A 53,244-nucleotide genomic window follows, 5' to 3' on the forward strand; every position below is an offset into this window, starting at 1 on the left:
ATCAATTAATAGAGCACTCTGGCGGGCCAAAACTGTCAAATACCGGATCGTACTGGCGTTTATTACGGAACAGCCGCATCGCCATTTATGAAGCTTAACATGCTTAGCTCAAGCTGTTTTGCAGGCGTTACTACATGTAGGATATACTTCATGGTAAGAACTTCTGATGATGCCAAGTAAGTAAGAAAATTTCTTTTTCAATTCAAGGTCCTGACTATGGCTTCCCTAAACTAAGACAATCATCGAGTTCCATATTCCACTTCGTTTGGTAATTTCTTATTGCGTTATAAGGCACCACCTGGCCGAACGCAGACACGCAGTGTGCGGATATTTGTTGATGGACATGCCACTGTAAATAATAAATTCAAAACATTGCGTTAAATACTCATCATGTCCTTCATAAAACATGAACAATTTATCGGCTAGGTAGAATAAAAAATCAAAACTTAATTGGACTTCCGTCAATTTCCTTGAGTTCTTCAGCTTTCGTCGACTAAGCCGTTCAAAAATAGACGTTATACCAATATTGAAATCCCGTATTGAAATCAAACATTCAGTCAGCTTATACCAGCATCTTTCTAGTTGATCCTAAAACTAGTGCCAAGGGTTAAACCGTTTACTCCGTCTTTGTTTAGTTTATTCAGCATTCATTCAAATAATTTTTGTTCGCAGTGCCTAACAATATAAAGAAAGGAAGAAAAATATTCAAGATGATGGTGAGCAGAGGCAACTTGCCTATATCATACGATAACAGAGAAAACGAAAATTTAGCCTGTATACAATGCAAAAAGAGCATGTAACTTGGGACAGGCGGGGGTCTGGAACCATGACTCCATTGTTCAGAAAATTTAAGTGTGCTTCCTGTATTTTCCCTTTTCAGTATTTTATTGAAAGACTTCCAACCCTCCTTCCGTAGTTTACATAATAAGCTAACACTTGTTACATAGTTGGCGCAAACTATGTGTTTGTTCCGTGAACAAATAACCATTACTGAGGGAAAAGCTCAAAAAGAGAAAAAAAGACAGCTATATTTCCCAAAACAGCATCACATCACCAGATGTCGTTGAGTAACTTGATGTTTTTTTTTCTATTTTATTTAGTCTGCTTTTATTTATATTTTTTTTTATGGCGATGAAAAGGAATTGCTTTGATAACAATCACTCGTTATTGAAACGAATGATCACAAGCGCTATGGGAGTTAGCTTACGGAAATTGAAGTCACCGGAACTGGACGTAATGACAAGAGTCATGAAACGGAAGTTCAGTTCACAAAAAAGGGACCTAGACGAATAACATTAGATGAGATTTCTCTCAACTGCAGACGTCAACAAATGAAATGCAAGAGTCAAGTTTCAGAAGAAAATCTTCAGAGTTTTCACGAACAATTCTCGTATTGTTCGCATGAATGTATAACAAATTAACAGCAATCACACACAGCAGCGACAAAATACTTAATTTTTTATACAAAAAAAAGCCCCCCCAAAAAATTTTTTTTTTTTTTTTTTTTTATAAAAAAAAATTTTTTTATAAAAAAAAAAAAAAAAAAAAAAAATTTTATTTTTTTTAAAAAAAAAAAAAATTATTAAAATTAAAAAAAAAAAATTTTTATTTTTTTTTTTTTTTTTTTTTATCCAAAAAAAAAAAATTTTTAACTAAGTAACTAATTTAGCTAAAAATCGTCATAAGATAGAAAAAGTGATTGAAAATTTTCGATTGAAAATTTTTTTTTTAATACATTTACAAACATGTGATTTTGCAGCTAACCAGCTAAAGTTTTAATACATTGAAAAGTAATGATCGTAAAAAATGTATTTCATAAAATTTAAGTGGCATATATTTCAGAAATTAAAGAAAATTAACATAAAAAAATTTTAAGCGTGGTTCAAAACCCAGAAATCCCTTAGATTAAATAACTGATTTGTAGTTATAACTAGTAGGGAACCTGTCATGGTGGGCTTTTTTTGCCAAAAAATATTAGCCTTATTGCTAAATTTAAGTTTAGTTCCTTAAGGGCATTAACACATGGTTTTGAGAACGAAGAAGTTTTAGTCAGCCGATACTTGTGAAAAGGGGAAAAAACAAAATTTAGGGTTTTTTAAAAATTTTTTAAATAAAAAAAAAAAAAAACAAAAAAAAAAAAAAAAAAAATTAAAAAAAAAAAAAAAATTTTGTATGATTATTGAAATGACTGATTGTATATGTTGACTTGAAATCAAAACCTGACCGATTGGGCACTTTCAAAGTTTGCCAGTTGTTAAACCAAAGTGACATCAGTTTGCCAAATTATTGTAATAATACGTATTAATAGCCAAAGTCCTAATATTATTGTATAATATATTTTAAAATATTAATTAATCCTAATTTAAAGATTGTTAGTTAATCCTATATAAGCATATATACATCAGTAATTCAGTATGCAGGATACTTTAATATTATAGATATTAAAAATTTTAAAAAAATTTAAAAAAAAAAAGAAAGAAAAAAGAGGAAAAAATAAGTATCTTACTAAATCAGGAATCTTTTAAGGATACTTAATTTTTTCAGTAGCTTTTTCGTTTGTTCAAGAATTCATGCGGGTGGATAGCTATATCTTTCTATGCTTATTAGTACTAGACCTATATATAGACACTATAGAATAACGCAAAGCTTTCGTTTGTTCAAGAATCATGGGGTGGAAGTATCCCTTTCCGCTTATTAACCATGTCATAATTTGAATTCCAGACCAGCATCAAGACACGAAAGGGAAAATGCATTCCTGATCATTTTGGTATACGTAAAAAGTGGTGAGAATCACATTTTTTGAAAAACAAACTTAGATTGGACTATTATCTCAAAATACCACTCAAGAATTTTTATGGAAAAAGATCAAATATTTAACCAAAGTCAATGGATAAACTGAATGTAAAAGGGAGTGGGATAGAACTAACGCTGGGAGCAAAGCCAAAGACCCAAACGGACTTCAAACGTGCTTCTTCGACTTTCTGTATGCTCCAGACTGGTATCCAGAAGGAATTAAAAAGCGAGAAAAACTTTGAAAAACACGTTTGATCCAAGAGCCCTTGATGTGGAACATCGCGCCCACTGTATCCAATATAAAATTACACACATGCGCGTTGCGGGAGAAGGGATTCAACCACCATTTGCCAATAAATGAAAAAGAGCTGTAGTATAGTCTAGCTTACACAAGAAGACATTCTGTTGCATATATGGGAAAGTTTTGCTATTGTATAAACTATACCGGGGGCCTAGAAAATATTGATCGGTTTTCTATCTTAGAAGATGACGGAATTCTCTCCGACAGAGGCATAGTAATGCAAATATTTACACAGGGATCGAATGATAAGGTTCGACCTCTATACACACACACTTATACACATTGTGGATTTTATACACATAGCTGAACGGAGAAAATGTTTTCCGTCATGCATCCATTACAAAATCGTTGTCCATCCATCGCAAAATTTCCCTCCAGCCGTTCATCGATTAAACTGAGATGGAATTGATCGGGGTTTTCAAGGGTCAAACATGGTCACAAAATACAAAAAAAAAACGACTAGACATCTGCAACTGTTCCGGGAATTTTTTATTCATTTCAAGACAAAATATAAAGATCGGTTTTGGGTCAGTTTTGAATTATGGTTGGCAGTTATAGCAGGATAAAAATGCCATTTTCCAGAATGCTTTCTAAGCCTTTTCCACCTTTTCAGTTGTATTCCATATTACTGATTACAAGACCACCCTATATATCAATCTTCCATTATTCTCTTTCCCTTTTTTGTTGTCTTGTGGGGCAGGAGAATCTTAAACATTTGTCTCTCTTACTTCTTCTCTTCCGCAATCAGCATAACAACACCATCTGTATACTGCTTCGGCAAAAACGGGATGTCGGAAACGTTTTCTACTTTAAAAGCCTCACTGTATAGTAAGTACCAAATGAAGGATTATAAAGTATGACCGAGTCGGAAGGGAAAATGGTATCAGACTGTTTATTGATAAGCAAAAATTTATTTAGATCCATATTAGGATGTTGTTGAAAAGCTGCTCTTGTGCCATTTCCACAACGAGGAGCCTCGTTCGATAATTGACTTTGCAGCTTGGAGTCGGAAGGAACTAAGCATTTGGCAAATCTTTTTTTTATCAGACTTTTCGGGATTCTAATCCCAATTATGTCTAGGACATACGCAATTATAAAGAGATATTAATTATAGGATTTTAATGCACTAGGGAAACTCTTTCTTTCTATCAGATAATTTTTTTACCCACATTTTTGCGTTTTAAAGAGCGGATAGCGAATAAATAAGGACAAAAAGGGAAACTATTTTAATGAGTCGTTAGAGTGCAGATAGAAAACTAAAGTGAAAACTTTGTTGGCTATGAGTTCTGAAGTCGACATGATTGCACAGGTTCGAATTCCTTCGTTTTTCTTTCATGTAGTAGGATCTCTTTCCGTTTGGCATCTCCTGTATATTATGTAGCCTAGGCCTACTCTGACTTCTATTCAAGAGTTTTCTTTTAGCTCTGGTCGTTACAAAACCGCGGTAGACTATTTCGTGCACAGCCGCTCCCTTCGTCTTTTTTATTCCTCTAACTTATTCTTGGTCTTTATAGTTTCACCGATTAACGGCCGTTGCCTGTCCAATGCAGGCATTCGTTGTCTCCTCCCGAAAAGTCAACAGCAAAAAAGCGATTAAAAATACATGAAAAGGCTTTTAGGTAGTGGAGAATGTATATAATATCCTCTCAGCGTACGTCTCGGAACATTATAGGATCTACTCATATTCCTTTTTATTGTGTTGGTCATACGTGACAGTTTGATGTATGTTTAAGTAAACGAATAAGAAGATTGTGCCTATAGGAGACAGAACAGATGTTGGGAAAGCAAGATCGTAAAGTTGGATACAATGCTAACAATACGAATGATGTATCACAATATTAAATAATTTTTTTCTGTGGTTGTGTTCACTCTTCTGTCTTTTTCGTCTGATGCTGTATCAACCCTAAACACAATTGGATTCTTTCTGAGTATAAGTTTCCAGTGAGGAACGCGCTTAGGATCAAAATGGAAAGAGAATCGAGTTTCGCTATGTGCCATGCTAGCCTACTTTATATTGAACTGCTCACTATTCTGTCAACATAAGGCCCAAAGGAAACTCTAGCCGATAGACCACGGTAAACAGCAAGGATTGCGGTTCCCATTCTTCATTTCTTTTCACGATACAAAAATTTTGTTAAAACACAATATTTTTTAGACTAGCTACATTCACTTCTGAGCCGTCGTGTATTATTAGAATTTTTCTCGTGAAAATCACGCAATTCTTTTGCGTAGGCTAAGCATTAGCCTAGGTCGTCTGGCTCAGTTGGTATGTAATAACTGACAAAGAAATATCCTCGCATTCTTTTATTAAGATGAATTTGTTTTCCATGGCATGACACTGCATCCCTTTCCTATGTATTTATGCTGGAAGATGGGTGCCTTTCAGGAAGAAAAAAACAAACAAATGAAAACTAAGAAAAAGGGAAAAAAAGGGATCGGTAACGGGCCAATAAAATATATTTGACTGCATTTCAGACGCCGCCGACTCCGCTAGTCATATTCGTATAGAGCTTTGCATATAATGAAATTTCTTGAATACATATCGGGTATTAGGATAGATGCAGAAACAGGGTGCGGTTCATACAGTGCAAGCTGCACATTGGCTGCGTTATAGAGACTAACATCCAAATGATAAAATGGCGATAAAAGATACGCGAAACGAGAGAACAGCCTTCACATCGGCAGTTCTATATAAGCCTGTACTCTATTCTTCAGAATAGAAGAAAGCCGATCTCGGGAGTCATCTTGCACGATCGCGTGATGGACCCGCTTCTCCTGTTGGCCCAGTATATGAAAATTTTGTAACAGCACAGACAGGTCTATTGTATATATTTATGTTGCAAATTACACAAAGCTGCACCAACGTCAAAAAGATACGCCAGATGGAGGGGCGAGAAAGGGAAAAAAAGAAGAGTAATAAATCGATGCATTTCATTATTTAGCTCTCAAAGTTGAGGAGCTTATCGATGGCAAGCCGACCGCTTCTCTCAGGTCTAGCGCGTCTAGCCGTCAAATATTCATTTTGTGAATGAGAATGCGAATCTATCTTATAAAAATGAAAATAAGAATGCCCATCTGAGTTATTATTTGTTTTGTTTTTTTAACTTATTCCTGGGATGAAGCAAAAATAAAAATAAAATGGAAAGAGGAAAAAATGCGAAAACATTAGCGGACATTAAGCTTATGATTCCGTTCATTTTGTGGCTCCACCCTTGCCTACATTCGAGAAATTAGATAATGATGATAATGTGTACTTTAGCTTGCGAGCTGCCGCGTATACCTCCTACATTAAACACGGTTCCGCACGGTTCCCTTTGTCCTTTTCTCTTTTACCTCTCAATCCTTGGCAAATATTAGATTATCACCGTGGACACATCTGCAGAGCATTCGATTATTCCTTCGCTATGGAAAAGAGGCAGTGGCCTACTGCTACTATCGACAAAGTGTGTCGGCAGAGGGTTAAAAAAAAAGAAAGAAATAAGACGAAGTAGTCGAGGTCATCAATGTCACAATATTTGAAGTGGCGTTCCATTCTTTGCGATTCTTTGTAGCAGCTGCTGGTTTTGTCACGCCATCATCATCTTCGCTCATCTGTCATTTTTTTGTTTTGTATTCCTTCTATAAAGAGACGTAGTGAGAATATCTGCGTGCAAGTGACACAGCACGATTGAGATACAACTGACCAAATCTTTGGTCACGATACACGCCTTCTGTCACTCCCCCTGTCCATGCATCACGCTCGCCGCCGAGGCACTTGAAAGTTTTACGTCTAGCATGTACTAACTGTTATAAACCTGGACAAAGACATGACGGTTAATTCGTTCGGCTGGCACTGTACTTTTCCCTTTAAAAAATCATTATTCTATCGCTTTGTCAACCCTCTCGGTAGCGTGGTTCGGCAACGGTCGTATCAGTGGGTCAAAAACCTGCTGTGCTCACATTTAATTTCCACGGAAAACATTAACGACTTCCAAATGCTTCCCGAAAAATGCCCGTCCGTTAGCGGAGGAAAGTCACGTTCATTTGCAAAGGGTATTTCATGTGGTGCGTCGTATATGGAATGTTATTAGAAGAAGCTCGAGCCTTATACCCCTTACAGGGTTACTGGGAACGATCAAGAAAATGAGCCCGCGAGAGTAGTATCGTAGCCGCCATTCTTCCGTCTCTCAAATAAAATAAAATGCAAGGTTTCTGGAAAGACAGCCACCCAGTCTTGGTGAAATAACGTTTTCTGCGTCACTGGTTAATCTCCTGTTGCACGAGGAAAACAAAGCTGCCTTGCGTTACAGGCTGCGAAGATAAGAGAAGGAACGAGAGGAAAAAAGAAAGACGTGCGACTCAGACGAACCTGCCGACGTTAATGCGCCGCTAACAAAAGGGAAGAAAATCGCTTCACGCCATGCACGCTGCATATCAGACGGTCGGAAAAATGGTCTTGCTTCACTCTCTGAACGTATATAATTCTCGGCTAGTATGTAGTGAAAAGCCGGTTGGCCGAGCATACATTCAACCAAAAGTGAGTCGATTAGACAGTGTCATTCAGTGCGCCAGGCGTTACCATTAACTCTCTCAAGGTCTGCAACTGTCCGTGGATAAGGGAAAATGAAAATCGTTCTCCCTGTCACCCCATTCCAACTTATTGCTTTCGTTTCAATTTTGCTACTGGCCCTTACTGCAAAAGCCCCCTGAGGATGCTGACCAAAATCAATAGGAACGCCAAAGACAAAAGAGAAAGAGATCTGCAGTTCAAAACGGAGGATATGTCGTATATTATGTAGTCCCGCAACAAATCACGAAGTTAAAGTGAAAAGCGACGAGGATGTCGTGCACGAACTGAGGTCATCGAGTCACTCAGATCAAAACAGAAATGCCCTCGTGTTGGTTATGGATTTAAATGGAATGAAGAGCGACAATTTCATTTGCAGCGCAAGAGATTCTTGTCGTATAACCGGGTACTTGGTTGATTTTCGGGGTCGAAGACCAGATAGTTGTACTTTTGACGTCAAGCTAAACTCACGAGAACATTTTGGGCCCCATCTGTTTTACTATGTTTTGTTGTGTCATCTTCGCTTTTTTTACCCATTCTTTTTGTAGTCGCCTAGTCCCCGGAGGATACTGTTGCTCCATTCCGCTTCAACCAACAAAAAAGCAGGACACTGCACTCTACTGTGATATATATATCTACCATAGCATGTACAGCATTGCATATCAGGATCTCTGTCGTCATATACAACAATTTACTTCATGGCCGGATCGATGGTAGTTAATGAAGTCACGTTATCTTATATACACTGTGTGTTCCGGAGACTGTCGGTCGCCGGCGTCCGGCCAAAAAAGCTGAGCAAAGTCGAGGGGCATTTTTGCAAAAGAGTAAAAGTCACTGGATGTAAAGAAAGAGGTCAAGGGACATCATCCTTTATACATCATATCGTCTGTCTTGGCCATGCGATGCCATTCGATATTTCTATAAGCTTTTACTTGTTACCAAGCAATCGTGTCTCACAGGACATGTTAGTGAGCCCACCATGGACGTTGTATTTACGCTTCTATGGTCAAACTGAGAAAGATGGCGAAAGCCAAGAACTATATTAGGGTATTCGGGTAAAATGTCGTCGATAAGGGACTAAAGAGATTTACTCCATTAATTAATATCCCTTCCCATTCGAGATTATGCATTGAAATATCCGGAACAATGCCTAGACGCATCGGAGCAATACAAGCAGTGGATCGTTGTTATCTGTCGAATGACATTGGGTTTCTTTATTTCCAGCAGCCTATCTGTATGATGAACGGTTACGGCAGTTACGGCTATGAATGAAAACGATAAGAAACACAGAGAAAGAGGCAGCAAACGGAGGATATAAAATGCTTTCTTCCCTAGTCACTTTCAATTTCTTTTCGCAATTCCTCGTATTCAATAAAGCGATCGTAGAACCAATAACGCGGAACGGTGTAGCCCGCTCTGTCTGGCTTGACAAAGAGTGTACGAATTTTTGCGCAATTGAGTCAATTTCGATTCGTACACGCAAATAGAACACAGCTGATAGTGGACGGCCGATGTCCTTCACGTAACAAGATGTTACCCGGTGGTCAGTTGACAAAGTATTAGACCGACTGTCGTAGCAAACAGGATACAAAGAGAGAGCTATATACCATCAAACGCAAAATGAGTTTACTGCGTAATGCCAAAGTCTAAGCATCTACGGTACAGTTAGTGTTGGCTGAACGCACAAAAAGAAAAATTGGGTGTCCACTATAGCCCCAGGTTGTACTGAACTTGTCCGTCTGGACCAACTAGTGCCACTCAAGAGGGAGCTTGAGTTCTCGTTTCTGGAGTCGTCGTTAGACTTGCTATCTAACACTGAACTTTAAACTTCTAGGCGAAATAAAACGAAAAGTGTTGGAAGAGAAGACCGACTTAGAAAGAAAAAGGGGAAAGCGTCGTCGTCAACTTGATAGATGTTATTGATTTTTTTAGCTTGCTAGTAGTAGATCACATTTGTCCTTGATGGTAGACAAGAAACAGGCACGTGTGAATGACGCGCTTCTCCGCTGTGACGTTTCGTCATTTTCCGACTTCTTTTACGACAATTCGTTCGTTGATGACTTGCACGGCCCTCTATTCCTGTGGTATTTCAATTAAGCTAGAATTGAGTAGAGGGACCGGATGTGGCAATAAATAAATAAATAAATAAATAGATATCTCTTTTACGCTTTCTCCCCATATAGATCTGTATGTTCATTTAGGGCGCGCATTCTATACATAAGTATGTATTCAATCAGCGGGTTATTGTGTTAGCCAATTCTATTCTCTTTGCTACCAAAATGAAAGCCTACGAGTGGACAGAATGTTCCATCAGACAAAATGAAAAAGACCAAGTGGGAGCGAAGAAGAACCAATCAAGGAAATTAAGAGGAACAGGAGGACGAAAAATTATTGAGTAAAAGGCGTCCCTGTTTTTTAGCTATTTAGCTTACATTGCGATCGGCGTCGAGTCGAGTTGTGGCATCTTCAGTCCATTAGTCTCTGCTTCTACGAACACGTTCTCTACAGGGCGCTGAGACTTTAAAATTACAGGTGGAGTTTCGATTTTCAATTCGTCACGTAATTCTGCGATATCTTGTTCCCAACGTCGTTCGTAGTACACGTTCATTAGAAAGGTGCTGTTCGAACCCACTCGTATGGCCCACGGTAAGTACTCGTTCAGATAAGTCGACCGGTTCCTTGTACGGGCACAATAATTGACAAAGAGGAAAAGAAGCTCATTAGTCTAGGGAAAAGAAGACAAAAGAGGCTCAGCGTAGTACTCGACTAAAGGGAGAACAAGAGACAACAACCACGTACACACAGAGGCGAGGTGGGGAGGCAAGGCAGAAGCTCTTATGACATCAATTCATTCAACCTCAAATTTATAAGGCCTCCATCATTGTCACAGCGAGATTCAATTAACAGCCTGGAAACGATATATTCACTTGTCCTTTCTTTGTCTTGCTGTTAGTATTGTTTTTCTTGGTGTTTTTTCGAGACAAAAGGAAGAGGCAATGAATTATTCCTCTGATCTACTTACTTCGGTTTCAAGCGGACGGGACCGAACACGGCCCCTCCAATGCACATAGGCAATCCCGTTTGCAACGCTTCAACCCACTTGACTGCAACTTCCCCTAAAAGCGCAAATATGTTTTTTACATTTCCGGATATAATTGTGGAAGAATACAGACGTGAAAGTACCTAACATGTTAGTCGGACAACCAAGGATGGTGTGGACAAGATCGTGTGTTTCTCGGTAGCGCTGCATCACGTAAGCCAAGTCAGCGTCGTCAACAAAGCGGACAGGCAATCTTGTATCAGGGCTGACGTTCTGTTGAATCATACCCATTTATCTGATAAGATTTATGTTCATAAAGATGTGACAGTCAGGAGAGTTGACTTACATTAACTTCAAGAAATTTTGTATATTCTCTTCCTAAAGTTCCATCTGGGTAACACTTAAGCTTCTCAAGGTCTATTGAGCTTGAGTTTATTCTTGGCCTATCTCTAAACGCAAAAAAAAAAAATTAGTTTCATTGTCTTAGAAAACAAGTAACAAAAACCAATTACTTGAGGATTTCTTGACCTTCTTCATTTTCTAGCATTTTCTTATGCATTCCCATTAGAGCAAAATGGCCAGAACTTTCCCCATTAACAGCGATCATGTCTGTTTTTATGAAATAAAAACCTTGTTCAATGTGGAGAAAAAAAAGATTTAGTGAAGCTTTTGAGTTCAGCTCACCTCCTCTTGCTGGGTCTGTTAGTGCCATAATGCTGGATCCTACGGAAAGAATAGCTCTTTGCAATATGTTAATGGGAATGTGCCCATCATACAACGGTTCATCTTTTGTTTTTATATGGTCACCCTGCCTAATCCAGTTCACTAAGTGTGTTTAATGTATAAGAAAATGAGGTCACATCAAGATACACAAAAGGGTAAAAGAATTCGATAATTCGGAACTTACAAATGTTGGGAAGTTGAGAAGTCGTTGTGTAGTGTCGCTGAAGCACGGTAAGAATAGCTCGGTTGTGACAGGTGATCAAGCTTGGCGTTAGCATATTGTTATTGTGCGGTAGGTTGTACAAACTTCACTTGCTAGTCACAGAAATGACGTTCTCACGTGATCGTCCCATAAATTGCCACACTCACAAAACACAAGATATTATAAACAAGTAAAACAAGTTTAAAGAACAATTCGAATTCATTACTTCGTCTGTCACATTCCGCGCAATGTTGTTGTATCCAACGGTCATTTGTATAAGGTGCGTGGAAAGAAGCCAGGGCGGCAGTTGTTGTCTACGATTGTCTTATGTCTTCTTATATCAGAGAACGTATTGTCTTCATTTGAAAAGTTTAGCTTAACCGTGTTTCGTATTCTAATGTAATAACATAGGGATTTGAATTGTATGCCACTGTCATACACGGCTGGTTCATATTTTTGGTTTTTAAGTCGTGGAAAAAGAGCAAGCAAAGCAACCAGTCGCTGTAAATCGGGCGACTGCTTTAGTCGCGCGCAACTCGACAATCAATACTCTGTCGGGAGTATCTTGAATTTGAACTAGACGTCTTGGGTCTTCAGTCTCTCTAGTGGTCTCTTGAAGTCGAGGCTTTCCTAGACGCTCGTCTTCTTTAGGTTAAGTTTGCTGATCCAAACATAGTGGAGGGAATTGGAGGCAAATTTCTCTCAGTCAGTTCAGTCTCGCCAAGTCCATACACATCTCAGCAACATGACAGACATGGATAACAGCACTTGCCTTGAATTGGCTTTAGAAGGAGAACGCCTTTGCAAAGGTGGTGATTGCAGGTAAAAATGATCAACCATGTGTTAAATTTGAATGCTTGAAGCAAATTTATTCACTTGTCGGTTTGAAAACTAAAAACTGAGCCTAAATACCATATCAAATTTTAAGTTTTTTAGAATTTTAATCCCTTTGTTGAATATGGCATGATTTTTCGCAGAGCTGGTGTTGCCTTTTTTGAAGCTGCAATCCAAGCTGGAACAGATGACTTGAGAACCCTGAGTGCTATCTATTCCCAACTTGGAAATGCATATTTTTACTTGGGTGAATACACAAAAGCCATGCAATATCATAAACATGATCTCACCCTAGCCAGGTAACTTTTTCACTTGCACCATTGTCTTTTAATGATGTGAAACAAAATTTTTGTCTGCTATGCTACTGTTTTTGTTTTGCCAATTTTCTCTATAGAACTATGGGTGACAGGCTGGGTGAAGCCAAAGCCAGTGGAAACCTTGGAAATACATTAAAAGTAATGGGAAGATTTGATGAAGCCGTTCTCTGTTGCAAAAGACACCTCGATATTTCCAGAGAGCTTTCCGATAAAGTAATGCATTTCCTTTATAGCACCTTAATTCATCTCCTCCTATGCAAACACGGCCGGTTTGGATTTCCAGGTTGGCGAAGGCAGGGCGCTGTACAACTTGGGAAACGTTTTCCATGCGAAAGGTAAACATCTTGGGCGGCTGGGTCAACAAGATCCGGGCGAGTTTCCAGAAGACGTGAGAAATTGCCTGTTAACTGCTGTAAACTATTATGAGTAAGTTTGTTTCCTCTCCGGTCGTCGCGGTGTTTTCACTAACCGATCGTTATTTACATTTTTTTTTTTTTCATCTTCAGAGAAAATCTTGAGCTCATGAGAGAAATAACCGATCGGGCTGCCCAAGGTCGTGCATGCGGGAACCTAGGCAATACCCATTATCTATTGGGCAGCTTTACCCAAGCCATAAAATATCATCAAGAGGTGAGTCGTTTATGGTTGCAAGGACAGCTTATTTCTGGGACATGTTCTCTTGAAGCGGAAGCTCTGTAGGATATAGGTAGCTTGGCAAAATTAAAATCGATGAGTGACAAATTGCGTGTGGTATATGCACAAAAAATAAGGGAGAAACTTTCTTTGACACTCTTTTTTCTCCCTCTTGACTGTGGTTCCAGCGATTGAATATTGCTCGGGAGTTTGGGGACAAAGCGGCTGAAAGAAGAGCACACAGTAACCTCGGAAATGCGCACATCTTCCTTGGAGAGTTCGAGACGGCAGCCGAACATTACAAGTAAGTATGGTGACTTCCTTTTGCTGATTGAAAGTTCGCTTAATTTGCGTATCAAAGAGAGCATTATGGAATATCGAAACTTAAAAGAAATCCCTTGGAAATCCAATTTAACCCGCCCGCCCACTGTTCCCTTTTCTCCCGCAGGAAAACTCTCTTACTTGCACAAGATCTTGGAGATCGGGCCGTGGAAGCGCAGGCTTGTTACAGTCTGGGAAACACATATACTCTGCTTCGGGATTATCCCACAGCCATTGATTACCATCTACGGCATCTCCGTATAGCTGAAGAACTGATGGATAAAGTTGGAGAAGGTTGGTTTTGCATACTTTCCTCTTTTTTTTTTTTTTTTTATCGCGTGGCCTTATTTCCTTAGTTTAAATATTTCACTCTTTGTAATCGCCATTAACATTGTACATTTCTTCCGCGTGACCGCCATCAACAGGACGTGCCTGCTGGAGCTTGGGGAACGCACATGCTGCCATGGGAAATCACGAAAAGGCTCTGCACTACGCACAACGGCACCTTGAAATATCCCGCGAGGTGAGCGAGCATGAAGCAATCAAGCGAACTCCTAATTGAGTAATAGCATAAAATGACCATTCCCGTTTTCCTTTAAGATTGGCGATCCGACCGGCGAAGCGACTGCACAGATGAACTTGGCCGATTTGAGGCGAACACTTGGTGTCGACAGCGACGGTGGTTGCGGTGGCATGGGAAATTCGACGAAAGGTCACACATCCGAGGCCGACGACGACGGACTCTACGGAGCAGATAGCAAGGCAAGGCGCAGGTTAAGCATGGAACGTATGGATTTGCTCAAGGTTTGTTTGTTTTGCTTGCTGTCGCTGTTCTTTCTTTTCGCCTCTATTCTTCGCATCGCTCCACATCAGGTGGTCTCTTTTTTTTATTATTATTACGAATCGGGGCAGGTGGGAAGTTTCACTTCATGGCAGTCCAAAACTTAAGCTTATTGTTTTCTTCCCTCTCGCGAGTTTGCGGCATGGCAATTTGTTGTTATCGTCATTGTTGTTCATTGTTTTCCTGCATCCATTTCATTATGGTTGCTTGCATTGTGCCTAATCCAGCTGACGCCGGATGTGAAACTACTTCATAGCAAGGGACGCCGTCAACTGCATGAAATGGATGCTGTGTGGCCTAGACCGCCCACTAGCCAACCAATGGTTAGACGTGATATGCTGCATCAGTTTGTAAGTGAATAATCCTCTTTGATCCCTCTATTGGGAGCCTCTCATCTGCCTGCTTCGCTCGCTACTGTTCACGTCTTGCATGTAGTTGTTTCTTCAATATCTCCACCCGGCCATCCTGTTGCTAACGCGACACATTTTTGTGTGTGTGTTTTATTTTATTTTATGGCAGGCTAATGGCGATGATGCCATGGATGAGGAGGAGTCTTTTTTTAATTTGGTCACTCAGTTTCAATCGAAACGCATGGATGATCAGCGCTGCTCGCTAGCCATCATCGACAACAAGGAAAACCAACATGCAAGTACGCTACCGTCAAATATTCACGGTGAGTAAATCTAGCCTGGTAACAGCAAATGTAAGTTTCGAGCTGCCGACAAACATTTGGACTCTCTGTTGTATCTGTATTTCGACTTTTTCTTTTACGATTTCCTTTTGTTGTTTTTTGTTTTGTTTTGATTGTTTTTGCAGAGAGTCCTTCGAGATTGAAAGAAGATCTAATGGACCTGATCGCCGGCATGCAGAGTCGTCGCATGGATGAACAGAGAGCTTCACTGCCACGACTGCCAGGCTTGAACAACGCAAATCCTGATATTCTACGTCGGCTGTCTGTAGAGCCAGCTGGCGAAGACGCGGCTGCGTTGCCCGACGAGAACTTCTTTGAAATGTTGATGCGGTGTCAGGTAAGATTAATTCCGCTTTTTGATCGGCTTTTAAGTTTTTTTTTTTTTTTTTTAACTAAAACCTACGACTTGATATGTTTCTTATTTTTTTTTTAATTTGTTTGGTCTTTTCCCTGTTATAGGGCACACGATTGGAAGATCAACGCAGCGCCTTGCCGGACACATCGCCTAGGAGACACAGAGGACCCACTATGCCCGACGAGGATTTTTTTTCGCTAATAATGCGATTACAATCGGGTCGACTTGAAGATCAGAGAGCAGAAGATCCCTCACCTCCCCTCGCAGCCAATGGAGCGGCTGCCACTTCATCATAGAGGAAACAGTATCCCAATTTCCTCCAGAATATTCCTCCCCGCCAACAGCTCTCATCGATGATGGAAACGTGTGTCGACATTCTCTCTCTCTCTCTCACGCGCCCTTAAGTTTATCGTTTCACATACCCATTTTTCATTTTCTTTATTATTGACTTGAGTTTTAAACTCTTCCAACCTCACATCCATTACGTTCGATTTATGCTTGCAGTAGATGCCTGGAAAAGAAACAATCTGATGGTTTCTCATTTTCGAAAGAAAAAGCGAGCAAACAAAAACAAGATAAATCTGAACACGGGGTTGGCTTCTTGATTGTCCGTATTTGCATGATGGCACACGAGTTCAAAGGCGTCCGCTTTAAAGCGTCGCATTTCTTGTCTTCCTCCTTTTCTTTCTATTACGTTGGAAGTTGGAAGAGAGTTGTCCCTTCCTCAACGTGAAAGGCAGTTCGAAGACAATAAATAGGCCATTTCCCGTCGTATTGATTTATTTTTTTTATTTTTTATTTTTTATTTTTTTGCAATGGGAAATCATCGCTTTTTTGTAGCGAAAAAAATCGTTTGCCGTAGAAGTTTAGTCACGATATTTACTTGGCGACGGGTGACAGGAGGAAGAAAGAAAAAGAAAAAATTCGATTTCCCGTTTATCTTTTTTACTTGGTGCTGTTGGGCTCTTTCGTTGGGAAATGTTTCTTTTCGTAAAGCGAAGTGAAAACATTTCCTCCCCCGACGTGAAAGACATGTAAATGTCGACGCCAAAAGGGTAAACCAGTTTTTAAAAAGCACTATGAAAAGGGAGTTAGTGTTGGAAAAGAGATCGCTTTGTTCTATTTTTGACACAAGTAAACTGAATCCTATTTGATATTCAACATCTTCCATGAGCAAATTTCATCCTTTTTCCTGGACTTTCTCGTAGCGATGGAATTTGATCCCATCTTCCAAGACCCCTTTCCTGTGACATGTTCAACAGGATTTTTTGTTTGTTTGTTTGTATGTTGGTACAACATTTAGAAGGCGTGCAATGTAATCCAGTCCAGCTGCGCTCTTCCCAGACGCACTGCGTCTACTCCCCTGCCGAGTTGTGTCTATTCCAGCTGTTTACACGGGATTTGAGATTCCAATCTTAAGAGGAGAGGCAGAAGTATGTAGAACAGGTAAAACAAAAAAGAAGCGAAATTTTCCAAACGAACACGTATGCGTTTCGGTGTGTATTGGCCGATATGTTTATGCCATCCTTTGTCTTTCCTACTCCCGGCCTCATTCAATATTGCTTTTCCTACACTCGTTTTCTCATTTCCCTGAACGAAAGATTCCAGCGTTTTGATGCAACGTCTTGCGCGCGAAACAGTTTGTGTTTTGATGATGAAATCGTATCATAACAATTGCACCAATCTCCCAATACTCTTTCCTTCTTGATTCCTTCTTGATCTGGTCATCAACTTCTACAGCGTTCGACTCCTTGACCATCTCCCATCAAAATGTTGCGCCACTTCTAAAACATATACATGTTCCCCGTTTTTTTTGTTTCATTTGTTTGTTTGTTTTTTTAGTTTTTTTCATGCTGTCAATGATGTTGTACAAATTTACGATGGAGCTCAAAATTGAATTTACTTTCATTTTACTTGGATAACAAATAGTAGATATAAGCAGCTTATGATCAACGTTGAAAGATGGTGACATTCTTAGTGGTTCGACCATATTGTGTGGCGTGTTGCGTCATCCAGCTACATGCCTAAAAATAGTATAACAATTCCTGCGATTTGCTGGGTTGTTTGTTTCCTAACGATCCAAGACGCGATGAATTGGTATCAGGGCGTTGGTCAAACGAGTCCCGTGTGTGTTCACGTCATACAAAGGCTTGGCCTTGTACCCTATTACTTTCGCTCATCCTTGATTTGATCGAGCAAATCGCTTATACGCCCTTTAATAAATGTCAAAATCTCGATATTCCTAATGTGGATTCCAGGGAATTCATTTATTTTTAGAATTTCTGAAATTCCTGAATTCCTTTTTCACGGACTTTTGATTCCCTTTGTTGATGACGTCCAGTGCTATACATAAGCCTCTTGCAGCGTTAGTTGATTGATCCGGGAGTAAACAACAAAATAAACAGACTGGATAGCTCTCCTTTCGCCCTGCTTTTTCATGGTTTCAATCGGCATGACTCGATGGCAAAATCATGTCCGGCGCTCCAGTTCGTCGGACTTCAGACTATACTTGCTTTTGCTCTCTCCGTTTCATCCGTTTTCCTTTCAAATACTGCACCGAGTGCCGTAATAGTCACGGTCTGGTTCTCCAGTTTCTTTCCACTTTTCTGTTGTGTTTCGTTCGACATCTCGCCCTTCGGACAGTACATAGACCCCAGCAGCGTCCAACTCCGCCTTATTTGCTACGTCTTTAGGCGATTGCCATCGATCTCCGATCTTCACGGACCCCTCCCTTCTAGACTTTTTATTTTATTTTATTTATTTATTTTTGGCTTTCTTTTGCTTTTTTATTTATTTATTTTTTTGTTGGCACTCTTTACTTTTACTTGAAATCGTGAAACTCGATAGTCATATTATTGTTTCGCTACAGCTCTTCTGATTTACTCCAACAGTCGTCATCCATTCTTTTTCCAACTTCAAGAGCCGAGCGAAGCGGATATTGTCACATCGTTTGTATTTGGTTTACTGTTTAGTATTCTTCCGTTTTCCTGCGAATCCGTACCCTGTTTTCTGTTTGCTTTTTTTGAGCCGTAAGACTTATTGGACAGAAAGATGGATTTCATAATGTTTTCATTGTGACGCACACAGTCACGATCGGCTGGCAACGTACGGAAGATGAACTGCCCACAGACGTTCATTCTTCATTGATCCTTCCTTTCATCTTTTGGGTATTGTTATTATTACTACTCTCATTTTTATGTTGCCTCTCAGGTATATTGTCAGTCTTCCTTTTCATTTTTCATGTTTTTATTTGAACACATTTATCTTGTGTCGTATTTACAACGTTTTCTGCGTCTCTCTATCTCGTTTCTACTTCTTCTTTGGATTTTTGTTGCACTTTTGTTGGTGCACTTTAATGATTTTGAAGATTACTTTTCCACCGTTGACTTTTGGCCGCCGTGAGCCTCTTTGTGAGGCAGTGCCATTGTCGGCCGTCTACTATTCGTGAGAGCACTTTGTTTCTCTTTTGTTCTCAGTAATCATGTGACGTAATCAAAGCTTGAATTCAAGGAGCAAGAGAGCCATGATAAATGAATCCGGGCTTTTCAGTTTTGGTAAGGATTCGTAGTTTCCTCATTATAGCATGGAAAAGCAGGGTCGGGTAATCCTTTCGTCCTACGCGTCCGGTAATATCAGCTGCTGGCTGCCTTGCCCTTTAAAGCTGGATTAATGAGAGACAACTCAGTCAACGACCGTAGCAAATTCAAACGATCCAACCGTAATGGAATCTCTTGTAGTCCCCATCTTTCCACAGCGATTTGATAAATAAGTCGATCCAATATTCTAATTGATATTGTTAACGGCAAGATTAGTGGCAAATGGAAAAGTGGAGAGAAACTACTTGGCCATGACAAGAGGGAGACTATGTTGAAAGCAATAATCAATAATAAATCAGCGATATCAGCGCAGTTTCTTTTAAAAATGCAACCTCATCGAATGGAAACCTAGCCGACCGTATAAGAACTAGACTTTCCTATAGACGCTCGATACACGAGACTAGCTCTTTGACACAGGGTCACTTCTTTTCCAATAACTGCCATCCGTCTAGTATTTATCACTGCAATAACCATAAGTTCTTTTTTTTATGTTCTCCAAGTGTAGCTGGTTTTCTTTTGTATTTTTTTTGTTGTTGAAAATTATTGCTATTTGAATTCCATACGACCAAATACGATGGAAAAAAAGGGGCAGGAAATCATCGGCTGGGTACCATAACTTTGTCGCTGAAATGGTCGACAAAGATTTGTTCTTCTATTACCTTTAGAAGATTTTGGATTTGACAATCCATTTTCCTTCATTTTAATAGATTAGCAAGATACAAGAATTTGTCAATTAAATTTCATTGGAAGTTAGAGTTAAAAAGTTCATGCTCGTCTGAATTGCGGATGAACGTCACCGTGTAGCTCTTGTTCTTTATTATTCATCGTTTCCACATTAATTTTAATTAAAGGATCTGATGTTACGAATGCAACGCACGTCACCGTCTATCGCACGAACAACGCAGAATTCGTAGACAGGAGTTACTAATCACGATTCAGATGCTTCAACCTAAAAAAGAGAGACATGGTCACGAGTTCCGCGAGCAAAAGGAACGCTGAAACTTACCAAGCGACTTCTAGCGGTCGCCGGGAAAACTCGTTGCATGTTGAACTTCGTGAATCGACCGCACCCTTCTATTTCCCATACCCAACTTAATAACAACAGCAAGATAAAAAAAAATAAAATTGCATCATAGAAAATAGACAGATACCGGTAGGAATAACGTAGCTGAATTAGAGGCAAGCTGAGTACACAACGACGCTCGTCATAAAGGGCGACGTCATTGCTAGGCGGTGTATTACGTGACCGTTCGTAAACTAATCGCAATTGAGGCGAACCCTACCTCAATGTTTGTCGAAGAAAAAGGAAAAATATGAATTAGCCATGAGCGGAGGATACGCCACACCCAATTCAGTTAGGAACCCTCGCAAATGCAATAGTTATTCCATCACATGGGGCCATTTTCAATATGAAAATATGTTTTTCTTTCTGTTTTTCTTTTTCAGGATTAAACCCGCCCTTCCGGCATCCGTCGTCGTTATGGCTCAAAACGGAGAAGAAAAACAAACAAAAGGGACAAACGCGATAGTGCATTATATCCATTCAATTAAGTGTATCCATATCTGTATAAAACGATGTAAAAACAGTGACAAAATATCGGTAAACATGAAGGTTGTACAAAGAGGAAAAAAAAAGGGGGGAAAGAGAAAACAAGACGAGATACATGAGCAGGAGAGAAAGTATATGGGAAACGGAAACAAACTTGTTAAGTGATATCCAACAGTGTGAAGTGTTGAAAAAGATAATATTGACGCAATAGCCTAATTAGGAATCAAGAAAGGGACGAACGGTTCGTGTTTCTTTTAAAACAAAAAATCGATTTGTTCGGATTGTTTTGTCGTTTGGCAGTGGAGTCCTCTTTTGCTGTCAAGCAAAGTTTTCAGTACCATCAACAATTGTTAGTGGCTCAGTTTGGCAACGAGTTACTTTTGTTTCTCTTATTTGTCAAATGCTTCTTTTTTTTTCTTAGAGAGCAGTTCGCTCGTTGAAGACGATCACAGCTTCGTTGTGACTAACTAGTGATACACGTCCCGACAACGTATCACTATTGCCTGGAACATTCGATGCCTTCGTCTTTTTCAGCGCCATCGCGGCGGCAGCGTCGTGACGAAGACCCCGGTGAGAACGTTTCACGCCAATAATAGGCACGACGCTACGGCCCGTCTCATTTTTCTGATTTATAAAAGCAAACTGAGTTCCAACCTTCCATTTTCATGATAAGTAGTGCCAAAATTACCTGAGTGGGAATGACAGGACGACTGCTTGGCTGGGCAGGCCGAATAGGGGGCTTATTACGTGCCCAGGATGGTAGTGAACGTGTCTTGAGCTCGTTGAGGGATCCCTCGCAATTGGACCAGGAGCCATCCAAAACAGCTGTAGTTTGTCGGGTTCAATAAGTTATTGGAAGACATGTTATTCAATCAATTAAAATGACAGTTTGGATTTTGCGTTTTACCGTTGCTCGATGTACTCAAGGAAGACGAATTAAATGATTCCTCGTAGAAGCTGGGAATGTCAAATGCGATATAATTGCCACAGCCAACCAATGACATGTCTTCGCAACTGTGACGTTCCATTGTTGTCTGATGCTGCAAGTCTTCGTCGACAGTCAGGGCCGTCGTTGACGTACTCTACAAAGCATTCCAAAGCGTCATAATTTAATGATTAAATAGTCTTTTAATGAAATCCAATCGCAAATACCACGTTACTAGGAGTCTCCGTCGTCAATCGGACCAACTCGCAGGAATTCGATGCCAACTGATTACGTGCCGTCAGAGACGGACTAGCTGGCTTCGAAGGCGAAATTGACATTGCTAGCATTGACGGATAGCTGCACAACAAAACAATTTTCGATTAAAATAGAAAACCAATTGCAACGACAACGAGAAATCGCACCTGCTAGTTGAAGGAGAATGGAAAACGGGTGTTCGTCCTTCATCGTTGATTGCTTTGTTACAACAAAAAAATGCAATCAAGAAAAGGTTACGTAATCAATAGCGATAGAAACGAGCTTTGATTTTATTACCAAAAGCTTTCTCACGAAGACGATGGATGTGGCAACAGCGCCAGACAATGAGAACGGCAATAAAGAGCAAAAGAACTAGCACGCCGGTTGAAATGCCAATAACGATCGGTATCTGGTAGACATCAACGGGCCACACGCCAATCATCCAAGTCCTGTCGAGTGGGTGGAACCATGCCGTCGTGATCCTGGGCACACACAAAAAACAATATGTTCAACAATGACACATCATTTCTCATCATCTTGTCTTAACGATCGCATTCACGTGCAGTCTTATCGATCGCATTCTCCAAACATATACGTGTAGAAACATCGTTCGTCCCTTACGTCGTTCATGTTTGTCACGTACCATTGGTCCACGGTGTGCAGTTGAGTACAAGTTATTAAAGCAGACGTACCTCTGGATGTAATTGAGCAATGAAAGTCACCGATTCTTCGAACAACTTGACTCGATGGCCGTCGCTGCGGTTTGAACCGACAGGACCGATCGGCTCGCCCGTGTAATGGACCCACGTTGAGCTGGGATCTAGAAAGGAAATAAAACGGGAGGCACAACGACGCAAAATAAACACATTTAAAATCCACAGTATACCAAACGCTATTGCAACGTGAACCACTGATGAAAGACTCTGATTAACTCACATGCAAAACCCCAAATTCATGCTTAAGAAAGACACAACGATCAGGACTTAAGAAGAAAAGTCTACCTGTTCCACGTGACATGTTGAAGTTTATTAGAAGGTGAGTCGAAAGAAACGCCCCCCCACAGTCGAACCGCTTTAAGTAAATGAGCAAATCCGAAAAAAAAAGGTTACCAATTCCCCCCTTTTCTTCTCTTTGACTCGAACTTGGGAAGGGTACGAAACCGAAAGACTGGGTCTCTCAAGACAATTGAAATCGTACCTATTCTCTTTTATCACGTTCTATCAACTAGACTAGACAGTATCCTTTGGGTTTTGAGCAAATGCGTCTAAACAGAATTGCGTAATTTGGAAAAAGGAAAACTATTCTGGCAGACAGTCAAATCGAGACGGTATCTCTTTTCGAACATCAACACCTGTCTCTTGAGTGGCAAGGACGACCCGACTTGTGACTCGTCTGCCAACCAACTGAACTCGTCTTTCACCGCGGTCTTCCGTCTCTCTTCCTCCCCTGTCTCCCTGCTAACTGTAACTCGTGCCTGAATTGTTGTTGTCGCTGTCGTCTTCCTTCCTCCGGGTCCTCCCCCTCACATACAACACCCTCCTTTTCTCGGCTGGTCTCTCTCTCTCTCTCTTAAACCCCCCCTCTGTCGTACGCGGGTCAATATTATATATGTATAGTTATATGCATGTATTATATAGTAAATCTCTAGCTATAGCCGACACACACAAAAAAAGCTATAGGCGGGAGAGTCGGATGTAAGCGAGGGGTGGCAAAGGAGGGGAGAATAAAAATCAGGGCATGTTATATGGACACATAGGGAAAAGCGAGAGCCCCATCATGCATGAGATTGCATTATTGCGTGCGTAGAAAGCTTCTAACCTTTCAATAGATTCGGCGTTAACTATGGAAAAAAAACGAGAGATTAATGGCCTGTCGATCGATATGACATTACTGTACAATTCAATCATAACCAGATTGAGCTGTTGTGTCGCACATGTATCAAAAAGCGTCGTAGTGAAATGGCAGTCAACATTTTTGATGTTTTTTTTTTCTTCTTCTTTGGATGGCTTTGTAATACATTATGTAGTGGGAGGTTTCTTTCCCCCTCTCTCTCACTAACCGAATATACTACGTTTGTTTTTTTTAAGTTATAACATAGAAATCTAGCAAACAAAACTAGACGATATGAATAAATAACAAAAGAGGAGCCATCAAAGCTTATGGACTTACGTTTTAGTTTCTTTCTTTTTTGTTGAAAACACAACACGGCGGTTTGTTTTTTTTTCGGGCACGCGTTACAAAACAGATGCAGTGGTGACTGGCAAACTTAGGGGATTTCTCGTGCGCTAGGGCAACGGTCGGGAACTTTTATAGATGAAGGATTCTGGATCGTTGCAACGGCCGGTCGGTGCAGGGGGTGGCTACTGTAAAGGAGCAAAGAGGGTGGTGATGGTTGCTAGAGTGACGGGCGTAATGGAAAGCCATAATAATACGCAAGTAGACGAGAACGAAAGAAAATGAAGAACATCGTGAAAAAACGTGGAGGAATGAAAAGGAAGAAGAAGAAAAAATAAAATAAAAGACCTATAAGAAGAGAGATCAATAAAAAGCGATGCTGACCATTCGGCCAATATTAGATGATACCAAAACGGAGAAATGAAAGGTTCTATAAATGTATATGGAAGGAAATACACTGCTGTCATTGTGTATAGTGCGATGTATACGATGATGTACACAGATGAGCCCTGCTGTTTTGCCCGAGGTTCTCCATTGAGGTGGCCATCCGCCTTATCATGAAGACTAGCCGTTATTGACAGCCGCCGTTCTATATCCGTTTGTTTCCTTCCGCTTTCATGTAGAATATACAGATCACAACCCATCTACTACTTCACTGGCTCCCGAGGCTTTTCGTAACTTCTCCGATTGAATGGTCCGCTTCCTCCGATCCGTAGGGTACGAAGAAAACTGCGCCAGATTCTCTTATCACCACTACACGTACAATACCTACAGCTTTTGTGATTTTGTTTTATCATCTAATTTTTTTTTCTTGTGATGTTACACAGTAAAGCGCGTTCTATCTGCCGGACATTTCCGCTGCGTATCGGGTACAATACCTATACAACTGAATGGAGTGCCCTATGTGCAGCAGATATGCAGGAGCCTATACCCCAGGGCGTGGCGGACAGTCTTGTATAGCTAGCTTTGAAATAGAGGGGAAGTAACTGATATTACCTTCCGGACTGCAATGCGCTGAATCTTTTGGCTGGTTAATGATCATTTTTAACTTTTTTGATTCCGTTTTCAGATTCTTTTCTTTTTCTTTTTTTTTCTGCTTCCTTTAATTTGAACTCTAACTCGCAACTTTATTTTGATTTCAATCTACTACTTTCTATAGGAGGAAAAAAAAAACGAATTATAAGCTTGAAGCTACAGGCTCAATCAGATTATCAAAGTTTTGCCGTTTCTCTCTTTCTTTTGTGAATGGATAAAAAGAAGGAGAAACTTTTGTGATTTTCTGTTTTCGTTTTATCCTTGAATAACCGGGCAAGATGCATACGGAGCTAAAATAGCCCTTGCATATGCAAATCCCATGAATCTCCATCTAATACTAAATACAAAGATTTCCTTCAAGCTATGAATATAAACACACGACTGGCCCGTAGATGGTCTGCGCCCGTACAAGGATTTACTGTGATAGAATACGGCAAAAACAAATGCGGATTTTTGGCAAAAAAAAAAATAAAATAAATGGCGGAATACATTACCAAAAACAAAATCCGGGACGTGTTCAGCCATGTTGTCAAATAAATCTCGCTCGTTTGGTCGTTTTTCTCTCCTGTTTCTGTAATGCTTCTGGGTCGCCTCTATGCGACCCGTTTAAACGCGGTATCATACGATTGAGGGGGAGGAGAAGTGTTATATATATGCGCGTGCGGATATTTGAAAAACGAGCCAGCACTATAGCAACATCAGCTTGTTTCATTACACAAATAAATCGTTTTATTTTTTGCTTTCTTTCTGCCCCTGTCTATAGCCTGTGTGTATTGTATACGTAATGCTGCGATTTCCTTTGATGCTTTTCGTCAAAAGCCGATTACAGTGTGTACACGTGCCCGTCGGCAAAGTGAAAGTGTGTACTACAGTTGCATGCAACTATTGACGTCAAAGTGAGAGAGGGGACGAGACAAACAGCAATTCTATATAGATGATGGTGATTCAATTGCGGTCCTCCCCGTTTGCATTATTCAAAGGCCCTCCGCTCTTTTGATGTTTTATAGGCTGCTAGTGTATAGCTGCAAAACCACCGTCCAGGCGCATTTTTTTTTTTTTTTCAAATGTATTCACTCGATTTTGTCGCTGTCTTGCGTATCGGCCGCCCCTATGCTGATTCCAGCATCTCGTTTTGTATCTATTGTCCTTTTCAAAGATGGAAGAGTTTTTGTTTAAAAACCAACGGCGCAGCAGTTCGAACATGGTATTCTGCCGATCTTTGAAACCCAAACAGTCAGAAATCTTTGAATTATATAACAACATTCAAAAGCTAAAAAATAATCCGCCGATTAAAAATGAACAGTAATGTACTATACGCATACTTTATAAAGAAGAACTTGGATTCCCGGATTTACATGATTGAGAGAATTCCGGATTCTTGTTGAGATGAAATTTGGCTTTGCTTTGATTGCACGTTTGTTCTTCTTTTGGTTTTACATATTTTCTACGCAAGTCGGGTCAATACTGCGTTATACCTCAGCCGTGTTTCCGTGCAGTATAATGATTTGGTTGAAAAATCTTTCATTTCGCTTTACACTTAACAGGATGAGAAATTTCTGTTTAATTTCTGTAGCCCTGCAATGTTATTTGCTCATCTAACTAGAAATGTAGAAACTATAGACCAGGCTAACATTAATGAGACTATATAAAAATAGATTCAAACGGCGACACTGGCAGGCTTACCAACCAAAGAAAGCAAAGTGGATGGATTGAATGTCGGCTTGCACGGCCTTTGTAACGGTTGTAATTGTTTGCTCATTCACTTTACTTAATTGGATTGGAAAACCGACTTGTGTGTTTGCGTTTACGGTGTGTGTGGCTGCGTTTAGATCCATGGGGTTTAGCCCTTTAGGACGACCTAACGACGAAGTGGAAAGCAATAAATATAAAGACGATCACGAGGCAAAGCTTCGATGGGCAAAGAAAAAAAAAAGAGGAGGCTTAACGGCGACCAACAGTCAGAAAAAAATTGGTTTGTGCATCTATGGTTTCTCGGCGCCACTATGGAGAGACCCCAAAACCAATCAAACGAACGAAATCAGTACGGTATGTACAGACGGCTATACGTATACCTATTCAATCTACCAAGTTTCGTTGCTCATCATCAAAGATTTACAATAGCTGATATCATTAGTGGCGGGGTATGTACACACGGTATAAACAAAACTATAGATCAATAGTCTAGCAGCAAACTTTGTTGGCATTTCTACACCAAACATTTCACTGTGTGCTGTTTTTGTGGTTTGCCTTTCAATCTCTCACAATCTCACGCTGCGCTATTCTCCGTTGTTAGGCATGATTGACTTTAGCCCTCAGAGTCGGCAAGAAGCTTGTATACAGAAGACAGGAAAAGAGAGGAGGGTTAGTTCAATGATGCCAACGTCTTCATGTCTGTGTGTGTGCGCGTTAGTGGAGTCTATACATGCCTATACTATACGACTGTATACCATCTCGACTTCTATATGCTGCTGGAATGTTCATCATTTCCATAAATCCTGACAGGAATGTCGGCAAACTTCACGTTGAAGAGAAAAATACTTGGAAGCAAACACTGGATTCCTGTCTCTCGGCTAGGTAATCTTGTTCTTTCATCACACGAGTGAGATGCCTGGCGCTCATCAACTTCATCAGGACAGGCCTGGAATCGTAGGGATGTGAAAAGGAAAATAGACACAACATCTAAAAATCCTATATACTAGTATATATAACACGAAAATGGTTAACGATGCAGAATCAACATCTTTCGAGTCTTGGCACTTGACAATCTCTGAGAGTCAATCGTCTTCCGGATTCTTCTTTGCCTTCCATCCATCTGACAACCACTTCATTATGGCTTTCAGTTATTTGATTCTTAACATTTGTTCTGTGTATCGCTCCGTTTAAATGCCAGCCACGTTCTTCAACATAAACTGACACGTGAAATACTGATTATTTCTTACTTCGAAATCAATATCACGCAGAAGAGATTTTGGTTAATCTAATTCTGCTCAAGAAAAATGCCCGTTCTTTATACGTCGAGGCTCCATCCATATAGGATTAAATGGATTTTCGGTGACTTGACAAGAACTTGGTTTTGTAAGAAACTTTTTATCAGAACAAATGGGCTGTGTAACTAGGAAGAAAGAAAACAACCTAACCATAAATTGACGTGTAACATGGTGTCATAAAATCTGTAAAAGAACCAAATCATTTCTGATTTTTGAGGCCACGATTTTTGCACTTCTCATGTCACTGTTCATTTTTAATTATTTATTTTTCTACTGTTGTACTTCACAAACGACGTTTGCCATATCAATGTATGAATTTTTTTATATTTTCCGTGATAATGTTGATTTGATAATGTATTGATTTGATTGTACATATGAATGGTATAGCCGAAACTCGGCCTGAATAAAACGAATATGGGTAGGAGGTCACCTTATATAATCAATGGTCTAAATTGTGCATTTGCAATAACGTTTTACATATCCGCCAGCCAAGAGAAGTTCTAAATCCCTCTTTTCAGGCAACCGCACGGATTGTATTGATTTTTTCAGTTAGTTTTCATTTTTAAAAATCATTTCTCATATCAAAAGATCACCAGGCCAGCAACAGGGAAAGTAGCAGACCAACCGATAACAGGAAATGGAGCGATATTCCAAGAGATCCAATAGCCGTCCGGGCGCCAATGTTGATGGCCGGCTGGAAAAAAGAGCTCGGGTAGTCCTGATTCAATCATAGCCCCGATCCACGCACGGAGATGGATGGAAGTTGAAGTTGAAAGAAGTCGAGAATAGTCAGCAGAGGTATTCAAAGTTCCAGCAACGAGCCACAGATAGAGGCAAAAAAAAATCATCCGTTGTGTGAGCGGAGTGCAGAAGAATATGTGGCCGTTATAACGAAAGAAGAAAAGAGAAGCCAAGAACGGAAAAAAAAGAGAGGAAAGAAAAGATTGGAAAATGTATGAGAAAAGCAGTATTGGCAAGAAATTAAATAAAGATTAGTTCAGCAACAGTTTTGATAAAATAAACGTGCAGGCTAATGTCGATATAAGCCTTAAGCGCATAGCATCTTTGCCACCCAAAGCCGTCGCAACGAAGGAGGAAGCCGTGCTTTTAACCGCGTCCATTCTAGGCTCGCGGGACATGTTGTACAATGACGGCATATTATCTTCATCTCCATCGTCTTCGTCGTCATCTTCGTCGTCGTCGTTAGCGCCGTTTGCAGCGGTAATGGGGTTAGTTGGTAAATCGTTCGTTATCGTTTCGTTCGACGTGGCGGAAATTGTCGGTGTTGAGGTGCTGGTTTTATTTGGATCGACGCCGTTGGGATGCTGAGTGTTATGATTACCGTCACCGGATGATTCGTCAAAGCTTGATTCTGTCGTGTTCGTGCTGCCCATGTTAATTACCTCCTCCACCGTGCCCGTCACCGACGTCAGCGGGGGGAGTGTAGGAGAGGAGGTCGTGCTTGAAAGACTTACCGCTAGGCGCCGTAGCGTGACGTTGAGCACCGTCGCTTCGTCCCCCATCACCTCGAACGACTCCTCGTGCGGCTGATAACCTTCGGCTGAAACCTTTTGCGCGAACGTCAAATAAAATTAGCCCCCGAGATAGAATTTAAGCTAATGGTTTTGATCAGATATTCAAATTTCTAGTTCTCGCTTTTGGGATATTTGTAAGCGTCAAAGAGTTCCGGCCAACGTGTTTCTCCAACGAGTAAAAGGGATCTGAATTTCATTGCGTCATCGATCTAAAAATAAAATCGACAGCTGGGTTATACCTGGAGAATATAGGAGCCATTGAGAAGTATCCGCCAGTATTCGCCGTCTGCTGTAGTGTTGAACCCGTGATGTCGGCCTCTGACGTACAATTGGGCGCCACTAACCGGACGCCCGGATTCCTCGTCCGTCACGAAACCCTTAACTCCACGAAGCGCTTCATACATGTAAAGAATTAGAGCCTAGAAATGGGAACAAAAAAAAAGGCAGACCTTGAAATTTAAGAACTTGTTACACAAACAAATCACGTACTGCTCACGCTGATTGCGTGTAGTTTCCCATTTTTCCCTCTTGACTTTGAACAAAATTTTTTTTCTATTTATGGTTGATGACTCCGCATTCTTTTACCTTTCTGTTATCCAGCCAATGCTGCCGGAGCGTGGAGGCCATAGGGTGTTTGCAGCACGAGACCTCTAGCGTGATCTCCATCGTCCCGCGAACAATGTAATTATAATCTTGCATTCCTCCTATCCCGATTACGGGCGTTCAAGAATAGACATCATAAAAATTATTCCAGCCGTTATGAAACGCGGCATTTTTTGAGCTCGAGCGTCAAAAAGATGAGGAATGCGGAAACTGACCTACGAACGTGTACCATTTGGCACCGTTAACGATGCCACCCACGAAGCTCTCCGATTTAGGTTTGCACGGCTTGCCCATCCACATGGTAGCGTGATTCTTGGCGTAAACGGTAGCTAAGTGGCGGAAAACATCGTCGTCGGGAGTGGGATTTTCCTCGCGTTCGTGGATGTGCAAAGCTGTCCGTCAGAGTTAGCCAACGCGGATACAAAAAAAAGAGGAAATGAATTAACAAAGAATTACAGAACGAATGAAATAGATGTTCGTTATTAGAATCAACTACATCCGCTGGATGCAATCGGCTGCTTAAATTGTTTTCGGCTGAGAAAAAGAAGATGACGTTATTACCTCGATTGACGTGATTCTCAAATGGATAAGAAGCGACCAAAGCTCCACCGTGCAGGCCAGCCGACAGAACAAACGGCACGTTCGACATCCATTGCATTACGGCTTTGGTTTCTGGCTGCAAGGGGAAATGATTGTGCTGGAAATGATCAGGAAAGTTGCGATTCAAATCGAAGTCTTTTTGGTTCTTCCTGATCGGATCAAATTTTTAGAATTATTAGATTACCAGTTGACTGATGTGAATGGCGATAAAGATATATCGAATTAAGTAAGAAATAAAAGAAATCGGAATTCAACTTGCCTGCCTTTATCGTTGGAACATGTACCTTCGGCGGATTTTTCAAAACCGTCCGGGTTCATAGAGACAAGAAAATGGATCCGAGAGTAATCTAGCAGCAACGTGATCACCGGATCGTGACCGTATCCCGACACCAAGTGCTAATCAAATACAAGAGGAAACAAGACAAAGCTCGTCAGTAAAAAGAGACGGATGAACCATACGAAGTGGGGGAAACTATCCAAACCAACAACACGCAATCCGCTCACAGTCTATGACAAAGATCAAACAGAGCCTATAGCAATACAAACAATGGGATATCGTGCAACGTACCTTTTGTTACGCAACGCGATGGTGTACTTTTGATTGCTCTTTTTATTCCTCGCATAGCGCAAAACATACAAAGTTTTTACAATCGAATTGTCAACATTAACTCGTCTCCTTGAACATACATGAAACACCATAGATCCGATTTCTTAAATCAATTTCAATTAAACATACGAGAAAAAAATAAACTACTGGGAACGTACGCATCGCGTCTAACCTTCGCTTCGTTGATTCCGCTGAATGCCGAGCCCATTTCTATGCAAATAGTTTTTGATTGCGTCATGGTAGCTTTTAGAAAAATTATTCATCCTTGCCAAACAGACGATTTACAACAATCGTTCATTGCTTTTTGAGCTGAGTGCTGGAATGGCTACAGAATAAAGGCGCAGTTTTCCCCAAAAATTTGCTATTGACTTTCCCTTTTTTTTTTAAATAGAAATATACGGTCGACTTATTATTCAATTCTAAAACTTGACTGCAGTATGTCGTACAAGAACGAGACGGAGAGAATGTCTTTCTCTTATTTTTAAATATTCTCCCTGGGACCGGTTAAAGAGTGATGAATGATCATCGACGGACTGGTGCATTGCGTAGCATTAGAAGAGTATTTCATTCTCATCGCATTCGGCCGAGTAGAAGTTATGGAAGAAGGAGAGAAAACATTAATAGAAGAACACAATAACTTACCAGTATGAGATGCAAAAGGATCTCTTTGCTAACGGGTTCGTTGCCATGAATGTTGCCGACGTATTTCATCTCGGGTTTGCCCGCAACGTGTCGGTCTGGCGTTGACGACACGGCCAACACCCATAATTCTCGTTCTATTAGGTGTGCGACAAAAGAGATCACATTACACATCTGCAGTCGAACTAATTAAATTTACTATTTAAAAAAAAAAAAATGTGTACTTAGAACTGATTGGCCGATGGAATAGAGATGCGTTAGCCCGGGATAATGAAAAGAAACATTGCGCAAAAAATCAGTCAGAGCCACGTAGTTGTGGTAAACAAAGTCCAGCCGGACGGCAGGCGGCGGCGGAGTTATATTCATCTCCGTTTCCACGCTGCTATAATATTCAGAACTAGTGAAGGCCTCTTCGTCCGTCAATATTGGTGAGCCCGAAGCAGCATCACATCCGGCCGCTAATAACGAAAACACAAGAAAAAACGCCAAAATAGTTCCGGAGACGACACTCGGTGCGGAAACTTTACGCAAATCTTTCGAAAACATGTTCATTTGGTATCCTCTTCTCTTCTTGCCTTTTCAAAACATGTTCCACTAAATTTAATTCGTAACGTGGGCTGCCGACCCGACGAATGATCAGCTACTGCGCGTGGATCGTCCTGTCCTCTTCTGTTTGTTATACTTGAATCTCAGCAGGAACCCTAGCGACTTTCCCTTTTTGGCCTTTGCAATTCGAATCCCTTTTTTGAAAAAACGTATATATTCTTTTTTTTTTACCGCTCACGGCACGCTATGTATAGGCAACGCAAAAGCACACACTAACCGTGGACGCGTATGCGGGACGAGAACAGCCAGCGGGGCTGTTGAACGGCGTGCGTGAAGAAAGAACACGCGGGAGGGATTTAGAGGTGGTGAGCAAGGCGGGAAGCGTTGGCGACCGCAGAGAGGAAACTGAGGCACCCACAGGATCCGTTCGACATCCAAAGTGTTGGCCCTAGTCCCAGGACGCGAGAATTATTTTGATAGAATAAAAAAAGGGAGGCTAAATGGGGAAAAAGAAGGAGAAAAAAGAATGGGCGGAGCTCATCTGGCTTGTCGCTTCTGCTGTATGCGTCGCGTTTCTCTTATCACCAACTCCACCCCCCCTCCCTCCATCGCATCTTGTTTTCTTCGTCCTTTGGCTCTATATTTTAGGTCTGGTAATGATGTCACCTAGTTGGCGATACTACGAATATTTTAAAATCGTCAAAAGGTTTCAATTTTGGCTGACATGTCGTAAAGAGAATTTGTCATTCGTTTACCGGGCCACGACAAATTGTATTGATAGGAAATTAGATTTGCCGGCCTAGATTTTCTTGTAAAAATCCGAATGAAGTAAAATACAATGTTGGAGTTCGATTTTGCCCCGATTTTTCCTACTTTCTTTTGTACCGGCATTGCTGTTTTTCAACGATTTGGTCGTTTCAGACAAACGGTTAAAAAGATCTATCGCACTTGACACGCGAGCTTAAAATATATAATCCTCCCGTCGTCGGCAAAACGGTTGTTTGTTGATATTTGTACAAGCGACTTACATCAACGGGCCACTTCAGGAACCCCGTCCGTGCGTCCCAACTTGCCCTAGAAAGTATTTGTTAGCCCGTATCATCTATGTTACACGATTGTGCTGTCTGCCTTCTGCGTTACGCACATAATACGAGGTAAAGGCAGACTTGATGAAAGACGACAAGCTGTTATTGCGTTATTTCTAATCATATCTACCCTTTTTTTTTTTTTTTATTACTTCCATATGTATCATCTTGCTGCTCCAATATTGAACGAGCGTTGAAGAAGTGCCGAACGGGAACTGCTGGGCAACGCCTTATACTTTTGGATGATATTACACTTTCAAGACACGTTCCTACAACATGTTTACGACCACGCTTAAAGCCAAAAGAGAGTTTAACTCACGTTTCCCTTCTCAATTTTTTTCTGTCTATTTCTTGCCTTCTTGATTTGTATAATTTTCCTATTTCTAGCTGGATGTTTGGCTCTGTTCTACTGGCCAGAAAAGCGTGTAAACATATATCCATTATAGATGCTAACGTTTGAAGAGAAACATAAAATGTAAAAAGAAAGTAAAGAAAAAAGAAAATTGCTTTGTAAACTAAGCTTCAACAAATTATCTCGAGTGAGCCTTCTGTTTCTACGCTACACTATCCACGCAGCGCGTTGATAACGCAGACGTAAAACTTAAAGAGAAAACCAATTTTAAAAGATCATTGCTGTCAGGTCTTTTCCAGCCTTCTCAGTTGTGATTAGAAAAAAATCGAACGCTAGATTGAACGTGCTAGAGCTATTACTCTTTCAATCTATCGCCCACGCTTTAATGGTTGTGCAGTCTCCCAACAACGAGGTACCGCGTGAATGTCTCGAGAATAGATGACTCCAAGGACGAGATAGGCCGACAAGACCCGGAGCAGCGGCATGTGTCGGCAAAGGGCGGCTTGGGGAGTCAAAGAAAGTCTCGAACGATAAAGAACGAATGCCATTAACGTGGCATCTTACTGTTTCACCTAGATTTTTCAAACATAATGTTGCTGGCTCCTGCCATACGGGCGGCCCTAATATCGCCTTACTAACCTACTCTTTCAACAATCATAATAAAGCAACATAATGCGTTTGTCCTAGACATAGTTCGAAGCTCTTTTATCTTTATTCACAGTCGAAAGAACAACGGAGGGGAGGTCCAATTATATTATTATGTGGACCCGTATACATGTAAAAATAAAACAAAAAAAAAACTTGCGAATCATTTCTGTGCTGGTTTCGCTGATTGAATCTCTATTCGCCAGCGACGTCTTGTGCGTTCCAGACATTTCCTTTTGTGAGAGACGACAAAGGAAAAGGACGACGACAGCATATCAAAGACGTATATAATTAATAGACGGGACAAATGGATTCCGAACGGGACGGAGAAAGAGGCTAAACTATCGCGTATAGCCATTTCGTCTCTCATTCTTTGCGTACGATGTGGTCGTTGTCGTCTTCGCCTTTTTAGCTTGAACGTATGGAAGCGAAAATGGATGTGACGGGTGCAAGAAGGGATGTACAGCTTTTTGTAAATAGAAAAAATCCGTGGGACAAATGAACGCGACTACGAGACGCAAAATTGGGAGCGTCAAACATCCATTTTACGTGATATTTTTCCCGTAGGGGTAGGATCGAAAGAGCAAGGACAATCAAAAAGACCAAACTATTGTTTTCCCCAACTTGTCTCAAGATCCAAGATATAAAATGCAATGCGGTGCAAACGAACTGTGATGCTGCGTGATGGGTCACGTCGACAACAACAACCACGAATTTCGTTTCCAATCTTCCCGGCACTCAACCGCCACACACAAATATGCTTTTTGCGTTCTTCCTGATCCCACCAAAACAACAACGGATGCAGCTATCTTTCTCCTGGCTGATACTGAGTGTACAAAAGAAAATGACGACCAAAATAAGAAAAGGCAACCTAAAAAAAAAGGAATGTTATGGAAGAAATGCGGGAGTAGCAGTGCAGGGATAAGAGATCCGACTGTTGCTGTGTTGGCATCTTGACGGTTCAGGAGTTTAGAGAATGAGGAAACGTGTGTATATATATACTGTATATATATTGGTTTATTCGGTGAAAGAAAATGCGTGCGGAATGCGGCTGCCGAGTGTTCTTTTGCTGCCCCAGAGGAGAAAACAATAAAATATCGACTGTGAACTCGTTGCAGACGTATACATAGAAACAGAAGGGAAGAATAAATATGTTTGGGAGTTGATTTTAACTTGGACTCGTATTAGAGTTGATTGGACTTGGGACATTGGGATTTTCTTTAGAACAGCTGATAAAAAAAGGTTGAGAGGAAAAGAGGCGCAGACCTCAATAGCTGCCCACAGTGCCCAGCAACCATTAAACGCATTGTTGTTGTGGGCGATAGTTACTAAAGGAAATGCAAGGACACTACGACATTCTTTTACGCTCCCACTTTGCCGTTGTCAACTACACATTTTTTTGGCATTAGCACGCGATAGGTGGAATGCCATTCGCATTCTTGGTTAATCGCTGATTTCGCTGCTGATAAATTCGACTTCGCACATGGATCTCACAGTCCTGATTATCTATCCATTCTTGAAAATTTCTGAAAAAACATGAAAGGTTACGACCTTGTAAAAAATAATCACGTCGTTATCAGTTTTTTTTTTTTTAGATCCAGTGGACATGGAAGGATTGGAAATCTGGGAACCCTCAGCCATCCGGAGCTGATTGGAAAATCTTTTGGCGAATAAAATGGGCGTGAAACTAAGGACAATCCTTTTATCAAAAGGAAGCAGTTGTTTTCTCTCATCAGGGGATTAGTCATATTTGACGCATGGAATTTCTCGTTTCGTGGGAGGAGATTGTTGGTTTTCTCCCAATCGTTTGTTTCGCCATAGGAAAGTTTGTCGCTCGAAGAGCCGTCATAGGCTGAAACCAATGGTTTAAACAGGGCCATTTGAACACTCGCCTATGTCCAACCAAACGCACTGGAATAATGTCATGAAATTCGTTGCAATTGATGATTTATTTACACTCGACGGATGGTTGCGGGCAAATATACCAGTTATGGACAAATATACGGATGGGATATTCAAAGTCCTTTATTAACATGCATCGACCGAAGGCAAAGCAGAGCGTTCCGCTCTTGATTTTGCATTGCGGATTTCGAGCAAAATTTTTCTTTAGTTAGAATGCTCGTAACGCTATGTGCAGTGTCTATGCTGGCCTTACTTCCGACGTGTTAGTTTTCCTGGACTATTTCAGCTTCACTTGAACTAACTCTTGAATCTGGCCAGCTGTGGCCAGCGAGGTGAACAGGCAGTCCTGGGAAGAGAGCCACTTGGTGGAGGATGTTCTGTCGGCTCATGTCTTTTCTCACAACACGTTTAAGCAGCCGTGGGAAGGCTCTACATTCCATGTTGTCAACTCCGTTCAAACTTGAACATGTGATTAGAAGCGATAATAGTAGATCTGCGTGAAGAGCAAAAGAGAAGGAATCCTTTAGGACTAAAATTATAGGCCAGCTGACTAAACACGAAAAATTATGTGCCGTTCATTACATCAGAAAGATCGAATCTGCTAACTTGGTACCAAATTAACCACTCGTAGGTTGTTAAGTTAAACTTCCGCTTAACCAAGAAAGCAAGAGTGAGTATGGAATTTTCATTAGTAACAGATTTTACAAATTTAAGCTTCATCTGACGTCAAATTGAAAGGGCTAACGTTGTGAGTCAGGACAGTCTATATGACATGCCGACACAGATATCAAGAACGACGTGGATATCAAGGTGATGCATCAAGGCTTTCTGCTGATGCTCTTCACTTGACTTTGCAGGTTAGGTTACATTACATGAGTAATAGGAATACGTAGGAATTCTCAATTTTCTGAAGCTCCACTTAGTATTCTCACGACTGAAACATTTTATTGTCATCTCTTAATGAAAAAAATACGTGTTCAGTTATTGCAAGTCTTCTACAAACGTTAACAGGAAAGAATTATTACGCCCGCGTTATGGATACAAAGTAGACTATTACTATCCGTCTTTCAAAAATGGCAATAAAAGGCGTTACAACTAGTAAAAAGAGTAGCGCGACGAGGTCAGTACCCAAAATATGACAAGATGGAACGTTGAGTTGTAGCTTCTTCCCTCTTAATCACTTTGACTGAAGGTTCCATGAAAGAAAAACGATATTTCCATGATTTTTTCGACGGCAGAGGCTTGCCCTCGACCTGGTTCGATTGGCTGGCGTTGGCAGTAATATCGTCACGTCCGTTTTCATGGGCTGGCTCAGTCTTCTTGACGGCGGGAATCGATGTTTTAGTTGTCTCATACGGTTTAGACGTAGTGGTGGCAATCATTCTCGGATGGATGGCCGGGTTGTCGAGAACATCCGCGTTCGATATAGGAGTTTTTATGGTGGTCATTGGAGATGTTAGCTCCTTCTGGATCTTGGGAACCATGCACATAATAAAGTAAGGATGAACAGGAATCGGTTCGTATGGGTTTCGAACCAGAACAATTTGATAGGAAGACTTCCCGTTGTCTTCGTCGTTGATGTTGACAAAGACTGGCAACTTTACTCCGTTTTCCGACAGGTCACTTTGAATAGTTTTAACTAAGATAAAAGGCTGGAAGAAAGGAGGAAGCGACGAGCTCATGTCCATTGCAACTACCACCTGAAATTCAGTCCAGATGTTCGTCATATCGTCGTGATTTGGAGGACCCATCAGAGGTAAAAGATTGGATTGAAGCGGCACAGATTTTGGAACTATGCCGATTGGACGGTTTCTTTCACGTGAATCGACGAAAATTTCAGGCCGAACAGCTGAAAGTTCAAAATTGTCTGGCAGTTGGAACAGTGGCGTCTTCCGGATGTCTTTTAATGAACTGTTCCAGCGAGCGAAGTAGAATGTTTTCGGCAGTGCGAGTAAGAGGCAGCGGCGACGACGGAGTTACAAAGTCAACAGCTGCGGGTCGTAGGAATTTCAGTGGAGGGATTGACAACATAGGCATCTGCTGTTGAACAACTGTGCTTTGAAATGACGGCTGATTTGTCTTGGAAGGAATGGCAGGCGGAACGAGCGGCTGCACTTGTTGCGTAGCGAGAGTGTAAGATAACGGATGCGAATTATGAAGGAGGCCCAAGCACACGTACGAAGCAGCAGAAAATTCAGATTTCCGATTGTACGGAACTGCTATAAGATGGGAATTGGTTGGGTTGAAGAAACCCCCTGGATAGCGTAACCGTGGAAAATTGTAGCCCACAATCCGAGCGTTGTAGGGTAGAGGTTCGGTTTTAAACCTGATAACGATAAGCTCAAATTTTTCTGGCAAAACTTGGCCCTTTGGCAAGGCTAGGACTAATTGGGAAGCTTCAGGTACTTTGACGTCGTCTACCCAGAGCAAATTCGCCGTGAGTGGTTCGTTTTTCGGTAACAGGCCCAAAATTTGATGTCCTGGTGTGTTGAACGGAGCAGCTACGACACTGTAGTTCGGGATATACGGAAGAGGCAGGTCTTCTTGGACTGTTGGAGATAACCCCTTGCTGCACGGAGTGGCTGTTGGAAAAGAAATGTCCTCCTTCAAAACATCGAAATCGTCAAGCTCCTGGAATTTCTGCAAAACGAAACATAATTTTATTTGATGCGCTCCACAGAGAATGAAAAATTTATTAAGTCTTTTTATTTACGGGGTGATTTTTAGTCAAGCCAGTGCCCAGTGGTGACCAAAATATTTTCATTGGTGCTTGGAACGGTTCGGCAGGATTGAGAATGTCGAGAATCGAATCTTCATCGTGTGTTAAAACATCATCGAGGCTTCTCACAAAGATATCGTTAAAATCATCACCAAACCGATTGAACCAAAATGGAAATGCTGTGGTTTTGATTACCAAAAAGGCAATAACTAATACAGTTCCGATTTTCTACATTGCAAAACGAACAAATTATATGAAACCATAGTGTCACAATAAAGTATTTGAACATGAATCTTTCGCTTACCTTCATCTTCGGCTGTTGACGTGTATACTGTGAAAACAGTGGGATGGATAACTCTCTATATACCTGTAACGCCTTCTAAGAATTAAGCCCACCTTTGAAGAATTGCAAGCACTTCCAAGAACTAGTACTTCGTGCCCTTTTTTGCTCGATTTATTCAAACGAGCAATTAATAGTCTGATTCTTCAAAACAATAATTTAGAAACGCAGTCCGAAGTTGTAATGCTAAAGCTCGTAGGGACAATGGTGCAAAATGAACTTATTCTGGGAAACCGTTGGCATTGCTAAATAAGAGGGGTTGGTATCATGCACTTTATTGACCTTTCCGTATTCCACAGGTAACAATAACGGCTGGTATAAGGGTGTGTGCAACCTCAGACAGTTCATGCTTTCCAAAAGAATGAAGGGTGCTTTGCTTAGTTTACCAGAACAATCCCAAGGAGTTCATTGACACCCAGCATCTTGTGTTGCAGCTGATGTTCAAACCTTGAGCATCCAAAATGAAAAATGATTCCGACTGTTGTTTTACAAAAAGGCTAGGACGGAATATTAAAATAATGATGAAAAGTACCATAAATCAAATATGACAAATCTGGCCTTTAAACTAATTAAAGGTCACAAATTCTGATGTTAAAAGTAATTTTAACTGAACGCTCAGGTTACCAAAAGTAACACAACACGCAAATGAAACTTCGAAAGAAAAAGTCAAAGAAATGGCGACCCATATTTCCTGAAATTTTCTCATAGCCGTATCCGTATAGAAATTTTCTCATAGCCGTATGCGTATAGAAAATTTTAGGAAATATGGGCTGTATATAAAATCTAATAACTTTAAAACTAACTCCCCCTCCCAAAAAATCTTTTACTGGGTTTGTAGAAGAGAATTAGTTCTTTAATATAAGACAAAACGGAAGAGGAGTGGATTATAGATAACTAACGGCGCATTTTCGCTAAAGCCGTTTCCCGTAGCTCTGTGTTAAACACGGAGCGGTTTTGGGTAGTAAAAGGTAGACGGAACTCATTTTCGTGTGTTTTTCATATTTTAAGTTAGGGAAATAAAATTTGGCATGCATGTAGACCATTAGTATCAAAAAGTTCATTTTTAAAATTTATATTTTTTGTATTTAATTAGACTAAATTACAATACAAAATACACATATTTTATAATTGAAATTAATCATACTAAATATTAAAATTTCGAGGGAGGGTTTTAGGAGAACATGGCCAAGATTAATATTTATAAAGATCATGTAGAAAACAAAACTTTGCAATTTGTTTTGGGTTAAAATGCTATTAAAACCAGCCTAGTACTCCCCCTCGGCGGTGGGAATGTAACTTGTCCGAAAAAGCAGGCAAATATCCTGATGTCAATCCGTTTTCTTACCATTAAATGGTGTGCGTTATTAGATATTAAGTTTGATTTAAATGAACATACACCACGACTAAACGTCACGTTGAAATTCTTGTCTCTTTTTTTAAACAGAGGAACTCATGTTGGGGTGATGACTTCTCGGAGTCTCTTTTCTTCACCAACTATGTTGACGAAATTGTTTGTTTTATATTCTGGACAAATTTCCAGTTTGGTATAGATGAGTCCTTTTGTTGGCTTCAACCAACAAAATTCACTTTATTATCCAATTTGACAACCAATGATGCTTCAAATGAAAATTATCTTGAGGTTAGTCGGATAAAAGTGAAACTCGTCTAAAATCTGCATGAATGTAATTTATTATAAAAGAATTTTATTCTGAATGGCTGTTGATAAATGTTCCATTAGATTTACAACCAGATAATTCAAGGAACGATACATGGTATGGAAATCTAATCGCGTCTGAAAGTGACCTACCATAATCAACAATGTTCTTTTTTAAAAACAGAATAAACGATAACGATAACGTCTCCGGCTCTTTTCAGTGTTTCTTTCGATGACGAAGTGAGAAACTCGGATGAAGTCGTCCACCGCCATCAAATATCATTTTTGTAGCTTTCCTATATAGTCCAGTCGGAATAGCCTAAAATGCCTATCTAACCTAAAACAAATTGCAAAGTTTTGTTTTCTACATGAGCTTTATTAATATTAATCTTGGCAATGTTCTCCTAAAACCCTCCCTCGAAATTTTAATATTTAGTATGATTAATTTCAATTATAAAATATGTGTATTTTTGTATTGTAATTTAGTCTAATGAAATACAAAAAAATAGAAATTTTAAAAAATGAACTTTGTTTGATAGTAATTGGTCTACATGCATGCCAAATTTTATTTCCTAACTTGTAAAATGATGAAACACAACACGAAAAATGAGTTCCGTCTCCTTTTTACTACCCAAAACCGCTTCCGTGTTTAACACAGAGCTTACGGGAAACGGCTTTAGCGAAAATCGCTGCCGTTAGTTATCTATAATCCCCTCCTTTTCGTTTTTGTCTTATATTAAAGGTATTTCTTCTACAAACCCAGTAAAGGGTTTTTGGGAGGGAATTAGTTTTAAAGTTATTAGATTTTATATACAGCCCATATTTCCTGAAATTTTCTATACGGATACGGCTATGAGACCCCCCCCGGCACCCATCGTAGCCCCTCTATGATGCAAGTCGTAAGAAGAATAAATAATAACCAAAGTAAAATCGCACTCACATTTTTGAAATGATTAATTTTTTGATAAATGAACTATATATTGTAAAAAATTTAAGTAAAAGTACTGAAAAAAATTTTTTTATCATAACGAGTTCTTAAGCTGCAAGTGAATTAAGCGCTGAAATTTTGTCAACGGTAATTTTCAAGGACTGAAGCATATAAGCCAACCCGTTGAACTTAAGGACAAAATGTTTCCAAGATACGCCCATGCATTGTAGGGCTATTAGGTCTTGGACCAGTATTGGTTTCATACGATGCACTATTCGGCAGTTCTTCGACAGCCGGCCTGACTTTCGCCGTTTCTTCGCTCTAGCATCTCTGCCTCGCGTCTTCTACGCTCCATTTCGGCCTGAAGGCATCTGATGCGTAGGCGATGTCTTGTAGGAACATTGTTGGCTCTTTTCCAAATAGAAATAGGACTGAAAATATCCAGTCCTATTTCTCCATACCTATATCATTTCGGTCCTATTTCACCGCCAATCGAAAAGAAAACTAAAGTAGAGCGATCTACGAATTACTGTACATACAAATTCCAGCATTGTGTTATGATTTGTTTTTATCAGCACGTTCACTGATAATTAAAAAGCACGTATTCTACAAACGAAAAAAAACGGCAAGTTTCAAATTTGAGTGGGAATCCGTAAACCGTAACCGTATGTCCGTAATCGTAACTTCGTAAGTTCGTAATCGTAATTCGAGCCGCCACGTTTATTTTGGTATACGTTGCAACGTCGATATAATTTTATTAAACCGACGATTCGTGGTTGTGCATCAAGCTTTTGTGAGGTTTCTTTTCGTCTTTATTAACAAGTTTGATCATTTTTTAAGTATATGGTAAGACGATATTTTCTCATATTGGTTGTCATTATTGTTGCTTCACTAGAGGATGTTCCGTTGTTCAAATTTATGGTTGTCCTAGTATTTATGAGAAATTCTCACTAATGTTATTGTATCTTTAAAGTAGACATGGATCGCCACAGGGGATCTGCCTATCGGAATCTCTCGTCATCAAATTACTCATCATCTGGTTATGCTCCAAGAAATTTCGATAGCAACTACAATCGCAGAGGCCAAAGCAATGAAATCCCTCATCTTGGTTGGTCAAGCGAAAGAGGTACCCATCCTGCATCTAAGGAATATGAAAGATATTCATCATCTGAGAGAGGTATTTTTTTTGCTAACAAACTGTGTCGTGTAAATTGTTTAACATTTTTCTTCAATAAAGGTACTAAAAGAAGATATGAACATTCAGGAGAACATAAAAAATCGTACAGCCATGTAAGTGTCGGGCTTCAATTGAAACTATTTTATTTAGTCATGTTATTATTTAAATTTAACTAAAATGGCAAATTTTTTCCCCTACAGCATGGTCATGACCAAGAACCTCAGCGAAAGTATCAACGTTCTAATGGGAGCAACAGTTTTGATGTAAGTATTTACTATTTGCATACCATTTCTGTATAACTGATTGCTTGAGGTGCTGGGACTGGATGTTAAATTTGTGCAACAGGCATAATTCTAGGGAAATATTAAAAACCCACAATGTGGGAGAATTTCTTGATAGTAAGACATTGAATCAACCAAACCAAGGAAGAAGATTTACATGAAAGATGTCTTAAATGACGTGTTAAAACAAACAAATCTTGCTCCCTAACCCGTAGGGTCGGAGTAATCATCTTCACCATCGCTCGCAATATGAACAAAGCTCGTCGAGTAATCGTGGCCGTAACTACACCTACGAAAACAGCCGCCCTAGCAGCCATGATCATGATTCAAATCAATCTCAACGACGAGCTAATGAAAATCGCCGGTATCAGCAGCGTGGTGCTGGATCTAGCAGTGGCCATCGAGGAAGTGGAGGTTATATTTCATCACGAGGAAGAGGGCGTGGACGGGGAGCTAATAGAAATCACAATGCTGGTTCGCATTCCAAAAACAAAGACTATCAAAGAGAAAAAAATGAAGATTCCCCATCCCCAAATCGGCTGTCTATAACAGAAGAAGCTACATGCGCTAGCGACGTTCCCTCGGTTTCGCCTAGTCGTCAACCACCAGAAAACAATCTTGATGCAACATCTGACAAAGTCGCCGCGGCTCACCCGGAGAGCGACAAATCAACGAGGTAAATCAAATGCAAAAATGATATAAGGACAAAAAGCGGAACATGAGCTTCCAAGCATTGTTCCTCGACTAAAAGGAAAACTATTCTGGATGAAATCACCTGATAACTGTAAATTACAAACAATTGTGAATTAACCATGCACAGAAGCAAATATCGAACCTTTCGGACTTTAACTCTACCAGACGCAATGGAGCAGCAAAATGCATCCGGGGTTCTGAACCTAGTCCACAACTTTTTTTTTCTATTTTTTTTTCCTCACCCTTTATTCGCACTGTCACTTTGCCGCAGCTCGTGTTCATCAGCTTTTAGATTGATAATTATAATTCGTTATGCTCGTTGTCGAGAGCAGTACGTTGTTTTCTATTGTTTTAGTCGATTTAACATAACTGTGTTATGAATTCTTTCAGAGAACAAGACGGTGACGGTCTAGAAAAGGTGATTAAAATTGAAATGGAACAAGAACAAGCCATTGACGAAAGTAAAATAACTGACGAGGATCAACTTTCTAGAACAGCAGAACCTGGGAAAAAACCCGAGGTATTGTTTCTGGTTGAATTTAGTTCTTTGCATTCTTATATAGACTTGAATACATTCTGCAGACCGAGCGATCCCCGAAACGAAAGGGTACATCTAAGGAGTTCCCAGAGCATTTCATCAAATTGCAATGCCCCCATTGCAACCAACGATCCGTTACATTTAGAGTAACTTATTTAAATTAGGCAATTTCCAATATGCGTTTTTTAAATTATCATTTTTGTTTTCAAGGAATACATTCTTCATCTTTCGTCGCCACGGCATGAAAAATCCCTCGAGAAGATTTCGTTGCAACATCGAATGTCGCTAGCCAAGTTGAGAACTCGACAGCGCAAAGAGCAGTTACAGATCGAAGCTCAAACTTCTCGCTCATCCCACAAAAGTCAGATGAACTTTTGTGCCATTTGTAAACTCTGTCACAGTGAAAGTCGTCCGAATCATGAAATCACGGAATTACATAAGGTATTCATCAATTATACATGATGAGCAGTCATGAAAGTCAATTCACCTTGTCACGTCTATGTTTCTTTTCCCAGATAATCAAGAATTTTCTAATGCCATATTGTCCAATATGCCGAGTCAATTTTAAGTCTCGAATGCTGTATGAGAAACACGTTGCTACTTTACCGCATATCAAGGTGATTCTCGCGTTATTTTCGTCAGACCTGTATTAAATGCTAACATTTTAAACTGTTTATAAAGAATAAGGTAAACATGGAAAAGAGCTACGAGCGCCGTCGTGAAGAAGAACGCAAACATGAAAGGGACGGCTTTGAAAAGGATGAAGTTATATTAGACTTGGAAAATTTCATGACGCTTGATGCTGTTGGCAGCGTTGACGGTATGCAAATGAAGTACAGGACTGTTTGACATTTGACTGAAGGTTTATTTTGAATTATAGGCGACAATGATAATGGGATGTCGTTGGAAGAAACCGCTGTCGGTCAAGAATGTGTTAAGAAAGTCGAGGCCTTTTTTTGTGACCTTTGTCAAAGATATTTAAGCCGAGTGGAGCCTTTAGAGAAGGGTCTCGAGTTCCATTGTCGTACACGATCCCATCACCGGGCCTACGAGGAACGTCAAAACAGCCACAAAGAACTCGAAGGTGGTGCTGAGGTAAGGAAGAGTTATAACATGTTGGTTAATCGAAATAAATCTTTGTTTCAATTCCAAATTGTGTAGTCGGAAGGAGCTGTAGAAAAAGAAGGATTGAAGCGTTCAGAAAGCCAAGAACTTTTGTTGGTTGAAGCCGAAAAAGACATTGGCGAAATGTGTGATCTCATTGGCGATGACGACCAAACCGCAGAAGAAGAGATCGGAGCCGTAAGAAACTTGCCAAAATGTTGATTCGGAAGACAACTATTAATGCTGGCACTCTTTTATATTTCAGTTGAGAGAGAGTAGTGGGAATGTTGAAGAACAAGCCCATGCAAATACCCAAGAAAATTCTGAAATCACCCAAACAACAAATAACGATACATGCGAACAGGACAACCGATCCACGGTTTAGGAATGGATCCGTACGTTTTCTAAAAGATAAACTGTTAGCATCTGCCTCGAGTTAAACTATCGATTCGAAGTCATGCCAACACATGAAAAGGCGTCACATATGTATGCCAAATGCCATTTGTTCTTATCGTCTATTCTGGTTAGAAATAAGCGCACACAGTCCAACATTACTTGGGTTACATGGAAGCGGATTTAAATTCTGTTCATTAGTTTCGTGCAGTTACCTCACTTTGTTCATGCAAAGTACTGTACCGTTGAACGTTGGTGTACTTTTAAATGAGATTAAATGAAAGAAGGAAATCCGAATCTGTTGTTTTATAATTTATCATTGATCCGTATACACTTCATAGGGTTCATTGCGCCAATGGATTAGCATGAATTGTCACACTATTTAAATGTATATCTTTCAATGGACGGTGATTTTTCGGATTAACCTGTAATCCGTAAAAAAAATTATTTAAAAAGTAAACGGAAAATACTTGGTGTTATTGTTCTTACCGGCAGTTTTTCCAACTCATCCAACACATCAAATCCATCTATAACTCTAAGGAATCAGAGTAAATTAATAGGGCTGAAAAACACTTTGGGTAACATTAAAAGATAACTTACTTTCCAAGTATGGTGTACTTTAAGTCCAGATGAGGTTGTGGGCCGTACGTGATAAAAAATTGACTACCATTTGTATTTGGTCCAGAATTTGCCATTGAAATGTAGCCACGATTTTTATGTTTTAACTCTTCTGTAAACTCGTCCTCAAATTTTCTACCCCAAATAGATGTTCCACCTTTTCCTGTGTTTGTTGGATCTCCAGTTTGCACCATGAATCCTTTTATGTTTCGATGGAAAAGACATCCATTGTAATAGTTACTGGCGCAAAGCGCTAAGAAGTTCTAAGCAAATAAAAAAAAAAAATAAACACTTGAATAAGCAAAATGTTACTAAAGCAATATTACATACCTCAGCTGCTCTTGGGGTTACATCACAGAACACCTCAATCTGTTTGATATTATACCAAATAAGGAGATTGAAAATACAAACCGCTTTTAACATATTGAATCTGTAATGCCTTGAATACCTTAATATTGCCCAGATCAGTGTGAAGAGTGACGGACTGGAATGATAAATTTTAATTTAGCATTACGACTCCAAACAAAATTGGTACCATATTTATGTACGAACCATTTTAATGTTATCCTTGTTAGTAGTAGATTAACAACAGCAATATCGCTTCTTCGTTTTATTGCAGTGATCCAGTGGTTTTAAAATTGAACTTTAAATACGTCAACTCATTTAAACACGATTTTGTTTCAAAAACAGGCATGTTGTCTGCTTGAAGCTTGATGGAGTATTCAGCGTTGCCACTTAAACTTCTTTACAAGACGAATTTGCCAGTTTTCAGATGTCATTTACGGGTTACGGGCTTACGGCAGAGTCATAGATTAGCAATATTGTTACGCATTCTTTTTAACTTAAGGCTTCAACTTCAAACTTTTTGTACAAAAAGTCGGGCTTGAAAAGTCGGGCTTATTTCATTGTTTGCTGAAATTTAAATATAGCCAATTATGCAGGATTTCGATTCAAAATTAAACGAGGAACACATATTCTAAATCGGCATTTAATTTTGTTTTAGCGGAGAAGGTGGGGGGGGGGGCTGAAATTACCATAGTACTCGTGTTCTTTTGGTGTGTACCAAACGTGTATGTCATACTAAATCCCCCATACCAAGCAACTGCACCGAAAACGTATAGATGAATAATTGCACAGTCTCACTGGAATTTATTCGACTCTGTTCCGCCACCAGTTAATCTTTCAAACTAAAAAAAACGCATACAAGCATATTAGGATTCAAACCATGAAAGACAATCGGGAAAATCGCGGAGAAGGCAGTCACGCCATAACAGGACGCAGAGCCGTTTGCAAAATTTATCACCAAGGTCAATTTTCTCGAAATTCAGCCAAGATCTTACCTTAAGCGTTGGTTGTCGCCATTGTGTTATTGTGTTTTACCTTTAAGGACACGTTTGAACTTAAAAGGTATTATTGCGCTACTGATATCCTGACATTTCGCAGATCGACTTTTTCGGTGATCATCCATCACTCACAAACATGTACTTAAGAATGAAGAACAATAGCGCTGATATGCTATCTTTTTTATGACTATAATTATCGTTACACGAACGCTGAGAATCGATGTAAAAATCGCTTTCTACGCCCCTCCAAAAAAACTTAAGTGAGACATGCGGAATGAAAAATGATTCTTTTAAACTGGCAATGCCAAAAAGCACATAAAATAGAATAGTTCTGCCTTTTGTTTAAGTCAGTTTCATTTACATTCACTCGTTGAAATGCATACTTCGTCAGCGGACTGGTACTCCCCATTCGTTCTTTTGTTGGTTTTCTCATGTGAAGCATTCAGCATTTTATGCTTATCAATGCAACAGAAGTAGCCGCCAAAACCCCGAAGAGTACGCATAAATTATTTCCTGCGTAGACCTAGCCTATTTTAAACGACGCCAATACAAAAATCAAGTCAAGAAGTGCTATATTCTACTGTATATATAGGTACAGCTCACTTTCGGAACAGTTGTATATATATACGTTTACATGAGAATATAAACAATAGCACTATAGACAAGAGGAATTCTTTGAAAGAAATACGATTTGCGTGTTCGCAACAGGACTGATGATTCTCTTTCAAAAATTCCGATAGCCGCATTAATGCACGGTCACGAAACGGGCCAATCGACACTGTGACCAGTAACTACTTCCTGGATCAATACTTCATGATTTCGTTGGAGCTATTTTTATTTCTAGACATCCATTAAATGATAAAGAAGAGGCTACACATTTTGGGTTACCATTGCTCGTGAAAAAAATAATAATTAAACGTCCAACGCCTCATGTAAAATTGTATCAATTAAAGGAAAAAGAGAGAAATCCGTGTCTATACCTTCATGCGTCACGTTTCACTGATTTCTTTTTTGCACAAATTTAGACGTGCAAGCAATGGATATTTATTTCTTGCTGTTTCGACAAATATGTAGCTACGTGAATATAACTTTAATTACAATGACTGCCAGATGCGCAGCTCTGGCGGGTATTCTTCGAACGCGCATCCGTGAAACAAGTAGCACGCCACAAATCAATTACGCGTCTACTTCGCCAAGATGAGAACAGATTTCATCCACGGATTGCCTATAGCGAAAGCTGTCTGCATCCGCTATGCTTTTCCCTGCAAAGATGTGTGTCGACGGAGAAATTTCGTGAGTAAGAGAAAGAAATGAGTAGCTCCGAGTAGCCTACACACTGATTATCTCTTCTTTTGCTGCTCCTTCCTTCGGCATTTCGAGGCCGAATCAAATAAATTGTAGATTTGGATCCATCCCTAGTATTATCTAACCTTATCATTGCACAGCAGTGTCAAAGCAGTGGATAAAACAAAAGGAAAACAACAACAAAAAAAGGCAAGACCGGTACTCCGGTAGACGATTTCCTTTCAACAAACCCGGCTATACTGCTTGTGAACCACTGGAGAGTTGAATAGAAAAATGGCCCCTCATAATCAACAACGGACGGCTGTGGGGGTTTTTGAGAGAAAAAAAAATAAATAAAATGATTTCGTTTTTCTTCTCGCAGGAGCTCTATTCATCAAGTGGCCCATTGAATAACGCGGCGTATCTGCTGTATATAAGACGACTTTTTCCTCGGCCAGTTTGCGCACGAACGGAAGTAACGGTGTAAAAAGCTTTTCTTTTATTTTCTTTGGTCATTCAACTTGTTGTTCGCTGTACGATCCACATTAATTCCCCGCCATTGTCAACATCTCTACCTAACTTTTGTTCAATAGTCGGTAAGAGGTGGGACTGTTTTTTGTTTTGTTTTTTTGTTTTTTTTTTTTCCAACACGATGACAAGAGCGTGCGTGATAATGTTGAGACAAACAACAACGGAAGAAACGCATCGATTTGACGATTTTAAACGTCGCACACAATGAGAATCGAACTTACCGGATTAATGGATTTCTCTTCCAGGTATAACGTGCATTTGTATGGCTCAGGAAATATATACCCACCCGGAGAAGGGGATAAACTCCTTGGAAAACTATTTTTCTTTTGAAACGTTGGAGCCAAAGAGTTTTCTCGTCCATGCTGACACTTGAAAAGCGTCTTAGGTGGGGTTAACGTGAAAGACTGTCTGGAATAATTGGTGTATCTACCACTCGACTCAGTCCACTTGGAAATCGATGCAGACGATGATATAAATACAAGTCGTTCGTTCGGCACAAACTCTTGCACGGCCGGAAGGTTGTACTCGTATCGGTGGTAGTTCCCGCACTCGCTGAAAATAATCGATCTTTGCATGACGTGTTGGGAAGACTAGTCACAGTAAGAACTGAAAGTGTGAGCGCTGTGCAGCGAGCCTTCGGTAATAAATATCCGTCAACCATCAGGAGTGCTTCAAACACGTACAGTAACTTGAAAATAAACGGATTATGGCGTCGACCCCATTACGAAAACGACCCTTCTCCCTCGTATTTGAAAACTTGGACGTAAATGATCCGCACGCGAGTGCACCAGCGTTTGACCGAGTAGAGTGTATCTTTAACTATATCCTACGTTTTCAACACCGCCTTAATGGAGTCAGCTTTTATCCCATCGTCATGTCCCGGCTTTTGCCTGTACAGAGGAGCTAGAAATAAGTATTTCTCTGGATCATTTATTTGACACTTTTGTTTCCAAGTGTCTCTCGTCTTTCATCGTCAAGTCATTTCATGCAAATCATCCGGTGCATCCGGGCGGAGAACTAACACGGTCGCGTGCGAGGAGCTGCTCTATGCTGACGGACGTTTAGCCCGCGCATTATTATTAGATTACGGGCGAAAACATCACGCGCCCTCGTCCATCCTATACGCTACAAAGCCAAGCGGTCGAGGAAAATCAAGTGCGAACGCTGATTAATGCGTATAGATAGCACTTGAATTCCTCACTTGGCACAGCAACGAAGGGCGAATTCTTTGATGTTTATCAATGAATAATTTCTTAACCAACAACAGGAAAAAGAATCCCCAGTGGTGATGCTTTCTTCCCTTGCTATCTAAACGATCGAAGCACCTGATGTGGCCCATTGAGGAAGGAAGGACGAACCCCCAAAAAAAGAAAAGAAAAAAATCGAGGAACACATGAATAGCGAGGGAGTACAAACGATAAGAACTTTGTAAAGCCTTAGATCCTATATCTACGAGCTATACTAACGCATCCCCAAAGGCTCGACGAGGAAAATAGTGAGCATATACAACAATATTCGGACATTTTGCGTTTTGCCGGATCCTCTCCGGTGGCATCCGCTTGCATTTTGAAGTTGAGGAAGGCTATAGTTTGGAGGACATCTGGTGCGGTCCTTACAAGTCCATTAGAAGAAGCAGCTGAAGGTCTTTTGGCTCAACAATGTGTGCGATAGGAAAACGATGCGCTTGTCGCCGTTGAATCGGCCCTTTCAAAAGAAAGGGAGGCGTTTGCCCATTTTCAGAGAAGGAAACACAAATGAAATTGTGTTGGTGTGATACTGTAAAAGCCTTGTTCGCCACACAACAAATTTAATGTTTCAAAGCACGATTTAAAAGATGTCTGTCCATATATGTCGTGTTCCGCAATCGATTCGATCACATCCAGGATCTGCTTTTTTGCCTTTCTCTCTTTGATGATTTTTTTTGTTTTGTTTAACTATAGTCATCTCAACAACGGTCTTTCCACCAAACGATACGTGCACGGAAGCCAATAAACAAACAATGTGTTACTAGTTATGGTTGCGAAGGACCGAAGAGAAAGGATGAAGGAAAAAAAATAAAGAAAAGAGTAAATATAGTTTGACCATATTTACCTAGTCGTTCTTCGAATTATTTCCTCTCTACACGTGCGGTACAACATGTACGTGTTATTCCTTATAAAAAAAACGTACGTTCTTTACTAAAGAAGAAGAAAAAGAAATAAAAAAAAAAGGGGAGGGGGGAGAAACTAGCTTTTCCGGTCGAGACTGAGTTGTCCAAGCGGCTGGGGTTTAATTGGCACCCATCATTTCCGGCGATTGGATCGGACGTGAGAGCGTACAATACAGCAACAACCGACGTGCTATAGGGACGGCATCAGGGAGGAAGGATTTGCTTTTTTTTATGATTGTGGGCTTGACAGAAAATGGAAGGAAGGGGGGTGGGGGGGTACAGGGAAAAGCCAGAGAAGACGAAAGAAGGAAATGAACAAAAAAGGAAGACATTCTTTATTATTTTTTTCTTTTTTCTAAATAAAAACGTTCCCTTTTCAAAAATAAAAACGAGGCTTATGGAAAGGTATATACACAGGAGGCGGATTTAGGAGGACTTTTCAGAGGTCTCAACCAAGTCCCAACACCTCTTATTGGAAAAACGGAAAGAAGAAGAAAAAGAACAGTGCGGACAAGACATTTTCGTGTTGAAGGAAAATGGAAAGAAAAAAAGAAAAATGAAAGAAAGGGAGGTGATTGTGTTTAGTGGTGGTTGTAGTATAAAGCTGGGTGGAGTTGGTTTTCCGCGAACGGAGCCTATGTTATTGACTGTCAAACTGAAACTAACCATGAAAACGCCCACTGCTATCTCCTATATAGCCACTTCGGGCGCATTGAAAAGACGAACAACATCACGCACGCCTTTTTTTTTCTTTTTACATACAAAATAGTTCTAGAAGAAATAGTTTCGAACCGCTTTTGGAATGAAAAAAAAAAACATGAATCAGAATAAGAAGTTAAGGGGTGGTAGTCGACAAATC

At 40.2% G+C, this 53,244-nt stretch overlaps 7 protein-coding genes and 1 long non-coding RNA gene across 17 annotated transcripts; 3 read left to right on the forward strand and 5 right to left on the reverse strand.

Moving 5' to 3' along the window:
* Nucleotides 1-9,796: 9,796 nt before the first annotated feature.
* On the reverse strand, nucleotides 9,797-11,821 carry LOC116919900 (ubiquinone biosynthesis protein COQ4 homolog, mitochondrial). Its single transcript, XM_032925957.2, has 7 exons — nucleotides 11,588-11,821; nucleotides 11,365-11,505; nucleotides 11,193-11,289; nucleotides 11,027-11,129; nucleotides 10,824-10,953; nucleotides 10,663-10,756; nucleotides 9,797-10,318 (listed from the first exon to the last, which is right to left on the reverse strand). The coding sequence occupies exons 1-7, from the start codon at nucleotides 11,679-11,681 to the stop codon at nucleotides 10,069-10,071; spliced, it is 909 nt and encodes a 302-aa protein (XP_032781848.2). The 5' UTR covers nucleotides 11,682-11,821; the 3' UTR covers nucleotides 9,797-10,068.
* Nucleotides 11,822-11,920: 99 nt separating this feature from the next.
* On the forward strand, nucleotides 11,921-16,371 carry LOC116919897 (G-protein-signaling modulator 2). 4 transcript variants are annotated; one of them, XM_045171523.1, is made up of 13 exons: nucleotides 11,921-12,427; nucleotides 12,583-12,738; nucleotides 12,834-12,969; nucleotides 13,040-13,182; nucleotides 13,263-13,386; nucleotides 13,578-13,693; nucleotides 13,838-14,004; nucleotides 14,136-14,233; nucleotides 14,311-14,514; nucleotides 14,779-14,901; nucleotides 15,071-15,224; nucleotides 15,368-15,579; nucleotides 15,702-16,371. In XM_045171523.1, the coding sequence occupies exons 1-13, from the start codon at nucleotides 12,351-12,353 to the stop codon at nucleotides 15,891-15,893; spliced, it is 1,902 nt and encodes a 633-aa protein (XP_045027458.1). In that variant the 5' UTR covers nucleotides 11,921-12,350; the 3' UTR covers nucleotides 15,894-16,371. The 4 variants fall into 4 exon arrangements, with proteins under 4 accessions (XP_045027458.1, XP_045027459.1, XP_045027460.1 ...); XM_045171524.1 differs by having other exon boundaries at nucleotides 14,311-14,472; XM_045171525.1 differs by lacking the exon at nucleotides 14,779-14,901 and having other exon boundaries at nucleotides 11,923-12,427.
* A 1,734-nt stretch (nucleotides 16,372-18,105) lies between these two features.
* Nucleotides 18,106-20,688, forward strand: LOC116919901. Its single transcript, XR_004392077.2, has 2 exons — nucleotides 18,106-18,764; nucleotides 20,640-20,688. It is a non-coding gene; the product is annotated as an uncharacterized LOC116919901 (long non-coding RNA).
* A 43-nt stretch (nucleotides 20,689-20,731) lies between these two features.
* LOC116919899 lies at nucleotides 20,732-23,369 on the reverse strand. 3 transcript variants are annotated; one of them, XM_045171527.1, is made up of 8 exons: nucleotides 23,120-23,369; nucleotides 22,615-22,742; nucleotides 22,220-22,404; nucleotides 22,090-22,141; nucleotides 21,895-22,024; nucleotides 21,650-21,824; nucleotides 21,431-21,567; nucleotides 20,732-21,366 (listed from the first exon to the last, which is right to left on the reverse strand). In XM_045171527.1, the coding sequence occupies exons 3-8, from the start codon at nucleotides 22,362-22,364 to the stop codon at nucleotides 21,160-21,162; spliced, it is 846 nt and encodes a 281-aa protein (XP_045027462.1). In that variant the 5' UTR covers nucleotides 22,365-22,404; nucleotides 22,615-22,742; nucleotides 23,120-23,369; the 3' UTR covers nucleotides 20,732-21,159. The 3 variants fall into 3 exon arrangements, with proteins under 3 accessions (XP_045027462.1, XP_032781847.2, XP_045027463.1); XM_032925956.2 differs by having other exon boundaries at nucleotides 22,924-23,369; XM_045171528.1 differs by lacking the exon at nucleotides 23,120-23,369 and adding an exon at nucleotides 22,809-22,832.
* A 5,317-nt stretch (nucleotides 23,370-28,686) lies between these two features.
* On the reverse strand, nucleotides 28,687-33,076 carry LOC116919902 (carboxypeptidase D). 3 transcript variants are annotated; one of them, XM_045171448.1, is made up of 9 exons: nucleotides 32,927-33,076; nucleotides 32,328-32,843; nucleotides 32,107-32,240; nucleotides 31,117-31,253; nucleotides 30,819-31,006; nucleotides 30,473-30,649; nucleotides 30,240-30,358; nucleotides 29,894-30,073; nucleotides 28,687-29,687 (listed from the first exon to the last, which is right to left on the reverse strand). In XM_045171448.1, the coding sequence occupies exons 2-9, from the start codon at nucleotides 32,653-32,655 to the stop codon at nucleotides 29,112-29,114; spliced, it is 1,839 nt and encodes a 612-aa protein (XP_045027383.1). In that variant the 5' UTR covers nucleotides 32,656-32,843; nucleotides 32,927-33,076; the 3' UTR covers nucleotides 28,687-29,111. The 3 variants fall into 3 exon arrangements, with proteins under 3 accessions (XP_045027383.1, XP_045027384.1, XP_032781851.2); XM_045171449.1 differs by having other exon boundaries at nucleotides 28,687-28,837; nucleotides 29,595-29,687; nucleotides 32,328-33,060; XM_032925960.2 differs by having other exon boundaries at nucleotides 32,328-33,059.
* A 4,475-nt stretch (nucleotides 33,077-37,551) lies between these two features.
* Nucleotides 37,552-40,363, reverse strand: LOC116918658. Its single transcript, XM_045171450.1, is given in 4 exon segments — nucleotides 37,552-38,525; nucleotides 38,527-39,273; nucleotides 39,347-39,580; nucleotides 39,657-40,363. Coding segments are annotated over 4 exon segments (1,758 nt in total). The 5' UTR covers nucleotides 39,663-40,363; the 3' UTR covers nucleotides 37,552-37,754.
* Nucleotides 40,364-42,959: 2,596 nt separating this feature from the next.
* LOC116919826 (zinc finger protein on ecdysone puffs) lies at nucleotides 42,960-46,757 on the forward strand. 3 transcript variants are annotated; one of them, XM_032925879.2, is made up of 13 exons: nucleotides 42,960-43,120; nucleotides 43,248-43,451; nucleotides 43,512-43,564; nucleotides 43,652-43,714; nucleotides 43,948-44,408; nucleotides 44,816-44,945; nucleotides 45,008-45,109; nucleotides 45,174-45,404; nucleotides 45,479-45,580; nucleotides 45,645-45,783; nucleotides 45,844-46,058; nucleotides 46,125-46,265; nucleotides 46,333-46,757. In XM_032925879.2, the coding sequence occupies exons 2-13, from the start codon at nucleotides 43,253-43,255 to the stop codon at nucleotides 46,450-46,452; spliced, it is 1,956 nt and encodes a 651-aa protein (XP_032781770.1). In that variant the 5' UTR covers nucleotides 42,960-43,120; nucleotides 43,248-43,252; the 3' UTR covers nucleotides 46,453-46,757. The 3 variants fall into 3 exon arrangements, with proteins under 3 accessions (XP_032781770.1, XP_032781769.1, XP_032781771.1); XM_032925878.2 differs by having other exon boundaries at nucleotides 43,251-43,451; XM_032925880.2 differs by lacking the exon at nucleotides 43,948-44,408 and having other exon boundaries at nucleotides 43,251-43,451.
* LOC116919827 (peptidyl-prolyl cis-trans isomerase-like 3) lies at nucleotides 46,752-47,799 on the reverse strand. The gene is made up of 6 exons (XM_032925881.2): nucleotides 47,631-47,799; nucleotides 47,527-47,562; nucleotides 47,409-47,447; nucleotides 47,061-47,341; nucleotides 46,950-46,995; nucleotides 46,752-46,885 (listed from the first exon to the last, which is right to left on the reverse strand). Exons 1-6 carry the CDS (start codon nucleotides 47,631-47,633, stop codon nucleotides 46,805-46,807), a joined length of 486 nt encoding a protein of 161 aa, XP_032781772.1. The 5' UTR covers nucleotides 47,634-47,799; the 3' UTR covers nucleotides 46,752-46,804.
* Nucleotides 47,800-53,244: the final 5,445 nt, after the last annotated feature.

The sequence above is a fragment of the Daphnia magna genome, linkage group LG3 (assembly GCF_020631705.1).
Source record: "Daphnia magna isolate NIES linkage group LG3, ASM2063170v1.1, whole genome shotgun sequence".
In the NCBI taxonomy this organism is placed as follows: Eukaryota; Metazoa; Arthropoda; class Branchiopoda; order Diplostraca; family Daphniidae; genus Daphnia; species Daphnia magna.

Coding starts and splice junctions, on each gene's coding strand:
- LOC116919900 (XM_032925957.2), bottom strand. CDS start 11,681: ATGCTAACGCCAAGCTTGATCACCTGTCACAACCGAGCTATTCTTACC. Junction 11,290..11,364: donor AACAGACCCAGCAAGAGGAG/GTGAGCTGAACT, acceptor TCATAAAAACAG/ACATGATCGCTGTTAATGGG. Junction 11,130..11,192: donor GAAGGTCAAGAAATCCTCAA/GTAATTGGTTTT, acceptor TTTTGCGTTTAG/AGATAGGCCAAGAATAAACT.
- LOC116919897 (XM_045171523.1), top strand. CDS start 12,351: ATGACAGACATGGATAACAGCACTTGCCTTGAATTGGCTTTAGAAGGA. Junction 14,902..15,070: donor GTGATATGCTGCATCAGTTT/GTAAGTGAATAA, acceptor ATTTTATGGCAG/GCTAATGGCGATGATGCCAT. Junction 15,580..15,701: donor AAATGTTGATGCGGTGTCAG/GTAAGATTAATT, acceptor TCCCTGTTATAG/GGCACACGATTGGAAGATCA.
- LOC116919899 (XM_045171527.1), bottom strand. CDS start 22,364: ATGATTGGCGTGTGGCCCGTTGATGTCTACCAGATACCGATCGTTATT. Junction 22,025..22,089: donor CATTCTCCTTCAACTAGCAG/GTGCGATTTCTC, acceptor TTTGTTGTGCAG/CTATCCGTCAATGCTAGCAA. Junction 21,568..21,649: donor CTTGAGTACATCGAGCAACG/GTAAAACGCAAA, acceptor GACAAACTACAG/CTGTTTTGGATGGCTCCTGG.
- LOC116919902 (XM_045171448.1), bottom strand. CDS start 32,655: ATGAACATGTTTTCGAAAGATTTGCGTAAAGTTTCCGCACCGAGTGTC. Junction 32,241..32,327: donor CATCGGCCAATCAGTTCTAA/GTACACATTTTT, acceptor CACACCTAATAG/AACGAGAATTATGGGTGTTG. Junction 31,007..31,116: donor TGTTCCAACGATAAAGGCAG/GCAAGTTGAATT, acceptor TGATCCGATCAG/GAAGAACCAAAAAGACTTCG.
- LOC116919826 (XM_032925879.2), top strand. CDS start 43,253: ATGGATCGCCACAGGGGATCTGCCTATCGGAATCTCTCGTCATCAAAT. Junction 43,715..43,947: donor ATGGGAGCAACAGTTTTGAT/GTAAGTATTTAC, acceptor CCTAACCCGTAG/GGTCGGAGTAATCATCTTCA. Junction 46,059..46,124: donor AACTCGAAGGTGGTGCTGAG/GTAAGGAAGAGT, acceptor CAAATTGTGTAG/TCGGAAGGAGCTGTAGAAAA.
- LOC116919827 (XM_032925881.2), bottom strand. Junction 47,342..47,408: donor TAACCCCAAGAGCAGCTGAG/GTATGTAATATT, acceptor TTATTTGCTTAG/AACTTCTTAGCGCTTTGCGC. Junction 46,996..47,060: donor AAGTACACCATACTTGGAAA/GTAAGTTATCTT, acceptor CTGATTCCTTAG/AGTTATAGATGGATTTGATG.